The sequence below is a fragment of the Ptychodera flava genome, chromosome 18 (genome assembly GCF_041260155.1).
Source record: "Ptychodera flava strain L36383 chromosome 18, AS_Pfla_20210202, whole genome shotgun sequence".
Taxonomy (NCBI): domain Eukaryota; kingdom Metazoa; phylum Hemichordata; class Enteropneusta; family Ptychoderidae; genus Ptychodera; species Ptychodera flava.
In genome coordinates this window covers 18619541-18691629 of record NC_091945.1, presented here as the reverse complement: position 1 = coordinate 18691629, position 72089 = coordinate 18619541, and the positions used below count along the sequence as shown (strand labels likewise).

Sequence of the window (72089 nt, the reverse complement as noted above, 5' to 3'; positions counted from 1 at the left end):
CTATCACGGCGAGAGATGTTATAAAATGTTATAAAATAGAGATTGTGATCTGTGCTTATTTTCATGGGTGTGAAAGCCCCTCATGTACCTTCAATTTTTTCAAGCCCTCCTCCCCCAAATTTGCCTCTTTCAGAGGCATTTTTTATTAGGATATTTAATGTCACTTTTTATTTTGTTTTATTTAGATCTGCTCCATTGAAAGAAGCGAGTTTATGCTATATTGTCGCCAGTATTAAAGTCCCTGCGACATCATCGTTTCGAGGGATTGCAAACTCATCCTCATTAACCAAGCCAATCTCCTTGGCAACCGAGCTCAGAGGCCGCATCAATTACCGCCGCGATGGAAGGCCATAATTGGTCACTGCGTTGGCGATGACGCTTTTAAAAGTCTGAGCTCTGTCGTCTTTCCGACCACTGTGCCGCATCACAGCTCGACACACACTGACCACGTGCTGTGAATTTTCATCTCCGACGCCGGCATCTCAGAGCTACAAACAATGAGCGCTCAAGTGAAGATGGCACTAACAAAACGCCTCTCTCAGATTATGGACAGCTTTGAACTTTCTAGCGACGAAGAAGATAATTTTGTACAGGCAGCAACGTGGAAAGAGAGAAAGACCATTGAGAGAAGGCGATCAAATGCTAGGTAATATTTTCCTTCGATTCCTCCAAAAAATCAGAAAATCTTAGATGTTAAATTGCTAATAGTAATGTGATATCAACACCGTGATCGTTAGTGCTTGACCAGTACACACAGCGCATTCCTGCTTATGTTCACTAATGTCAATTGACTTCAAAACATTTTTAATATAGTATATTTTACGAATACCGGCATTTGCTTGAGCTACTGGACATACACAAATGGTGACGCCGCCGCAAGATAAACTTTTCTTTTTTTTTACCATGCAACTGTCAAACAATGGCCAGTTAATGCGTTTAAGTTTCATGCCTTGGACTTTCCTACAACTCTATTATATTTATCTGTTGCTGTCGAATTGAAATAACAATTAATTTTTTGAAATGACGCATTATGCAAAACACACACACAGTTTCATGGTTGCTGATAGTTTTCATTTTTCTTTGCAGTTCAAGGGTGGCGTTAAGGAAAAATATACGTGATGCAGAAAGAGCGCAGCAAAGAAACGACATTCGGCAGCGCTACGGCATCAAACCCCAAGAGAAAGACGTGAAAGTGGCAGAATCTTTGAAGAACTTGAGAACAATCGAGCGTTCGTGGTCCAGTGATTCGACCTCTTCAGAGTCAAGTTTGTCTTCTCTCACACCAAGCGGAGTGTTTGAGAAGACGAAATGCCGAATTATGTGAGCGGTGGTGTCATTCGCCGTCCAATCGTCGGAGGGCCTATAGTTCATCCCTCAAATACGTCTGTGTGCAAGTCTGACTCAGGGAAGCCGAACGGTTGAGACGCTGCCATCGGAGTCTCGTCCGCCGCAGACGTTGCTGCGTCTTGCCGTGTATTCCCGGACCGGTAGCGAGCCATGGTTGCACCACTGAGGGCTGGGTGCCGAAGGAAGTCGACCTGGTGACAGTGGCACCGTACCCGTGAGATGGTTGAAGAAAAGACGTGCAGGGCTGCATATATACAATGTTTCAGTACACTACAATGCTGTGCATCAGTCACAAATGACCTTAAAAACTGTTAAACCTGTGTAAAAAACTGTAACAGGACTGCCTCAAACTGTACAAATTGAACAGCACAATGACACTGTTGGTTGTGTATTGCGTTAAAACGAAAGGAATGTTAAAATAGACAACTTACAGGCTTCTGAAGATCTTTTTCCGTTAATGATTTTTTAGAGTATATTTTCAATTTTCTGCAGCAGAATTTATGTATTATGTATTTTTTGCTGGAAAAGTATGCAATGCGACTATATTCCACCTGAATAATTAACCTTTCATAAGTTTTAAGAAATCATAGTTTCTGTCACTAATTCTCTCAAATGGATGCTTTTACTCGATTGAGCTTCTTGCGACTACTGCTACATTTCTTCTGTTTTTTTTTTGTAATGTTTTCATTATAATACCTGAACTGTACAAGAATACTGTCTTTAACTTTATGCTTCTATACGGGTATACTCAGTAATGTTCGCTGTTTTCGGATCTATGGGATGGGAATATTATTTGTATAGCAAGCGACATCAGTTGTCATGGGACGAAACTCCGTACTTTCGTTTATACATCTGCCTTAAGTTTATAAATCGTTGGCGGATCAGATACATATATCACAGGCAACTTTGCAGGACGTGCTCCACTTGTCAGTTGATTATGTTCCGACTAGGTACGAACTTGAACTCTAAATCAAATCGTACAAGGAAATAAATGTATTTTATATAGCTCAATATATTGTGTTTGATGCCCTTCTGTGATCACGAGGAAATTAGAATGATATATACGTGCGACATGCTGATGATGCATGGAGAGAGAGAGAGAGAGAGAGGAGAGAGAGAGAGAGAGAGAGAGAGAGAGAGAGAGAGAGAGAGAGAGAGAGAGAGACAGACAGACAGACAGACAGACAGACAGAAACAATGTGTTGCGGTAGGGCGCGGGAGCGTCAGTATTTGTTTCAAGAAAAATCGGGGAAAACAACTACTGTTACAATAACACAGTGCTAACAATCTCAACCACACACAAACTTGCTCCAAAACAATTACAAACTTAAGTCATGCAAAAAAAAGTTTCCTAATGAGACTAGCGTCAAAAAACATACAGCCATCACAGAAAAACCAGAGACAAATTCCGAAGTTTGCCGTAAAAAGACTTTGGAAATCTCTACCTGAATATGATAGCTACTATAGAATATATGCCGCTAGGTTGAACACACGACTGTCTTCAATGCATGTCAAGGTGTCAAAAACAAAAGCTCGGTTGTTTCCCATTACCATCCAAAGCCTAATTTGCGCAAAGCACATACTTGTCATTCACAAGAATACAGTTTCTCGCTTTTCTGCGAATCGCGCAAATTTCATTCCATGCAATTGCAGAGCGCGCGCCCTCGATGGTGCAGTCCAGCGTAAAAGGATACGACAAACTTTAACATAGTTTGACCCACTATATATTACACAGGGAGGGAGCGAAGGCAGCCGGAGAGATTGAGGTGGTAAAGTTTTCTTTTATCAATTTTGTTTTCGACTTCGTGATGTTTTCAAAACACTATATTTCGTGTGGGAGTGAGTCCTGGCCTTCAGTTTTCACACCTCGGCGACACTTGTAATTGTAACTTGCCTACGGGAGTCCAACACCGCTAGGTGCGCTGTGAAGTCTTTTATCAGGGGAACAAGGTATCAATACTGTCATATCTCGACAAACTGTTCAATAACACCCCCCTGGGCTTGTATTCCTCTGTATTACTTTTAACAAGGTAGGGGGTCTCAGGTTTCTCTATCTGAAATGTAATTTCAGTTCAAAGAATATTTCAGTTCAGTTGCCTTCCTTTTATTCAGACATGTTAAAATACTTAAGTGAACAGCAACTTGTATCTGTAATAGCTCAAGATGTAGATAGCTAAATGACATGTAACAACAAAAATATACTTATCAATGGGAAATCTATTTATTTAGAGAAATTGGGGCAGAGCAGTGCGAATTACACCAGTGCCTTTACGAAGAAAATGGGAGAATACTCAGCCGGCAAAGTTTTAGAAATTAGTTTAAGGTAGACGCACCTCGGGGACAATATTCGGGCCTTCAAATTTTATCAATTTTCTTCTGACCTACCACTTGTGGGGGCTCATTTTGAAGCTCTTGGTGAAAGAAAAGTTTTCACCGTCTTAGTTTTTCGAAAATCGAAAATTTTATTTTTTCCCATAGAGTTAACACAGGGAAGGCGGCCATTTTGAATATCAAACATCGAGAAATCGCAAGTTATTTGTCTCTCTAGTCCCAAAGTTTGCACGGTGACCCCTGATTTTTATTCTTGCTTCGGTAAGAGAATGGTTGAAAGTTTCACTGAGGAAAGTTTTAGCAAAGGTTTAAGTCTTTCACTTTCGAGGTGCATACTACCTTAATGTATAGAGTAAAGATTTTTTAACATACCATGGCGTAACTCATGAATTCTTATCAAAATGGAAGTTTTTTTAAAGAATAAACGATTTTTAAGGCAACTGACGAAAACACTCCGAAGTATCTAAAGCATTTATTAGAGGGATAAACTTTATGACCCGCCCAAATCACTGAGAAGCTATATTCTCTAATCATCAATATGCAAATATCTTGACTGCAAATCCTATCGGAATCTAATATACACTACAACTGTAAAAGAAAAATTAGGCCTACGTGCCTTCCACTTTGAAGTTCTCCATAGAATACTTGCCACAAATGCCTTTCTAAAGAAAGTGAAGATTAAACAGAATTCCTATTGTCAACACTGGGTTTGAAGAAACTTTAGAACAGCTATTTTGGGAATGTAGAGAAGCAAAGGCCTTTTGGATTAAATTTCAAAATTTATGTATAAATCTTAATATTCTATCAACAGAATTGACTTGCAAAGATGTTATTTTGGTATACTGTTCGGAGGAAAACCCAACATCCTAAATCACTTAATAATCGCATTTGCAAAATACCACATATGTGATACGTTATTCCAATGTCAAACCCTCAATGAACCTTTTTCTTAATACTGTTGGACATTCTATGCAATCAGAAAAACCGAACGCTCAGAAAATGATTTGGTATCCTTCGAAAGGAAATTGACCCCTCTTAGCCTCTTTCAATTTGATGCGTAACTTTCGTCTTCTTCCTCCCTCTCTTTTTCCCCTATTTCCCTTATCAGTTGTCTCCCTTTCGTTTTGTTTTGTTCCCCTTGTCGTTTTTTGTTTGTTTTCCATAATTTCTTGTTAAAAAGAAAAAAAGACGAAAAACAGTCTTTATCAGCGGAATCAAACCATCTGTTGGCCACAATAATTGTAGCCTTGGTGGGCTTGGTTGTGCGGCGATGTCCTATCGCGCAAGCTGCACGACCCAGCCCACCAAGGCTAATTATCGCAGCTAGCCGTCTGTTCACACGACATATAAGAGTGAAAAATTGTTTTCAAACACTTGTCAAGTACAAGTTTAACAATGTAAAGAAAAGGTCAAAGCATGATTTTGCCATCGAAAACACTGACCAGTTAAACCACGCAAAACAGACTTTGTAAGTGTCACAACTTATTACAATAACATAAATTAATGTTCGGTCCAGATCCGATTTGACGAGATGGCCTTTCTAGGATTGCCAACAAAGATGCCCGGGGTAAAAAGCAATTTCTTAAATTGAAGGTGCAGGAATAATTGCCTTTTATATTAGAAAGCTGGAAAGCGGCGAGCGTCCATTTGTGACAGCAGAGGGCGGGAAAAGTTTATTCTATCAGCTCGAAATCGGAAGAATTTAAACTTTTGCTCAAATTTTCCGTAATTAGACTTTGAATCATTCCCTTTTGAAATCAAGATTAAAAATTTTTGTTCAACGTGCAGAATTTGATAACATAAAGAAAAATATTCATCGAAATTTAAATTCAAAATTCACAATGGCCCTGTGATAACTCTATGGGGAAAAATTAATGTTTGATTTTCAACAAAAGTGGTGAAAAGTGTATTCACCGCACGAGTTTAGAGTGAGTCCGCGGGAAATCAAATATCTGTCCCCGTAGCGAATTAAACCTTCAAATAGTTCTTTCGAAATGAAGGCTTAATTCAGAAATAAGCAAATGCGCCAGCCCTTTAATAGTCGCGCCAGCGGCTTACTGACTACGCATGCGCTTATTCATAGCGAGCGCAGCGAGAGCGGCCGAAGGCCGCTCGCGAAGCGAGCATTAAGACTAATGCGTGTACAAGAAATTTAGAATGGAATCTCTATATACCTACGAGTTTGAAAAGAGAGCACAGTTCCATGGAGGCGGCCATTTTGAATACTTTTACACGGATTGCGTGAAATTAAAGATATCATCTACCACAAAAACCACTCGACAATGTGTATTGCCGACAAAAGAATCTCTCTGTTCCAAAGAAAGCGTGAAATTTGTTTCAAAATGACTATTTTCGATCACTTTTGAAGGCCCGGATCGGTCATCACTTGGCGCCGCCATTTTGAAACAAGCCTACTCTCGCGAGAACGAACGGTCAACTCACGCGAGAATTAAAAATAGTGTGCTGAGAGCTAGCTACCGACGGGAATATCAAGTACGTGTTTTACATTAGACTGCCTCTGTTCCCGCCCCTGTTTAATATAATAAACTGATCGGAATCATATAATTTACCAGTTTTAAATAATTTTCGCTAGTGAACTTGGCATTTCCGAGTTAAATTGCTATAAATGTTATTCTAGAAAACAATTCACAACAATAGCAACCTCAATGGCATCATGCATCAAACACAGAAATTAGCATGCTTTTGCCTGAAAACATCAATGACGATATACCCTACGCTGCGCTCGCTCTCAGGTCAGACCTGTTACATATTATACTATGCGAGTAACCGGAAGTGTACCCTTCTTTCTCATGATGGGCGCCGCCATGTTTTTTTTTTTGAGTACTCGTAAATAAACAAATACGAAACAAATTACTATGATATAACATGCCTTTTATAAAATACCTCTTTTATTAGCCAGTAAATGTTATTATACACCTTGTCGCTGATACAAAGTATCAATACAATACAATACTTTATTGCTCGACAACACACTCAAGGAGTGCGGTAAGGCAAAAATTACAAAACTCAGCAAACACTGGATGAAGCCGCTGCTGGGGGAGGAACTAAAGTACAAGAAATAAATTTGGCAAGAGGTAGTTTATCTTTGTGAGTAAAGATATATATGAACTTTTCTCTGTCATTCAAATCAAGAAAGCCTGGATTATACAAACTTGTGGATGAAAATAGACCATCTCGATACGTTCTGTATTTTGGACATTCTATAACAAAGTGAAATTCATCCTCAACTAAAGACTTACAAAACTTACAGAATCTTTCATTTGCAGGAACTTTAGGAGTTGACCTTCTACCCAGTTCTATTTGTAGGTTGTGATCCGAAATTCTTAGTTTTGTCAGCCACCTCCTATAGGTAAAAGATCTTATATCTAGCAAGTAACTTTCAAATTCAAATTTTGTCTTAAAAGTCTGTAAGTTCGGAGCTTATTCCTCTGCATTCCACACTTCCTTTTATCATTATGAATGTTTTTCAGCCATGTTTGTTCATAAGTTTCACATAAACTATCATATACATTATTAACTGTGGATTAATATTGCAAACACAAGACCATATATCGCTCCCACTGTGAGAGTTCAATATTCTTTGTATATAATTATACCAATCTGAATTCAACCTGGATGTATAAGCAGATCTCAATAAGATGTCATCTGATAAAACCAATCGATGCCAGTATTTGAGCATGTGTTTTATCACCATAAAGTGTATTGGATATCTACCCAGCTCTCCAACAACACCATCAGACGGTGCATATTTAGAGACTCCTAGGATAAATCTATAATAAGAAATACTAACATCATTGAGAAAGTTACACTTGTCATTAATTTCATGTCCCCATACATATTTCACAGCCATACGTCATAATAGGAACAATTAAACTATCAAAGAGTGATAATGCAACTTTTACAGAAAGTGAACCATTTTGAAGGCCCTTACGAAGGCTGAAAAGAGCTTTCATTGCCTTCAATTTAAGATTGTGAAAATTACCTTTGAATTTACCATTTGGGGTAATGACAAAACCAAGGTAACAGTACTCTTTCACTAAGTCAAGAGCAGTGTTCCCTCTGAGGTTTCAAGAGGGTGCGCAACTTGAGATACGTCGGATTATTGTCTCACAGCTGGGTCCGTTCATGTATATGCTAATTTACTGAGGTACGTCACAACGTACAATGAACGTTGGTGGCAACTGCGCCACCAACGGGCGCTAAACCCGAAACGCGGAAGTAAAATCTACGCCGAGATCGCACATTTCGCCCCGAGTTATCGTTTCCAAAACTACCGATCGAAATGACTGAGACTAAAGTTGCGCAAAACATGAAATTTCACTGCGAGAGCAGTCGGAGACACTGCGCAATTGGCGCGCAAATAAGCCTTAGCGGGAACACTGGTCAAGAGTCACTCCATTGTAAGTGAGTGTAACTCCTTTTACAAGATGATTACTTTTGTTGAACACAATAACTTTCGTTTTCTTTATGTTAATAGTTAATTTCCATTCACGACAAAAACTATGAAGTTTATCTAAGCAGCTTTGTAAGCCTGTTTCAGATCCTGAAATCAATAAAAGATCATCAGCATACATTAGACAATTGAAAAGGAGTTTACCAAGTTTGATAGGACAGTCCTCACTGGAACCAAATGTACTGGGAAGATCATTTATAAAAAATTGAACAAAGTTGGACTTAAGTTACACCCTTGCTTAACTCCTAAATTGGAGTCAAATTCTTCAGTAAAGCAATTGTTACTTTTCACACAATACTTAATGTTGTTGTACATGGACTTAATTAAGCTATAAAAATTACCATTAATGCCATATTTCTGTAATTTCCAAAGTAAACCTGTACGCCAACCCTGTCAAATGCTTTCTGAAAATCTACAAAACAACAATATAGGTACCTACGACTGGGACTATAGCTTGACTGAGAAAATTTCGCATAGACATGCTGATCAATAGCTGAACGCAAAACTAAAAGATTATCTGCAGTTCTCCTCTTGATATAGATAAACGGAGAAAAACTGTCGTGCATATGAACGGGGGCATACGCAAAGAATGCTGGGATTGAATTATAGAAGAGCGCCCCCTGTGTCAATAATTAGATTCAAAAATTGCAAGTTTTTAGACGGAACGCTATAGTTTTCAGCTTGCAAGTGGAAGGTGGGCAGTGCGGTTACCATTGCAATGATAATTATTGCATAATACGTCCCTTGTTTATCGCAATAGGCTGTTATCATTGTAAAAATTGCCAATTTTTGTCCAAAATTTTTACACGCTACAGAAAATCTATACCTGCCCTGCTGCAGGGTTTGACGTCGTGTACGTACGTGAACTGCTTTCATCAGAGGGAAACTGGGCATAGTTGTCATATAAACGTTTATGAAGTAACAATTACAGTTTATCATGAATCAATACAATAACATTGCCAATCTTAACCCCTGGCACGACACCAAGGGCTGAGCCCTATATAATATTACATAACCGATAACTTGTCCAAATTAAGAACGATTTTAGATCCCTCTATAAACAACGCATCGCGTTGAATACTTGCAGGCGGAATGCGCCTCGGGGACAGATATTCGGATTCTCAAATGTTGTCAATATTTTTCTGGCCTTTCGCACACGCGCGCGCGTGTTGGGGGAGGGGCTCATTTTAAAGCTCCTGGTGTAAGAAAAAAATCCACCATCTTAGTTTTTCGGAGGCGGAAAATGTCATTTCCCCCCTTAAAGTTGAAACAGGGATGGAGACCATTTGAAATTTCAAATATCGACGAATTTCAATTCTAGGTAATTTGTTTTTCTGGTTTCAACATTTGCAAGGTGACCATTGATTTGTTTTCCTTGATTTGGTTTGAGAATGGTCGAGGAGAGCTCAAGCAAAAGTTGAAGTCTTTCACTTTCGAGGCGCATACTCCATTAATTTAAATTGCACGGTGGCAGCATGTCGTAGTATCGTAGTTTCTTCAGAGGAAGCTCAGAAAGGTTTCAGTCAAATATATTAGCAACAATAGTCAAAAATAGGGTGAATATTAAAGATGCGGAAATCGATGGCTAAGAAAGACTTCTTCTGCAAAACTCTAGGTAAATTATACATTGCCAGTGCTATTTCAGGAATGCTGATATCCCCCCCCCCCAAAATAAAATGCCAACCGCCACGTGAGGGGAATACTTATAATATAACGAGACTGGTTTGTATTTTTGGACAGATACACTTATGAAACACATAAACAACTTGATGAGGTATTTGTCAATCTGGAAATTGAATACCCCATCAAGAATAGGTGCTTATTTGCCCACACAAAGAGAACATCCCGGTAAAAATATAGACTGCTAGATGCCATGAGTGGTGCCCCATCCCCCAAAAAAGAAAAAAAAATGATTTTTTATTTGTCAATTCTAGGCAGTACAAATCATCTCTAAATTAGCGAAAAGGTTATTTATGTCAGATATTTTGTGAAGCTAGTACAGTGGATCACGAGTTCCGCTAATGGAGGTTTGTCTCACGCTTGCAGATTTCGATCTTTTCCTGCCAGATTGCTGGGATATTTTTATAACTCTGCGGCAAGTAAAGGACGCAGTACTTGAAGAACCGCATGGGGTTGTCGATCAGCTGGTTTACGTCCTTTACTTACGCCGCTGAAATTCAAATAGACAGAAAACAATTTCAAAAAAAAAATCATGACTATAGCTAGTACTTACTCGATCGACTTCTTCGAAACTTGAGTGTAGCTTCACCCCTCGAGGCAAAATAGTGTCGACTGACTGTAATAAAACTAGTGTACTTCGATGTTTGTGCAGTTGACAAGTGTATGTTTTCCCAAAAACTCTAGCGGAATGATTGTCAAAACATTCCTGCCGGCATTTTCACCATTCTCACCAGGCTCAGAGAAATGTTTATTTCATTCGATAATGGTCGTGTTTTAAACGAACACATGTAACACGGATTGCCTTGTGTTTTGCGCTTTGCAGGCTCGGCGATTGCGCACATAAAATTGTGCGCATGCGCGCCGTCGTTCCCCGTCAAGCCAGCGTCTCTAAATCTTGTAGCTTGAGTCTTTTTTAAGGTGAGACACCTCTGTCCTCCTGGTTTCCAAGGTCGTTTCTTGTGTTGACTTAACTCTATACGGACGTAAACACCGAGTAGATGAACGGCCATAGCAACACACGGCACTACAGACAATACAATAATTTCCTACGGAAAGACCAGTCTCATTGACCAGATCCCGTTGAAACACCTGTCCGAACAAATCGTCCCACATGTGCTACGGAACGGCGTGAAAGAAAAACGTACTTCTTATTGAAAATAAGAGAAAATTAAGTGAACGCAATCAATCAATATTCCTGTGATAAATAATGCATATAGTTATGATAAATAATAAAAAAATTAAGCAACATCAGGAAACATCGAATGTGTATATTTTATGTAATGCAATATGTGTGTATGTATGTATGTATGTATGTATGTATGTATGTATGTATGTATGTATGTATGTATGTATGTATGTAATATGTATGTATGTATGTATGTATGTATGTATGTATGTATGTATGTATGTATGTATGTATGTATGTATGTATGTATGTATGTGTTTGTCTATATAAATATTTATCCATCGATATTACCTTCTATCAATGTATACTTCTATCAACCTCTCTTTCTGACTGTGTCCTCGTCTATGTATCCTATTAATCATCCAGCAACCCATTTTGCTATATAAAATCGGCCAAGTTAATCATCTATAATAAACACAAGCGTAATTTTCAGAGATCAAAATTGTAAGCTTTGATGGTAAATTACCGATGATGCATTCCATGTCTAAAACGTGTCGTAACAAAATAATCTGTCTTTTATTTCAAATATTTCAAATGTCAACATTTCCTAAAACGTAAAAGAGATCCAGGGATGACATATGTGTTCCTCTTTAACGATGCATTTATATCTCCATTCTTAAAAAAAATTATGACCAAGTCGGAATTTCTGCAGCCTCTTGTTGTAGTTCCTGTTTGGAGCAAACTCTGAGAGAAATGGAAAGTATTTTCCCCGTCGTCATCCGGAAGGATCTATGCCACGTGCGCAAAGTGATGACTGCACATCAAATAGCGGTAATGAAACAGGTTCGTGTGGTTGCTCGGCTCTTCAATTTGTTCATTGCAACTGTCGAGGACGGGGTTAGCACTCTGTCGAGTGACCAGTACAGCATAATTTGGTGTCCGAAAATCGATACCGTAAACTCCGTGGACAGATTTCTCATTAGATATTTGGCAATTTGCAGTTTATACAGCAACAATCGAAGTAACTTTTTCTCGTGTGGGGTCGGAAAATAATCATGTTCTAGAGAATTTTATATCGGACCGTAGATCGGCGGGACTTTTTTCAATGTAGTTGCTGGACATGACTGTTCTCTTCATAACACCCGAAAGCTTTTGAATAGTTCACATTTTTCACAAATAGTCAAAGTTCATGTGAACGAAATCGACGTCCCGATTGGTGTTCACTTGAAAGACATGAAAGTCCCCGGAGGCACACGGTACGCTTAATTGGCAGGTGCGCTTTCGCGTCATCAATGACACAAACATCTGCACCGGGAGACGGATTCGCCCCCTGAAATAATGAATACCAACGTCAACTGAAAGATATGTATTTTGCTTGAAATATTCTCAGTTGCTGTATTGATGTTGACGACGACATTTTGCCGAGGTCCCGACTTGATGCGAACCACAAAGAAAGGTGTCAACAGGTATGTTTTTGTGGATACTTGTTTTTTTTTTCATTAATAATAGAGTCTGGTCCAGTTCCGCGCACTGCCACTAAACCGCACTGGCACAGGTGAACGTCACAATATTGTAAAATGTCGTAAATAGTTCGCCTTCAGCCCATCGTCGTCAAAATATGTTGTTGTTTTTTTCAATAATTGTCCATCATCCACGAAATTGTTTATCTGTCTGTCTGTCTGTCTGTCTGTCTGTCTGTCTGTCTGTCTGTCTGTCTGTCTGTCTGTCTGTCTGTCTGCCTGCTGATGTAGTAGCAAATCACTTCAAATTTAAGTATTGTGATTCTCAATTCAAAGTGACAGCCACTTAGGCCGTAATTTCGATTTGAAATAGCCGAAGTTTAGAATTTGACACAAACAAGACCGTCAGAAATTAATCTTTCGCTGTTCAATATTTGTAGATCGAAAATATGCCCCAGAGTGAGTTCTAACTTTGTGTTAACCGAGAGCGACGTTATTCGTCTGTCTGCCCAACCAACGAGTTCTTTTACCGTATTTGCCAACATGAGATTTTTCACTGTACAATTGTTTGTCTGAGCTGTGCCTGTGTCTCTTCTGGTATAAAGAGCGTCTGTTTGCCAGTCACCCTGCCAGTAGATTCATGAAATGTCAGTGAAGGGAATTTAGAAGCAGAAACAAAATTTCGTCTGTCACAGACTGTTGTTAGGCGAGAACCCCTCAAAGACATTGAAAGCAAATTTGTCCTGTCTTTTTATAGACACTGTAAGAGTTCATGTGCTAATGGAGTAATTCCTAAGGGAAATCATCCTATTGTGATTTGAAGTATTGGTTACTATGATTGCATTTAATGGCGTTGGTCTTGTTTTATAAGCGTCTGAAAATGTATCGGTTTTCATTAAGGTAATATGCGCCTCGAAAGTAAAAGACTTAAATGTTTGCTCAAATTTTCCTTAAGGAATCTTTCAACTATTCTCTTTCAAAATCAATAATAATAATCGGAGGTCACCGTGCAAATTGTGGTTCTAAAGAAATAAATAACCCAAGATTTACCAGTATTTGAAATCCAGAATGGCCGCCATCTATGCGTTAACTCATAGACTCTCGAGAAAAACGGGACAGGCAACTCCGATAGAGAACAAAGGGTCTATGGGATTAGCAGCGTCTGATCTATCTTGGAATAATTAAGAGGTGTTAATGGGTCGGGGAAGGAATGAAGCTGGGCCCGATCGATTGCACAACGTCCGGTTCATAGACACGTGCATGCGGGTATACGGTAATGTTTTCGGATTACAAGTTATTCCGGATTACCGCAAGTCCATTTTTAGAAATAAAAGTGTTACAACTATTTTGAGAAGAATTCGTCAAAATGGTTTTAAAGTACTTTTTACATATTGGTAGCGAGATTCCATGCAACTAGAAGTCTGCAGGGAGTCAGTATCTTGCTGTAAAGTGACAAAGTTTCGAATAGAAATCCGAAACACATACCGCTGCAGTTCCAGACTTAACAGCAGTTGACATCACAGAGTTGTTTACATTCCACAATCGTCCGTGTATCTCCGAATTTTCCCTCGTTTTTGCAGTTTTTTAACCGTCGGAATATTTTCTGTGCGAGGAGTGCTCCATGATTCGGTAAAGTATGTATGTTATCTACTAAAATGTTGTTGTTTGAAAACTGTGAACGGCCAAATTTACGAGTACAGCGTTCAGCTTTGTGTAAATGCATGCATTACCGCTTCTGCATTACCGCTCCTGACCCCATCAACCCTATGGATAGTCCCGATTTATCGCGAAGTTTCTCCTGACAGCGAAAGTCAGTGTAACAAATGTATTTTCTAGTACTTTGCGGATGTAAACATGTGTAGCTTATCCGAACTTTGGTGTTTCTTTAGGCTAAAACAGTACCAAAATGTTCGAGGTCGTTTTTGAGCTCCGATGGAGTAGTCATTTTTTGTGTTCCCTGATTTTCGTCAAATGTTGCGTGACAGATGAAATAAAGGTCAGATTTTCGTTTCGCAGGACTGGGGAAGTGTAAACCTGTCTAACTTGTAAATGTTTGTTGTTATCGGAGATTTTTATGGTAGGGAATGTAAACTTATATTGTCGATATCTAGCAAGAGTTTTCTGTAGCGTCTACGGCTAAATGTACACTGTTTTTATCGTCTGTTTTTTCCCGGTGGCTTCGGCTTGAATCAAAAATGTGATCTTCATCGTTACCAGAACATTCACCATGACTAGTATCAAAAAACCCTCAAAATTCTCTGTGTCATTACTCGGAACGTGCCATGCAAGAGCAAAGTGTACATATTCAGAACGTCAGTTTGATCGTTAATGAGATTCAGTGTTAAGTACGAAGTATTGTTGTCGGGGACCGCTTGGCAAATAAACTTTAATGTATTCAAAGATAGATCGCACAAAGAAACCTCAGCAGTTGCCTGTCCCGTTTTTCTCGAGAGTCTATGGTTAACTCTATGGAGAAAAATAAAATTTTCGAATTTCGAAAAACTAAGCCGATGAAAAGATTTCTTACGCTAAGAGCTTTAGAATGAACCCCCATAAGTGGTATATCAGAAAAGAAATGTAAAAGTTTGAGAGTCCGAATATCTGTCCCCGAGGCGCGTTCCTTAAAAGGACAGCAGCTGTATAGCTTGTGATGATTTTGGTTGGGCCTCAGCCCATCGCCAAGTGGTAGTACACATGCGCAGAGAGGCAAACTGGTACCACATTGAAGTTTATGGTAATCTGGTCTGCAAGAGATGCTTTCTCTTATGCGCCACGAAAGTGAAAGGCTTAAACTTTTGCTCAAACCTTACTCATTGAAACTTCACACCATTCTCTTACCAAAGCAAGAATAAAAATCCGGGGTCACTGTGCAAACTTTGGTACTAAAAAAAACAAATTACTTTAGATTACCCGCTATATGAAATTCAAAATGGCCGCCATCCCTGTGTTAACTCTCTGGGGAAAAATAAAATTTTCGATCTACGAAAAACTAATATGGTGAAAAATTTTCTTTTATCCAGAGCTTTAAAATGAGCCCGACAAGTGGTAGGTCAGAAGAGGATCGATGAAATTTGAATGCCCGAATTTCTGTCCCCGAGGCGCGTTCTGCGAGATCTGTGTAAAAACAGTGATAATTTGTAAAGAATGTAGAGTTCATCTATGCTAAAGGTGCCACAAACTTATCACTTGTGGGGTAAGGCTGCGTTCACAAATAACGATGGGGGAGGGGGTTGGAGGAATCGCGATTGAAATCCTTTTTTTTCAGATCCACCCTCAATACCCTAAAAAAATTCAAATCCCCCTCTATATGATCGAAATTTCAGCCCCTATATCAGTAAAGGATGTGCGCGCACAATAAATAAATAAATAAATAAATAAATAAATAAATAAATAAATAAATAAATAAAATAATAAACACGTATCGCGCTGTTCCGCGCACAGAGTTCAACACTACTGTACTTGTTATTAGCAGTTTGTAAAGTCCTAAGGCAAGTTCTTAATTTGATTCATTTTTAAACACATCAGTGAACTTTTTGGATTTATCAGTCTAAGCCAACTTCAGTTAATCCAACTCTGGCCAGGTCAATTGCTTCTGCCGAAGAGCACACAAAATGACGATCATGAGAGAGTATCGCTAATTGTCATATTGTAAAAAAACTGAGCACAGTGACCTACCAAATATTTGTTTCAAAAGTACAAGACATATATGAATTAGATGCTACTGAAAATTGACAATACTGGAAGGTTTAAATGTTCCATCAAATAAGCTTAAATGTTTTAATCTCTGAAATTTTGGGTTTAAGAAGGGCAAATTTGGGTAAAAAATAAATAATTCCATTCAGTCACATATTTTTTAATTTAGTCTTTACTATATTCAAAGTTTTGCTTGTGTATTATTTTATGATGAGAATGTGAAAATTTAGAAACTCAAGAATGGTGACCCTATCTTTTTTCTTTAATATTTGATTATTCTCTTATGCCAGAATTCAAAAGTCCCCGATAACGTTTAAAGTCTCCTGGTCTTCCATGTGTTGCTCTCTGGCCTGATCTACAAGTATGTTTCACTGCCATGAGCGTCAATTGACCCAAACTCTTCTTCAACTACCATGTACATCAGAGTCAGAGCTATCTCTATCACTGCTAAGGTATACAGTGACAGTGACACTGCAATAGCAGGGCGGTACCTGACTACCCCCAGGGAGTAGCTGTATTAACTTTGATAATTTTGATATTATTTTTTTTTCAGTTTATACAACTGTGTTCTTGTTTTACTCCCTACAGCATGTTGAACTGTCCAGTATTCAGCTTGCTAACACAGCCCATGTATGTGTACCATGCATTTATATCACTGAAAACTGACTGTCAGTGGACTCTAATGAAATTATCACCTAATGCATATTTGAATATACAGGCTTTGTCAACAAACTGAATGTTGTGTGTTTAAGGATGCTGTGGGGAAACAGCAAGAAACTGTAGTTGATGTATTGCACAGAAATATTGCAAAAATCATCAACAGTTGCAGCTTCTACCCTGTTACTGGGCTCAAGTTGGGTTTTTACGACAAATGATACATGTTTAGATTTTTTCAAGACGAAAGTTATGAAATATGACAAAATGTTTCTACCTTTTGTTAAACTATTACAAACATTAGAACAATTGGATGACATAAAAATTATTCATTTTTCATTGAATTACCTACAAAACTTGGAATTGGAAAATGTAAACGTAAAAGGGAACAAAACATTTTCAAGTCCCCCTACAGGCGAAGCAAATTTTCAAGTCTCCCCTCTAGTACACTAAAAATTTTCGAATCCCCCCAGAATTCCCCCAGCCCGCCCCCAACCGGTTTTATGAACGCAGCCTAAAGACAGAATTTTTCTTGAATGAGTTACATTATATAATGCTAATATAAAGGAACTAACAGAAGAAAGTGATGTTAATTTCCCACAACTGAAATAATTTTTGTTTACATAGAATGTACAGTCCAGCAGATTCGCTCAATCGGAACGTGTTTTACTATATATTGTACACAGCTAGCATTGTTATTGTTTAAAACAATTGAAGACAGCATCCTATACATGTGTAAAATACATTGTTATTTTTAGCATAAGAATTTTCGTTTCGCGCGCATACAAGATAGTTTCTAGTACTCACAAGAACTCATCATGTGATCACAATTGAGATAGTATCTTGGGCGCAGATTGTTTTGTTCAAACATGACTATTATGTGCTTCCGTGATGTATACTACCGGATCGTCACACAAGGCAACAGATTTTCAGTTTAGCCTGATTTTAGATCACAACAAACAGTCACATGAAGACAATAATTTTCAAGGAGAAATTGACAGCCGATTATCAACCGGCAATGCATTCGGCGATGCGACGTCATTAATATACGGTCACGAGGTTTCGCTTCTCCAACCGCGAAGGCCTTCGGCGGAGGTTTTGTGGCGGCAATCTTGCACGTGCTAATCCATGTAGGGCTCTGAGAGCTGTTGGCGCTTCCTGTTTCTCGTCATGATGTCGTGTTTTTGAACACGAGTGCAGCATTACAATTGCTTCATTTATGAGACCGGAACTTCCTCTCCATCAAAAATAAATTAGGTTTGCACTGCCATGGACACAGTGTCAACGCAAGCGCATTAAGCTTTTCCACACTGTGATCCAGTAACTGCAACGTTTGATGATTGTTTTCGCTATCTATGTTTTGTTTGTCAATTGTGAGTTCTTCTTCCACTCCAAATCACGCTGCAACACCCATTATTTGGATTGTAAACATAGCGTCTGTACGTGTAGATACACTCTTTTATTGCTTACATTTGAATTCCGGTCCAGACCAGAGTTCTTTAGTTAACAGTAACAGTGCAGTATAAGGCATAAAAAACTGTGCTGTTCCGATACAAGTTACATGGTTTTCAAAACTAGGGTAGGAAATTGGATAGGGATTTTTTTTGCAAAATATTTTTATTTTTAAATATGCACTTTTCATGGGTTCGGGGCGATCAAACACTTGCCACAAAATTTCCAGAAAAACGTATCATACATTTTAAAGGAATAAAAACATAAAAGACGTCCTCGTTCAAGCAAAAATCAAATGCCAGGTAACGAACACGTGATTTTAAGGGTTTTTTCTTTCCTTTTTTTACTTCCGTGTTTACTTAGCTCTAAAAAGTTTAGGGTCGCCAGGCAAAAAATTGGGTAGGTCGGGTTATCGGAACAGCACAATTTTTTTCTTTGGCCTAATACAGACATGTACAGGTTGAATCGGCAAGCTGATTACAGAGTACCTCAACTTTCTTTAGGAAGTAGAACAAGAAAACTGTTGTTGACATTTGTCAAATCAAAAATGGTGCAACATTCATCAAAAGTAACAGCTCCCGGCCCTTTAAAAATTTACGCACCCATGGAGTGCAATAATGTAATGCACACTTAGTTCACGGGTAGTGTTTTTTACTGATATCCCATCTTCAGGCACGGTTCACAGGCGTTTTGCTCAAATCGCAACGAAGGAAATAAAGTGAATTACCATTAACTTTTAAATTAGGCAACGGTGTGAATTGCTTTATGGTGGTGTTTGTACCTTAATATCTCGATCACATGGACGCTAAATGTTTGCCTTGAAATGGATTTAAATTTACGATGACGTAGTTTCGGAATCACATGACTTTTTTCCTCAAACTACAACATACAACATATCCCTCACCAGCTATAACATGTCACATATCCCTCACTAGCCATGCGTGTACAAAAAGGCCCAAAACACGACCACAACGGCTCGGATTGCTCGGTATGGCAAGTCTCCAACGAGAAGGAACATCTCTTGGTTAGCGAAGATGAATGACAAGTTTCTATGTGAGAAGGGGCTTCCATTCATGTGTTTACTCGTCATCGAACCCGAAGCAGACACAAATGCAAATTTAACTAACTTTCGATGCAAGGCGATAACCACAGTCCTTCTATCTAGAGGGACTGTGCAATAACTATATGATAATTTGATGATGAAGGCGAAGTTCAAGATGGAAATGTACAATAAAAGAGACGGCCACTTCGCTATGACATCAATAGAGATAGATGCACAAATATAAACTGATAAATACGTATACATGTTGATGGTAAATAAGTACATGTATAGTAAATAAAAATGTTACCAAGATGATTTTAAATGAAGAAATAAATGAATAAGACAAGCAGGTACTTTTAAAGGTATTGCCAAATACAAGACTCACTCAAAATGAACATAAAAAAGAATATTGTAAAGTTCGTATCGATAATGGTTATCAATGATGGATGAAATATATATCAACTTTCTTTAACTGTTTTTTTTTTAATTACAGATTTGTGTCCCTCCGCTTCGCTTAAGATTTATCTAACAGAGCATATTGAACCGAACTATTCCGTGCAAAACAAGATGGCTGGAAAGATGGCCGAGTCGGTCACGTCTGAAGCATTATCGAACACCGAGCCCGCAGCAAACGAGACATCCGGGGCCATGGAGAGCGGAGCCAACAAGCAAGCAGCGATCTCTGAAGACCAGAGAGCCGTCGGAGATTTAGGCTCGAAAAGTCTGCCGCGGAAGGAAGATATTCAGGAAGAAATGAAGGATATATCGAAGGAGCTTCAGGAGCTCAAATTATTAGAAGAAAGTAAAAAAGCTCTGGGAGAGGAAGCTAAAGGTAAGAAGCGAATCAAAAAGAAAAGACGAAGAAAGAGAAAAGTAAACAAAAATAGAGACGATGATAAAACGCAGCTACCCAGGTCCGTTAAAAAGTTTATTGACCGGATGTTAGCCAGGTCGAAAAGAAGAAATCGGAGCGAAGTGATTTATCGGACTTCTCCGACGATGACACGGACACCGATGATGCCGACCACGTGAAGAAGTCACCGGTGCCGTACCATCTGCTCACTGTGCCGAAGTCTAAAATTAGACTTTTAACGCCAACTTTGGATATCGAAAGTGGCTCTTTAAACATCTTACATTCGTACAGAGGGTCAATGTTCGGATCCGTCCGAGCTCCCGTGTACCGACAATTCCCGAACAATCATTTCCAGGCGGCCGGTCGATTGAAGATGGCGTACTCTGACGCGAGGTTACCGGCGCACAGAGCGATGGAGAAGCTTGCCGAGAGCCTCTTCGATCAGAAGGGTGGTAAACGACCGGAGGCTGCAGGCAATGGGGTTTTTAACTTGTATACTGACCGAATGCTTGTTCAGTCAACGAAAGATCCGCGATCTTCTGTGACCGAAAGTGGCTATCATTCGTATCTACCCTTTGTCATACAGATGGAGCGAGGTGCCGATAGCGGTCGCTTCCAGCAGACCAAGAGTTCTCCCTCCCCGGCAAGTGACAGTTCCCCGCCGGCTAGCTCCGGCAGTCGAGTGACAACTGCCGTGCTCTCGCTCGCAAGCCTTACGGTAAGCGAAAGCGGTATCGTCACCCAGAGTGCCTGCTCCGACTATTCGCGACAGAGCAACCTGATGAAAATACGACAGAAGACCTCAGTTCCTCGCATCACCGTCAACAAACCAATCGAGAGAAGCTTCGGGGTCAGGAGAACGCGGCGAGCGGAGTCCGAAAAGAGTTTTGTGAAAATGGTACCGATGCAAAAGCACTTGTTGCATCCGGGATTCGCCATTGCAGATTCCCCACCCTCGGCAGACCACCTGATACATGCTCTTCTGGGACCGCCCGAGGTGAAGCGATCAAACTTGAAGGAAGACTACATCGTTCGCAAAGTTTACTGAACGCCCGGTCACGATTTGAAGAGACTGTAAATACAGAACCAAAACGGGTCATGGTTCAGTAATAATGTTCGATAATTTATTCTGGCGTCTATAATGTTGGAAAGATAAGAAGAAACACAAAAATGTTTCGCTCTATCGATTTGAAGTTTAAAGAAACTTTGGTCCACTGTAGCTAATTCGCTGGGTGTCACAAATTGTCAACTGTGCCCCTGTGTATTGACACTGTGATTCAAACGTAAACGCGCTTAAAACTGTAGTTATTGTTTATTGCCCCTACGGTAATGCATTACCACTTGAAAAAATGCACTTCTATTTCCCGAGACCGTATGCCGAGGATAATAGTTATGTGTGTATGGTTACGCACCGGCAGTCACAGGAAATACAAGTAGTTTCCTGGTCACATGACCATGACTGTGTGTCAGAGTACTACGAGCCACGAGTAACCTCTGACAACAAAAGCAAAACTTTATCATTCAATCAGCTTTATTCAGGGTCGTTCATACATTTAATATTGAGGTTCTGAGATTTCCAACTTTAAACTTCATCTTTTCAGGTAAATCGCTTTTCCTGTTTTAACGTACACATGAAACATTATCATCAGAGAAAATGTGATCACTAATAATTACGCCATCCTAAACAGAGCTCTCTCTAAATCTTATCATTCTCAGTGTGTCAACAGCAAATGTAGACTCGCATGAAATTCCATATAGAACAGTAAGAATTCATCTTATTTGAAATAAAAACAAGCTGTGGCGATGTTTCTTTACTTTTTGTTATGTGACTATAGGTTAAGGTAGTATGCGCCAACAAAGTGATAGACTTATAATTTTACTCAAACTTTCCTGAATGAACTTTCAACCATTCTCCTACCAAATCAACCATAAAAATCGGGGGCCACCGTGCAAAATTTGGAATTCACTAGCGAAACAAATTATCAAACATTTTTCGATATTTGAAATTCAAAATGGCCGTTATTCCTGTGTTAACTCTATGGGCAGGGGAGTTAAATTTTGGATTTTCGAAAAAACTATAGTAAGCCAGTGAAAGTTTTCCTTTCTCCAAGAGCTTTAAAACGAGCCCCCACAAGTTGTAAATCATTTATGAATTGTAGAAATTTGAGAGTCCGACTATCTGTCCCCGAGGCGCGTTCTACCTTAACACAAAGAAGTCAGAGCAATTAAACCAACATCTTTCGGTCCTTTACGGCCCTACAGCCTTTGTTCTCACATTGAAAGTGGCATCCATTTTGAATTTCAACTGTTCATATTTGAGGTAGTCTGCCTTTCACCCAAAAAATCGCTTCTTTTGAGCAATTCTGAATTAGAACCTTTCTGAGTCTTTTTTTCTGCAGCCAACTAAACGCCTTTCATTCATAAACGCGTTTTGCAAATCTTAATTGCTAGATTGCAGCACGTCTTGGTATCGTAGTATCTCCAAGGGAAGCTCAGAAAGGTTTCAGTCAAAAATATTAGCAACAATGGTCAAAAATAGGGTGAATATTAAAGATGCAGAAATCGATGGCTTTAATCCTAGCTCAGCAGACTTCCTTTGCAAGACTCCAGGTATACATTGCCAGTGCTATTTCAAGAATGGTGATATGTCCCCCAAAATGCCCACCACCACGTGAGGGGAAAGCTTGAACAGATACACCTAAAGGGTGTCGTCGGAACTGCTCATGTGCGACTTTCGTGTTTACAAACAATGTATTTCCAGATCCAGATGCTTGGCGTCAACGGTAGCTGTACCATTTAAATTTTACGATGCAAACATAATGACAAACATGTTGACTTTCATTAATCGCTTTCGTACCTTGGAGATCATGTTTACTTTGGTCGCATAGTTCATTAAGCTGACGTTAAAGATAGCTGTCGTGTATTTGTAAATTTTACAAAATTTGATAGGAAAACAAACCCAAGAGCGAACAGCTTTATAGGGCTGTCGATTATACAAGCTGGGCAGACGCACTAGAAACGTAATTCCTTATTTTATGAGGAGATTAGGGCCCCATTCGTTTGGCGTACTTCAAAATCGCAATATGGATTCTGTTGTGACAAAAATAAAATAAAATAAATAGACCGTGAAACCATAACAAATACGATGTTTTCATTGCAACACAAATCGCTTGGGTTTATGACCCTGATTACTGACCTCTCTGTTGCACAATCTTCGCTCGCTTCGTGCGTGTTGCGTCCTATCATAAAGAAAACCATACCCATTCGTGGTCAAACCACTCTTTTTGGTACGTTAGTAGTGTCAACAATATCTAGCTGCCAATGTCGAAGGCTGGTGACGATAGGTTTAATTTGATGGTTCATCAGACCGAAAGGAAAGCAAAACGGAAGAGAGAAACACGACAGAAAATTTTTAAAAAATGACAATACAGACACGGAGCACACTATTCGTGTGCGGTTGTGAACGTGATGTGGTTCTCCGACGCACTACTAACTCCGCGTTCACCGAGAAAAAATATTGGAAACTGATCATTGCAACCTGAAAAGCAAAACAAAATGTATTTTAACTTTTATAGAAGAATGGAGAGTACTTTGAACGTTGAAAAAGTGTAAAAGTAAAGCTTGTTTATCTATATTCACGTGTAGATTTTGCGCAACTTGGTTTTTAAGACAGGTTGTATCCTCCATAATAAACAACACATTATCCCTGAAACCGGGTTTACATGAAGGAGATTTGTTTTGAGGGGGAGGGGGATGACAGAGGGGGACTTGAAAGTTTTGCTCTGCCGATGGGTGCTGACATTGTTTTGGATCCATTTTTACGATTCCAAGGTTTTTTTGGGTGAAATTTAATAACATTTTAATGCCATCCATTTATTTTAATTTTAGTAATAATTAAACAAGATTTAGAACCATTTTGTCGCATTTCATTACTTTTATTTCGAAAAGATCTAAAAATGTATGAATTTCCGTAAAAAAAAACAAACAAGTAGGCCTAGTATCGGGGCAGAAGCTGCAACTGTTGATAATGTTTTCGATATTTCTGTGCAGTACATCAAATACAGTTTCTTTCTGTTTCCCTACAGCATGCTGAAACACACAATGTTCAGTTCAGCCTGCATATAGGAATATTGGGTGATAATTGAATTAGAGTCCAGACTGAAATTCATTTGTCAATGATACAAATGCGGGATACGTATTCACAGGCTGTGCCGTGCAAGCTGAATACTGGACAGTTCAACACACTCTAGGAAGTAGAACAAGAATGCAGTTGCATAAACTGAACAAAATTATTGTCAAAATTATCAAAGTTAATACAGCTACTGCCCTACTACTGCCTACGGGCAGTGCCACTGTTACTGCATACCGGCAGTGACAGCGATAGCTCTGACTACGAAGTACTGAGCTGAAGGAGAGTTGGGGTCATGACAGTAAAACATACTTGTACACAAATCAGGTGCTATTGGCCTTGGCAGATCGAGTTGGATTAACTCGAGTCGGCTTTTACCGATAATCAAGAAAGTCCACTGAATTTGCCTTTCATAGGAATATGGCTCTACAAACTGCTAATAAAAGGTAGTGTTGTTGAACATCTGCGAGCAGAACTGCCCGATACATGTTTATTGTTTCTTTGCGTGCACCCTAATAAATATAATAATAATTGTTTATTCCACTTGCACTGTAGGTCTCCAGCCCTATGTGCTGGAAAATAATACATAACAACGACATGACAAACAGCGAAAATAACAAACAGTGACCTTGAATAGATAAATTACAAACAACCTAAATTGGAAATCAAAATACAAAAAGCATAGATTAATCAATTAGACCACGTGACCTTGTAGAAACCTGATAAATATGCGGCTACATGATCGATAATTTTGGGATACTTGTAAATTTTTAATCATATAGACGGGGGAGGGAGGAACTTAAAAAATTTTGAGGTTATTGAGGGGGGATATGAAAAAAAAAGATATTAATCGCGATTCCTCCAGCCCCCCAACCATTATTTGTTAACGCAGCCTAAATATGCTAATTAAAGGACATTGTCAAAGTATCCCTGTTCCTGATTTGGACCATGCCTAAGCGTTTTAACAGGTTAAATAATAAACGGGTGTCACACTCATAAAATGGCAAGCCCACGGAAAAGTAAAAAAAATGCAGTATTTCGTGCACATAGAAGTCGTGATTTAACCAGAAACAAGCATGATGCAATTTACTTGAATGTACAACACATGATGGCCAACATTTTGTTGTTGTAATCTTTATTTTCTCTGTCACATTTCTAGTTTGAGAAAATGGCGGGAAATCTAAAATGATGTTAAACGTTTGAATTTACATGCCACTATCGAGCATGACAGTTGTTATATACTTTTTCAGTCTTTAAACGGTCTTATTCAAAGAAAACTCTTGGAAAACTCGGAATATTTTGAGATTGGTTTATTACACATTTGCAGCTATTGGGGCTTTAAAGGATTTTTAAGAAGAGGTAGAGTGCTCGTAGAAGATTTGACATTGTCTTAAAAGCTTTGGAGTCAGTTTATCGCCAGCTGTGTTCTACTCTGAGATGCATGTTGTTACCTAAATAACTTTGGACGTCATTACTGTTACAGAACGAAATGTTAATTCCCAGTCGTCCAAAGTATATGTCATTCTGGGCAGATTGCCACATGATGGACATCAGAGTAAGTCATGTAATTAGTGTTTAATGTCAAAGTTAAGACAGAACGATTGAAAAAAAGTTCCTGGTTAGGTAATGCAGCGATTGACGTCATGAAATCTTTTGTACAACTTCTTCTTTTATGATGCCAATCTCTCTTCACTGCAGTCAATGACATAGTCAAGGCTTTTGAAACCTCTCATTTCACCTCTTACTAACTCGTGGATGATTAAAGGAGTTTTCACTTCTGCGAGATATATTCTTTGTCTGCGATTTATTTCATTTGTGAAATTGAAACGCTTCCTTTTCTTTCTCAATCATATTAGCCCCTCCCATGGATAATATATTATGTAAAATAATCGACATTGATTCTGTAAGACAGCATTTTCTCCAATAATTCACCGGCTCTCAATTCACTGTGAATGTGAATCTTAATGGGACCTTACAGCTCTCAATTCAATGTGAATGTAAATGTGAATGTGGACCTTAGTCCAACTCTTCTGATGAGGATGACGGCTGCCCTTTTATGTTCTGACAATGTGTTCACGAAGCGCAAAGACGAATTAGGCCGAAGAAAAAAATACTCTCAGTGCTTTGCGTCCCAGTACTCGTAAACTATCGGAGGTTTTCATTGAAAAAGACAAACAGTATATTCAAATGACCCTAAGCCGCGTAGTTTTTCTGCCTCCAAGTGTTTGTTTATAAACAAATAAATTCTGTTATGTCCCATTGCAGTATACATTATGAGGGTAAACAAAAAGTGTGACGTTGATTTGGCGTTCATTATCATCATCGCCTCAATGCTTCGTTGTGAAGGGGAGAAAAACATACTAGCGTGACTATTTTGCCTGAAATTAGTCCTAATTCCCGTCCTAATTGCCGTAATTATTGTCTAAAGAGCACTAGTTCCATATCGTCACGTCATACACTGTCAACAACTTTGTTTGTCTTCTGGCAAACCGGTGAGTCCAAGGTAATATCACGTGATTGAATTTGACCTTGCGCTAATCATTATCACCAGTCATTATCAATGGGCAATCTAGTTTTCGCTCACCTATATTGCATAACTGAAAAACCCCTTTCGTCTTTGCACGGTCAGTGCCCTTGAAATCGTTGAATAACAGTGTACAGCAGCTGACTAGAACTGGAAAAAAGGGCAGGAGACCGTAGTTAATAAAGCTGTGATATATTGTCCTTCAAATTCTGACCACTGGGTGCAATTATTATTTTAGAAACTTATTGGACCACACAAGACATAGTCTTCTTTGTTTAAGGTAGTATGCGCCTCGAAAGTGAAAGACATACTTTTGTTTGAACTTTCCTCAAGGAATATTTCCACCATACTCTTTTAAAATCATCGGGGGTCACCGTGCAAATTTTGGTACTGTAGGAACAAATAATCCAAGATTTACCGATATTTAAAATTCAAAATGGCCGTCATCCCGGTGTTAACGCCGTGAAGCAAAATAACATTTTCGATATTCGAAAAACTAAGGCGGTGAATTTTTTTCTCCTAACAAGAGCTTTAAAATGACCCCCACAGGTGTTAGATCAGAAAAGAATTGTAAAAGTTTGAGTGTCCGAATATCTGTCCCGCGGCGTATTCTATACCTGTATGATAAATTGTCCCCTCCATCAAGCATGCTTCCAGGCAACGCCCATCTGACCAGCACTGTAATGTCTACGAACAATTTGAAAACGAACATGTCGGTGTTCTTTATCAGCAACGTAGGGTGAACTTCTATACGATAACCTCTGTAACGAAAAATCTTCAAACTTTGAACAAGAGAGCTGTTCACAGAAACAAAAGAATCAGTATATGACAAACTTCAAGCAACATAAATTACAGTTTGGTTAGACTCTCTGCGCTCTACTTAAAGCGATTTCAAGGAATTTGGCTTGTTTTTTGATTAAAAACGTAATGATCGATATAAATATAATTTCATCGATTTCCTCTCGTACAAGTTTGTGGTTTGTACAATAAAGTGATTGAGATACAAATACAGGTGTAAGGTATGATATAAACTTCACGAACGCCCGATCATCTATTGGGGTTTGCTCATCCAGTTTTTGCAGAGTCATCGTGGATATAAAACTTAAATAAACGAAGGAAAAATACTGCTCTACGGGTACATCTGCCGCCGACTAAAATATAAAAACCATTAAAAACAGTATATTTTCGAAAATTTGTTTTTTAATCAAAATTTAAGGCTAAAATGACTTGGCAAATTCTCTCTCTCTCTCTCTCTCTCTCTCTCTCTCTCTCACTCTCTCTCTCTCTCTCTCTCTCTCTCTCTCTCTCTCTCTCTCTCTCTCTCTCTCTCTCTCTCTCTCTCTGGCCTAAGGAACTGGTAAGTTTCTTCGGCTGGGGGGATAATTTTGCGGACATCGAAAAGTGGCTGACCATCCTATTCTAAGTTTCGAAAACAGGGTGACCCCCGAGACAAAGGTGACAGAAAAGGTGAAATAAATAAATGAATAAATATGTATATATATATTATATATATATATATATATATATATATATATATATATATATATATATATATATATATATATATATATAGTTATTATATATATAGTTATATATAGTTATATTTCAAATATTCACTCACTCTGCTTAGGGGATATTGTTGACATGTGCTACAGGAATTTCATATTTCAGTTTTAAAGTGTGAATACAGTATTTTAAATGAGCTGTGAATGTATTTCACACTTTCTACGCATAATCAGATGTCCAGAACTGTTTTACATAAATTGATGTCTATCATTAATATCAAAGAGAGAACAGCAGTAAATCAAACACTTCAGTTGGTAATTAGACTGTTACCAGCCATAATGTTAAGTGCCTATGAACCAATGCTTTGCTCACTGAAAGCCTGGTTTTCCTCATTTGTGATTAAAGCTTATTTAATTGTCAATATTTCATGTTTTTATTCTGTATATTAATGCCAGAAATGCCCAGACTTTAGTTTGTCAACATAGCATACATATGTATAAAATAAACGTATAGGTCCAATAATCAGTATAATTCAAGGTAAATAAAATTACCAATACATGAAATTTGATCTGGACTGAAAATTCCCTTTTTGCCCATACATATGAAGGCAATTTCAACAAGCTTATAACACTGGGCACTGCGATGTACCTTTAACCCTTTCACCATCATGGTGCACCTCTACAGGGGAAGATGGGAGTCAAAAGGTTCAGAGAGTTCATGACACTGTGGTTGATATTACAGATAAAAAATAACGATAAAGTTGTACTGCCATAAATTATGGCTACATGTTCCCCCTTAAATGAGAACTAGGTTTAACTCTGTGTTTTCATTATAATTTAGGTTAAAAAGTTTATTTTCAGTGACAATGCATTATTTCAGTTCTTTGAAACCGTCCTTTAATAGTTGTCCTTGTACTAGCTTCCAAGGTATTGAACACCAATTTCAGTTTCCCTGTTACTTTTTAATGAGAGGTTCAGAAACTTTATCAACGAAACTATCACTAACAGTAGTAATCACGCCTGTACCAAAGAATTAACAGAAGTAAAGAAAAATGGACATTTTGCGTGGTTCCAATTACAGCTCCTGAGAAATACCAGAGCAATTTAGCAAAATCTAATGTCTACGGAGACCTTTTCTTTTATCGTTGTAACAATAAAAGCAGATTTAATAATGACAAAAACTGCCTTTCTAACTATAATTTTACTCATTAAAAAACATTTTGAAAACCTGTGACAGGAAGGAAAATTAAGTTGCATCGATGAGTATAAAAACTATCTTGTCATTTTTCTCCTTCTGAAATATGTCACGGTATATCAATGTATTGTAAAATATTAATGCTCGTTGCTTTCTCACACTGAGTGCTCAAAGAAAAAACAGCAAAGGGTCCGGATTTTGTCATGCTTTGTAAATGAACTGCAAATTTCAAAAATGAATATTACACATTTCAAAACAAACTTTCAATTTGCAAACATCCAGATATATCATATATATATATATATATATATATATATATATATATATATATATATATATATATATATATATATATATATATATATATATCGAAGTATACAGATGTCCTCGTGGGAAATTACAGTGCTCAATGCTATGCAGAGCGTTATAAATAAACAGATTACTTCAAGTACAAAGTAATGAAATCTATTACTTAAGTTTCATGCATCCTGCAATCCTCAGATAGAAGTGAAAGGATTACTAGCTCGACACTCTTACATATATGATTAGGACGAACCATTCTATTTGTAGGTGGTGTTAAAATTCGATAAATAATATTTGTTTTGGTGGCGACATTTTGAAACAAACTCAGAGCGTTTGTTTAACAGTGTAGATTTGTCAGCATTGATAATGTGCAGCTTTTCTGATATACAAAGATTACTTCGCTTGTTTATGTTAGAGTAGCTCGATGCTTTATCAATAATTGACCACGAAATGTCAAAGACTTGGCCCTTATTTCTTAAGTTCCATACAAATTTTGACAACTCGGTATCGTTTTTGTATCTCTCATTACGGAACAATTTCATGTGGTTACTGTAGCTCGTCTTGAAGGTGCTATCAGTGAGGCCGATGTAAACCCTCTCTGCGTTGTCCTCCGTTGATACTTTGGCCTTGTACACCACGCCTTTGACTTGACAGTTACCCTTCAAGGGGCATGCTGACTTAACCCTGCAATTACAATCAGCTGGTTGGTCCTTACGCTGATCTCCGGTGATTACCCTCTTATTATGCGATTTGATTATACTTGCCATATTCTTCATACAGCTATAACTCACTTTAATTGTGTTTCTGTTGAAGATCTTGTGAAGTTTAGACCCCTTTGGAAAATGTTTGTCAACAAGTTGAAGAAATTTCCTGCCGATATTAGTTTCCACGTTCTTGCTGAAAGGGGGTTGAACCACGTGATATGACGTTTCCTGTTATTGTTTCTCCTCGCTCTGAGTTGGTTTCAAAATGTCGCCACCAAAACAAATATTGTTTATCGAGTTTTAACATCACCTACAAATAGAATGGTTCGTGCTTATCATATATGTAAGAGTGTCAAGCTAGTAATCCTTTCAATTCTATCTGAGAATTGCAGGATGAATGAAACTTAAGTAATTGATTTCATTACTTTGTACTTGAAGTAATCTGTTTGTGTGTGTATATATTATATATATATATATATATATATATATATATATATATATATATATATATTATAAGAAACTTGGGTTGACACACACTACCACACCTGGTTGTTAGGTTCCAAACGTATTTTTATACCTCAAACACAACGTTTCGCTCTAAATATAGAGCTTCTTCAGGTGTTTTCTACAATAAAAAGTACGAATATAAAATTACCATTGTTGAATTGTATAGGAAAACGAGCAATGTTAAGTTATAAGTCTATGAAAATCTGTAAATGTACATAAATGACAGGAGAGAGACTAAACAATTACAGTGGTTGAATTGTATAGGAAAACGAACAATGTGGAGTTACAAGTATCTGAAAATCTGTAAATGTACATAAATGACAGGAGAGAGACTAACCTCGAGGTTGTGAGTACGGTAAAAAACTGTCTGGACCAACGCCGAGAGCTGGAAATTGGCGCTCTGAAGTCCAGGGGGGGTCCCTTTAAACTCAAAATATCCGTGCAGACATATCTTAAAATTTCAGCTAAATATTATCATTGATATGATGTAAATCAGGATGAATTTTTTCACGAACTATAATGTATAATTCATGAATATTCATGAGGTCATGAATGTTCCCGTACCGGTGTTAATTTTTAAATAATAACACACGCTAGGAAGAGTTACCCGCCGAGGGATGATGCCCATGACGGTTATATTGATGATGCCCGAGCCGAAGGTTCGTCATGAGCCATGGTCGTCACTCCTTTGAAATCGTTAATGGGCCAATCACGTACCTCGTCCAAACTTGTATGAATTTTTACACATCGGCGGTGAGACGGTCATTTATTTGCAGTAGGATAAACTAAATAATCGCCCATGGCATGGCATGGGCGGCAATGAAGTTACATCCCCCTTGAGGGAGTATAGTGGGTAGTGATACAATCGTCACGTTTTGAATATGTTGCATGTGTTGTTCGGTCAATTACTTCAATTCTTATTCAATTCATTGTTTTCTCTCATAATAATTAATTGATCAATAATTTTTTTTATTTATTCATTTTTTGTTTTTGTTTTATGTGATATTTAGTTATTGTGTATTTGTTTTGTTTGAATTGATGGCTGCTTGTTTTAGTTTTGTTTGTTGTTTGTATTTTTAGCTGTTTTTGTTTGTGTCTGTCGGTTTGGTTGGTTGGTCAATTTTGGAGGTTTTTTGTTTGTTTGTTTGTTTATCCTGTGTTCCCTTTGCTACATTGAGGCCCATTAGCGGCATTTGACGCTTTCAAAATAATCAACCCTGCAACCCGCCACAGCGTCATAAGGCGTAGTCATACCAATAGTGTCAACAAGCGAATAAATTAATGATCATGAATATCGCTGAAAAATTGAATATTTCTGTGATTATTGTATACTTATAAAAATACCCAACTGCACTTGAATCCTGAATGATGATCAGTAAGCCTTACTTACGCCAAATTCACACAGTCGTAATACAAACCCTGAGAAATAGAGTATATAATTGCACAAAATGCCCCATTTAGTACTGCCTCGGCAGTTGACTCTCTGAACAGTTAATAATTCCAGATTTCAAATGAGCGCAGGACTTCCCAACTAATTTAAATAACATTTTGATACTTGTCTAAAGTGTTAGACTACATAGCCACAAGCTACAGAATCAGACAGAATGGAATAGGCGCTCTCATAGCACCTTGAATTGCGCAACCACCTGGCACACATAATGATATACTCAGTTGGACCATACGTGCGCCCTCAACAGTTGAGCCGAGCAAGGTTTGGCTCAGCGAGAGGGCCCCAAATGCTGTCGGGATAACAGAGAAAGCGAGCCCAATCTATGAGGAAGCTTGGTCCAACCAAGGGGCTGGCATTAGATTGGCTAGAAAATTGAAGCAACGTTTCAAAGATATTCACATTCAGGATCAGCAGGCTGCGGGCAAATCTCTCTGCTTTCAGTTGGCTTGATGGTGGCAGGGGATTTGCGTGCTCATTTACTCAGTATACACATATTTGAATATCTGTAATTGACATACTCGAATGCTATTATACGTTATGTCGATTTAGATTCTCAGACCATTCTTCATTGACCGTGACAAATGTTTACATATTCATCCAGCAGAAAGAATTTGTAATTATTGAATAAGCTTTCTAGTACTACTAAAGACAAGTACCTTATTTGTCTAATATTCCCACTTTTCAAGAAATCAGAAATTTACCAGAAATATTTACACATCCTTTGACAAATTGTGTAATTTACTATGACTATCAAAGAATACTCATTCTATACATAATTTATCAAAGTTTGTTTGGCCGTTTGTTTTATTCAATGAGGAAATATGAAATCAATTACAATTTCAGACATGATCACAACTAAGTTTTTCTATATTTTTGTTTAAAAGACAATAGCAAAATTTTTGTGTAATAAATAATAGCATCCTCAGAGATGTAACTATTCACTTTGTTAAAGGTATACATTTCAGCCATAGGCCTGCTGGGCATCATTTTACCAGTGGTATCACCACAAACTGATGACGTCAAATTTGCTGTACACAATACACAGGGCCATAATTACAAGGTGTCTGTGTTTTGTGTAAGGCCTGCTGTATATGCAATAAAGTGTATATGTATGCATAATACTTTATCTGTCTCTTAGTCTGCAGTGAATGTGTTTGTGATTTGGAATGCAACAACATGACCAACGGTGACAGGGATTTATTCTATGAACGTTTCATGGGAAACACAGTTGGTAGATTGTGATGGGTCTATGCTACACGTGAAAGAAATTAGTATTGCAGTGCCAGGTAATTGTTGTTGAGGGTTTATCACAGGAGCCAAACAGCTGGTCAGAGAAGAGCCTAACCAGTGTGTTAACCCTTTGAACCCGGCTCGGACATAAATGTCCGATGACGTCATAGAGTACCAGGGGGTCAGGGTGCAAAGGGTTAATAGCTCTGCATAATGGTATGTCTGGCAATGATGAACCTTTGAATATTTATGAATCAGGCCGGTCAAAATCTACTGGTCATGCTTGGCATGTTATAAAGCAATGATGCAAATTCAATGCCCTCTAACCTCTGTTTATTGTGTAGAAGTCCAACTGGGTGATACCAAATTTTGTCCTCAAAGGGTTAAATGGAAGTGAACAACTTCTTTAACAGCCTTTATTGGGTATTATATCATACCAGTATATTGATGGTGCAAATGCAACGATCTGATTGATCGAGACGCGAAAAGAACCGTGTTATATTGGCGATATACCACAGCTGGCATACGCGGGAGCTATTAGCTTGAACAAAAATCCGTTTTTGACGTTCCACACCAGAATTTCAATATACTGTTATGATATAATAGCAATAAATCAACTTAAATATTTCATAAATATTTCATAAACCTCACATTCACGACTCAGAGAAGATATTTTGGAACACATAATGGAATGCCCTCCGGTCAATGCCCGTCCTTTTTCTTAAGGCACCAGTAGCTGTAATTATTCCCTATTTTCGTAACAATACCTACTATTAGCTTGCCTATACAGCATCTATGTGTGTAGAAGAGTGTACTGTTAATGCGTACATTTGAATTCTAGTCCAGACCAGAATTCACCTGTCAACAATAACAATGCAGTCTACACATGTACAGGCTGAGTTGACAAGCTGAATACTGGGTATCTCAGTATTCAGCTTGTCAGCACTAACAATGCAGTCTACACATGTACAGGCTGAGTTGACAAGCTGACTATTGTGTATCTCAACATGCTTCCCAAAGGGGTGGGACAAAAAACTGTAGTTAAGCAAAACGAAAATAGCAAAAAAAAAAAGAACAGAAACATCGAAAGTCACAGCTACTTTAATATGTGACATTCATATTTAATTTTGAAATAACAAAGGCTTTACATACTGATGAAAAAATCTGGAAAAATGATCAACTTCTTGAATTCTTACAACACTGAATTGTCCCTTAAGATAGGTTTTGTAATTTCTGCATAAAATGTCTTGGTGAGCTGAAGCATAAATCTACTAAACTTTTAAGTTACACTACTGGTATCTAGAAATGTATTTAGTTTACCATTAATTTAGCGGAAAATCAGATCATTAACTCTAGCATATCGACAGTGTAGTGTCCTTATTATATAACAGGGTAGACAAACCATTGTCATGTCTGTGGAAGGTCATACCTGACACTTTTGTTGAAATTCCTCTCGTTCTGACAGTGACTTATAAACACATGTTGCAGTGGCAGAATTTCAACATGAATGAAAATATTTGTGTAGGACCATTGTTAAATATTAATGAGTATATCCATATTTCACATTCACGACTGCTTCTGTTATAGAATTAATTTTTTCTGGCATATTTGTCCAATTTAAACATTTGCATATGTGACTTTGTACTGATACAACATCATGTTTCTAATGTTTCTGTACTCAAGAATCACAGTGGGTCAGTTGCTTTTCCTTCTGATAATACTTTCCATAATTTTGGATGTTGCTGCAATTGCATCTCTGTTTTCAAATATTTACTCAAAGCTCCCATGCAATCTGTACTGACAACCCACTTTTGGGTTCACAACCAGAATTAAGGTAGTATGCGCCTCAGAAGTGAAAGACCTTAAATTTTGCTAAAACTTTCATCAAGAAACCTTGCAACCATTCTCTTTCAAAATCAAGAATAAAAATCGGGGGTTACCATGCAAATTTTGGTACTAGAGAAACATGTAACCCAAAATTTACCAATTTTAAAATTCAAAATAGACACCATCCCTTTGTTAACTCTATGGTGAAAAAAAATATTTCAAACTTTGAAAAACTAACACGGTGAAAGTTTTCTTACACCAAGAGCTTTAAAATGAACGTCTACGGGTAGTATACATGTATCAAATAATTGTAAAAGTTTGGGAGTCCGAAAACCTGTCCGCAATGCACATTCTACCTTAATGCCAGGATATTAATCTTCACTAAATGAAGCACACGTTTCTAACAAAGAGGCTGTGTTGAAAAGTTGATCACAGTTTACACAGTAGAAGCTACTTGGTTTCACTAGAATCACAAATTTAAGCAACTGCTTGTAATTACTGCCCATCCCCAAAGTCAATAAATGTTAAAAATCCTAGCACCTTGTGAACAACACGCCACCTTTTCCTGTATTGTCTTATGCAATACTTATTTTACAAGAAAACATTTGTGAATTTCCTATAGACCCCAAGGCCTATGTTGAAACTGATAACAGAATTCAAGAAAATGCCATGGACACTGCATGTATATACATATAAATTATAAGATCAAATATCTATTGTTAGAAAAACGTTAGTATAGTATATTTGACAAGTGAACAATAATGAGACCAAAAGTGGAAAAAAAAAATTGATATATGATATAAATATCAACCTGTCCTTAATACCTGAAAATTGTATTCAAAAAAAGTTAAACAGTTCAAAGGTTTAATTCTTATATGTAAAGATAGCATCTTAATAATCATGATACTTGTAATGTACCAGTTTGAGTAATATTACAGTAAACACAGATACACACTTACATCTTTCTTATTTCTATAATAATCCCTTTTCTTCAGTTCTAAGTACATCAGTTGTCACTGTATCAAATTGATAATACATGTAAACAGTGAAGGCTAATCTTTCTATTTATGAGAATTTGTCACGATTATGCCCCATATAACATATTTCAATGGACTTCACCAATTGAGGACTTGTAAAACATACATGTACATATACATATACATGATTTCTCATGTTTTTTTCTGACTGTGGTGTACACAGACATGGTGATTTTAACAGACTTGTCTAGATACTGTAATGACAGTGTATGTAAGCATTATGTTGATTTAGATGAACTTGACGGAAAGGGGTACTGTACATGTAGATAGCAGATTCTCATAAATGTGTGTTTACAAAATATCAGGGCTGAAAAGTGGATGACGGTACAGTACAACATTGATATGAATGTGTCAACTTTTGAAAAATTTGTACTTATTTTCATCCATGTACTCAAGGCAAATATATTTCATACATTCCGTTCTCCCTTGTTGATGATTTTTTGTTACTATGATTACCTTTTATTAAATTTATTGTATCTCTGCGTATTTTTATTCATTGCATGAAAATCCAAGATGAATGCATGGATTTAGGAAATTAAAAATTCATAATGGATCACCAAGTATACACATTTACACACAATACGTATTGCACAGTAATGATGTATCATTCAGGAAATTTCAAACTACTGTTTTCTCTGCGAATACAGAGCAATGTAAAACTTCACAGAGAAGTAGACGGCATCAATGTAACCAGACAAAGTCACCCGTATGCGGTTTGATTTCTCTGTTGTAATTTCCCATCAGGAAATCAATCACAAACTAAATGAAATGAAAGCAAATTTTACAATCTGTGTCTGGGTGCACATAGGTTTTCAGAGTTTGTTTTCAGGAAAAAGCACACACTTTTCTAGCAGAATTTTCCACCATTAGCAATATTGTTGCAAGTCTGAACATGAGTTTACATCAGGCACTTTACATAAAATTCTTTGTTTGCTGTCCGCAGGCTGGTAGGTTTTCAGAGAAAATTACGAAAACAAACACAATGTTACCACTATTACAAATAAAAATATTATTTTTCCATAAGAAACCAACTAAAAATTGAGCTTGTGTTAATCTGTTTGTGTTTTTTATCTGTGTTTGTTTTTTTTTTCCCTGGCTGACTGGTAGGTTTTTCAAAAATCTAAGAATGGCAAACAACAAATTTTCTTTTAATGGCCTTACAGTAAAATATTAAGTTAGGGGCACCCACATTACAACCATATGTAGTGATATAAACAGCATCCCCTAGCGGCATATGGCAACAGAAATGGGACATATTGTGTGAGAAAACTGTCATTAAGGCATATTGATTTTGCATTAAATTTTTGTGTGTTGTTTAAATGGTTACATAAATGCCTGTCTTAAGGTAGAATGCACCTCAAGGGCAGATGTTTGGACTCTAAAATCTTTTCAATATTTTTCTGGTCTACTGGTTGTGGGAACTCATTTCAAACTCTTGGAGTACGACAAAAATTTCAGTCTTTCCCCCCATAAAGTTAGCACAGGGATGGGGGCCATTTTGAATTTCATATATTTGTACTGTAAATGCTCCAGGTAATTTGTTTCTCCAGTACCAAAATTCATGCAGTGACCCCTGATTTCAATTCATGATTTGGTAAGAAAATGGTTAAAAGTTCCTCATTGATGAAAATTCAAACAAAAGTTTAAGTATTACATTTGGGATCATGTTGATCATGGACTGAATTTACATATAAAAGATGAACACTGTGCTAAGTCTTTCTGATAAAAACGATTCAGCTTACTCGGGGGTCCTCATATAGCATATTAAAGTAACTGGACTCGATAATAAGAATACGATGATTTCAAAATTTCTCAGTGAGGGCAAAGAGTTCTTGGGCTTGACTAAAAGCTTTCTTTACCAATGGCTAAGAGCAATGTTAGCTCAACTGCATAAAATCTTTCAGATTGCCAGAAGAAACCAAACCATTTTGCTCAGTTGTTTCACTACAGTAAAGCATGTGCGTATTTTAGTGTATTTCAAGTTTCTGATCAATGCTACTGCTGACTCATCAGATTATACAAATCGACAAAACAAAGTGCAAACATGGTGGCTTTGTCTCTCTGAAATAAAGGAGAAAGTGTGCATGATTTTGTAAACATGATGTGACAACCAGGGTGTACTTGAGATCATAAATGGTACATGTAATCTAAAGAGACAATGGCTGTCACTTTTGACAGTAAATGTAGTGTTTTCCATACAGGCAGGCTCTCTAAGTTTTTCTTTCTGATATACGTTGAAATACTAAGTACTAGTCATGCAAACATACTAGACTGTACCGTATGATATGATCGCTGACAAATAAATTCTAGTCTGTGCCAGAATTCAGTTATCAACAGTAACACTGGATATTATTGACCAAACATGGACAGGTATGTGCCTGAGGACAGTGTTGACCATTTGGCTGATATCAGAAAGGCAAGTGATCTCCTGCTTTTTGGGCACATATGGTAGTCCTTCATTGGGGCTATAATTTTTTTATCTGTGCCTCTTCCACATAATTTTCGGAACTAAATTTTTTCTGTTTGCAAAAGACAATCATATTCTTGATTTCCATCATATACTGTAGTACATGTAAAATCCCCCCAAAATAAAAAGATTTTTGTCATTGTATGATATATGAATATACTTAAGTAACAGTTCCTGGAATTGTTTTCTTGGATAATTTTGTAAACACAGGATTTGCTATGACAGCAATATCGTAGTAGCAAATCTTCTGCAGTAGCTCTCTTTCATGAGAAACAGTGTAATTTGATAATTTTTAAATCAAGAAGTTGTCATCAAGTTGAATATAATTCAGGTCTTTTCCATTCAAGTGATGGCCATGTGGCCTGTAACATTGAAGTCATACCACATGACTGACATAGGGAATCCTGTGTTTACAAAATAACGCATGTTTCCATTAAATCCTATGGAATGTGAGAGGTTTGGTGTACGAGGCATGCAATAATACATACGAGGCTGTGCTAACAAGCTAAACGGTGGGCATCACGCCACGATTTTGGCAGTAGATAAAGAAACTCGTTTTTATCTTTGTTTCACAGATAGATCAACAGTACTGGAAAACACATCAAAAGTGAAAGCTAACAGAGCTTTAATTAAGAAATGGAACCCGTTATTCTGATTGTCGTGATCCAACAGAGCTTGAACAAGTGTGCAAGAACTTACAAAGCACCTACAGCAGTTCAGGGATTTAGGGAGCTTTTTCAGTAATTAAGGCACTTATATCTTTATTCATCAGAGCTTCCCTGAGCTTACCAACGTCTGTAGCCACATCTTTCCTGAGACCACGACTACCAACAACTTGGTCGAACATGGACAGTCTCGCGGACTCATCCTCCCAGAGATTTGGTCGTTCCAAAGCGAGGATGCAAAATGCCACGGCAGTGTTAGACGGCATCATATTGGTTCTTGTAAGTGAGATATAGAGATGAAGGACCAAGTCTTCAAAGAAAGGCTGACACTCTGCATCCAGTACAAGGTTACAGATGACCCCTGCTACTGAGGTCATCATTTTCGTATTTTGCTGAACTGAGACATCGAACCCTTCACACCAACAAACGTCAGGCATGTGGAGCTCTTCAGCAAGACATGTATAGGGTGGTCTGTGAGCTTTGGATTGGCCAAGCAACTCGTTACAGTGTAGCATATGATTGATGCAGAATTTGATCATGGGTACCCCACCTCCGAACAAAAATTGTCCCCTACTATTGCCAAAAGCGGTCACTTTCTTGAGAATGTGCCATCCAACATTCAGTGGTTCCAAGGTGTCGTCAGGATCTGTGTAGGGATCATTAGGGTTCTCTGTTTCACCATGCCTAATTACCATGTTGATCAATGTCATAGTCAACTGCACCACATCATTGTCAATGAGTTGGGCTATCTTGTCAGCATCAGCGGTATTTATTGTCATTACCAGAAGGTCGAACAGGTCCGGCATATCATAGATGATGTTCTCTGTGACAAATCTGAACAGGATCTTGACAAACGGAATGAATTCAAGGTCACTTTCCCACATTTCGAGGATACTGAATGCATCACAGACACTGTCTACGAAGGACTGACCGCACTGAGGTCGTGCAGCTGAACGCAGCACTGCCCGGATCATTTGTTGGTGGAGTTTGCCCTTAGGAAACTTAAGGCCATCTTCTGAGTATTTGGTAATGATTGAGCACAACATATCAATGCACTGAACATGAAGGTCAGTATCAACAGAATGATACGACATGGCTCGGAAAATACTCTTGGCGACACGGACCATCACTTCTTCACTCTCAAGAAGTCGGTGGTGTCTATGATAGATGGTCAGGACTTTAAGAAACCTACGCCGCCTTTCGGTGTACACCTCCAGAGCAACCAGTAGTGTATCTTTGGTTAGTCCTCCGGCGACCTTCTCTGCAGGCACATGAGTATGCTTAGACCGTTGTCTTCTTTGGTCTTCATTTGGCGGAACACCATCTATCCACCTCGTCATCCACATTCCAATGAAATCTAAAGGGCGCCTCAAACGTTTCAGTCCAGGTATTGAGCTCTGAACATAAACATTAGGATCACTCTCATCTGCCAGCTCTTCGTCCCACGAGCCCAGGTTATGTCTTGAGATATCTAGAGATCTTAAGGTTGGTGTACTCTCGGCTAGCTTTGAGAGCATTTGAGGGGTGATAACGTTTGTGAGAAAACGGGGCTGGCCGAAGGTCATTCCGGTCGGTTCCTGTGATACATCCAGGTGTTGCAGACGGGGCATGGAGCAAATTATATTCCAGCTATCAGTGATTAACTTCGGCTTGCAGTTGTAGAGCACAAGAGATTGTAGTTGTCCGGCTACCAGGTTTAGAAAGTCAAGAGACTTGGTGAGTGGACTTGAACTTGATTAGACATGTCAAGCGAGGTCAAGTTCTTAAGTTGGCTAAAGAACTGCTCCACCAGGTGGGTTTCGAATTTCAAGAGTTGTATGGAGTTCACATTCAGAGACATTAGATTTGTAAAGTTGAAGTTTTGCATTACTTCTTTGGTGATAATACCCCTGCAAAAATCAATATTCAAATGTTGCAAGGAGTCTTTACACCGCAATAAGTTTTCCATGGTCTTGGCGGTAACACCACTGCAGTCAGATATATCTAAAGATTGTAAATTGTGCTTGAAAAGCTCCTTCAGGCCATCATCAGATATGTCATCACACCCATGGAGAGCTGCACACTTCAGTGAAATATTTTCCGCTTGTCCAAGGAGATAAAGAAATGCATTGTCCACTTTGCCGTCTTTCACAAAGTGCATCAGAAGTTCATCCATGATGAGACTTGGTAGGCATATGTTCGGCCTAAGGCGGACAGCTGCCCCCGTTTCATCAATTTGGAAGAGTGCCTTTGGACATCGGAAAGACACAACCTTTGCATAGTTGAATAAAGATTCTGGATAATACAAATCTGGGTTACATGTACATGACCCAGGCATCTCCTGGGACTCATCCCTATTGACAGCTGCTGCTTCCATGGACTGTCCAGTATCTAGTAAATCTAAAGAAAAAAGAGAAACATGGATATTATTCAATCAGGGTTATCTCTAAGTTTTATATCAGGCGGCAGAAATAAAATAACAGGCGGCTGATGAAGAGCGAGGGAGCGGAGCGACCTAGGGGGGGGGGGAGGGTTTGGGAGGGGGGTATCCCGCCTCCAAACGCTGGCGATTTTTTGTGTGACTATGTGTGATTGTGCTTATTTGGTGACACTTGAGCACCTGATTTTCTTTACAATTTATTACCAAAGATGTTGTTAAATTGTATGAAAAGTAAGGTTTTTAGCATCTCATTTCTCATTTTTTGTGTACCTTTATCAGTAATCATAACCGCGATGGCTAACACACAGCATCGTACGCAGGGCTAGCGAGAGAGTTGCCGACATCGACGGTTATTTACGAGAAGTGAATAAAAGACTGGCATTTTTGGAAGCGATCGAGTAGCTGAGGTAGGCAGGGATACGACTTGGGCCCAAGAACGCTGAATTTCGGCAGTAATTTGGCTTTTTATGTCAAGTCCCAAAATGGATTTGAAGTCACCGACCCTACGTACGGGTCTTTGCAGGGCTGTGGTGAGCGGGGCGATTAGCTGTAGCGGAACACACAGCATCGTACGCAGGGCTAGCTACCGTTTATTTTGTTGTTGCCAGCACCATAAAATTGTATTTTACTGGCGATAAAGTACAGGAAATAAAACAGAATGCCGAGTACATGACAAGTTTATGAAAATTCGTTTTACGACAGCCTTAAAACGACGCCGTCGGAGTGAACGAAATTCGTTGATCGTTCGTGCATCGTCCGGCACGATCATGATGTTGATGGCATCGGCTAGTTACATTTATACCGGTACAATCAGCAAACACAAAAATTCGCTAGTTACATTTTAAGAACGCATGATTCACTTACGTTTACCTTTGTCTAATTTTTGTTTTTTCGTAAAGTACTGCTGAATATCGTTAGATTTCTTTTTGGCACTTCCGATCGCTCGCACTCTTGTTTGAGAAAATTCACCTTGACCTCATGATCTATGACCCGCTCAGAACATGCTAGAGGGCGCGAAACAAAATCGGCCAATCACTGCAATGATTACGTCGTGGTGAGATCTTGTCCTATGTAAATTTCCATGCATTGGAAAGAGTGAGTAAGAACGCTTAATCTGATTGGGCGTAGTACGTAATGCATTTCTAGATTGTATGTGTTTACGGAAGTACAACGTACGAGTTTTATCGGGACATTTTGGCAAGTTTAACGTCGTTTTCTCTGTTATTTCAGACATATGGGCAAGGCTTCAGTGAAAATGCGACATATAGTACTTTACTAGTGTGACACCAGCCGGCAGGTCACGTGCTTTTTTGACTTGCCAGGCGGCTATTTTCGCCGGCTGCCGGCTTTTAGCGAGAACACTGTTCAAACAGGGTATTAAAACTGTTTGGTACTGTAACAGAATAAGGCTATCATGTATCATACACAATTAAGCAAAACCAAGTACCTATTGTGTCTATATGTCTATGTAAATCTTGCTTTTCGTGAATACCCTGATGAATGCACACTATCAAAATTGCAAGATAGGGAAAATTTAATTTTGTCTTATGCACAGATCTCTACAATATTTATCAGGTGAAAAATCATCAATGGGCTTCAAAGGGTTTCGAAACAAAGTTTAGAAAGGGGAAGATATTTATATTGTTAAATTCCCCTCCCCCCTGCTTTACACTCCACTCCGTCTAAAGTTTGAAGCTTAAAAATCAAATTCCACATATTTTACTTGTTTTACATGTATCTGTTCGGTGCCAATCGACATTCTAAAATGTGGATCTTTATTTTTGAGGGATACAAATTACATGAGTTCCTGGCAGCTATTTTGAAATTTGATTTACCATTTTTGTGAGATGATCATGCAGTCAAATGAGACCAACTGAAAACTTTAACACGCTGAAAAAAAGATTTTTTGAGATTTGTCTTCTGTGCCAATGACATTTTGTGAAGATATACCATATATACATAATCCTGATATATACACATCATCAATATAGGAACAAGATTTTTGCCTTCAAAAAATTGCAGAAAATGGGAAAATTCGTCCTTTTAATACAGTAAGGCAAAAATAAAATTGTTTCTTGTCCTTCACATCTATTAGTGCAAGATGCGAGGTATAATGATATTCAAATATGCAGATTACATAAATGAGCATTGTTTTGGTATTAAAATTCTATGTTAATATACCAATGACCCTTAATCAATGTGGAATATTCATGCACCTCGATCTTGCATTGTATACTTCACATTGAGCAAAAGTGATGCAGCGATGTGGTTTTCTTTTTCATATTTTTCTCTTTTTTCCTTTGTTTTTATTTCCCAAAAATGCTGGTTTGGTACTATTACTGCAATGCAACGTTTATTGTACTTTATCAGTGGCTGCATAATACTTCCATTTGGGTTGCCCTAAAACGAAGGGGGAAGGGGGAAGGGGGATACGAAGGGCTTATGACCCTAAAACGAAGGGGGAAGGGGGATACGAAGGGCTTATGACCCTAAAACGAAGGGGAAGGGGAAGGGGGATACGAAGGGCTTATGACCCTAAAACGAAGGGGGAAGGGGGATTACGATGGGATCATGATATTCACATTCTAAGTAGATAAAACTTGGGTAAAACTATGCAAAAATAAAATATTGTCTAACTATGATAATATGAAAATAAAGAAATATTATCCTCACATTTAAGGGACTTATGTTAGTGGACAAGATGGGGGTGGCTTTATGTACAATGCAATATAAAATAACCATATGCATGATCAATAACTATCACTGATGCAGTGAAGTGGGATATGATATTGACAGTAATAGAAGAAATACATTGATAGCGATATGCAAAAATGAAATATTGTCCTAACAATTAAGGAACTTATGTTATTTGGTGACCCCGGGGTTTATGTACAATACAATATATACAGGCACTCACGCCATGCTTAAGGCAGAACCAATAACTATCACTGAAGTCATGAAGAGGGACATGATATTCACAGTGTAAGTAGAAAAAAGTTTGATAAAAATTGAAAAATGAAATATTATTCTCACTCTTAAGAGACGTATCTTTTTGCCCGAGGGGGTTTACATACAATGCAACCTGTAAAAATACTACCATCATACAGATCGGGGGCCCTATAACTATCACTGATGCCACGAAGGGAGCATGATATTCTAAGATTTAATATTGAACACATTGACAACAAGATTCAAAAATGAAATATTGTCCTCAGGCATAGGGCACTTATGTTATATAAAAATGGTGGGAGGTCTTGTATATGATGTACAATGTACAGACACTAACCCCACCCTGAAGACGGGACCAATAACTTTAAATAATGCCACGAAGGGGGACATGATATTCTCAGTGTCAGTAGAGAACACATTGATTGGACATGATATTTTCAGCGTGAGTAGCGAAAAGTTTGATAGAAACACGCAAAGTTAAATTATTGTCATCGGGAATAAGGGACCTATGCTATAGGACTGGGGAGGGGGCCTTTGCGTATAATGTATAATACGTAGGCACCAGAACCATACTATAAATAGGGCCTATAACTTGAAATCATACCACGAAGGGGGACATGATATTCTCAGTGTCAGTAGAGAACATATTGATTGCAAGATGCAACAATGAAATATTGTCCTCCAGCTCAAGGGACTGATGTTATAGGACGAGGAGGAGGCTTTGTGTATAATGCATAATATACAGCCACCACCACCACATACTAAAGACGGGGCCTATAACTTTAACTAATGTCAGGAAGGGGATCATGATATTCTTAGTGTCAGTAGGGATCACTTTCATAATAATATATAAAAAAAGAAATATTGTCCTCAGGCTTAAGGGAATGATGTTATAAGACGAAGGGGGAAGGGGTTCTGTGTACAATGTATAATATACAGGCACCTCCACCATACTGAAGACATGGCTTATAACTTTAAATGATGCCACGAAGGGGACATGATATTCTCAGTGTCAGTAGAGAACACTTTGATAAAAAGATGCAAAAAAAATATTATAGTCAGCCTTAAGGGACTGATGTTATAGGGCGAAGGGGGAGGGCTTTGTGTATAATGTATAATATACAGGCACCACCACCATACTTAAAATTGGGCTTACAACTTTCACTGATGCCACAAAGGGGGACATGATATTCTCAGTGTCAGTAGAGAACACTTTGATAATAATATGCAAAAAATAAATTATCGTCGTCAGGGTTACGGGAGTTATGTTATAGCACGAAGGGGGGGGGGGGGGCTTTGTGTCCTAAAGTATAATATACAGGCAAATGGTAATGATTGTCGAATATACACCATTTAAGGGGTAGACCCACCTTCCTTGAGTGATTTTGGTCATTTTTTGTTATGGTAAATTTTGAATCTGTCTAATGTGGCCTTTGAGTGGACGATAAGTTTGAAACCATAACATACTTGGAAATGAGTTAAATTTTAACAAAAATGAACATTGTAGGCCTGTTCGCGTGCCGTGTTTTTCTTGTGTCTTAACGGTTTCCAGATTAGTCAATGCTATCTCAAGAGCGTAAGTAGATTACGCTAATTCCGTCCGGAGGAGTGCGCATGCGTCAGTCTTCTTCCCAGCTGCCGGCAGGAAGTATGTCGTGACTACTGAACATGCTGAAGGTAGCCATCGATTGCAAAAGCATGGTCCACAAAAGCGAAATATCAAGCATACGGCCGGGAATGAGAGAACAGTTAAAATTGTCAGAGTTACAGTCAGGCTTAAAACTCCAGTTTCCGATGCGTTGAAAAGGTGTAAACTGGAAATGGTCGCAAGCGAGGAATGTAACGCAGAACGCTTACTCATTCAACACTAAACTGAGCTTCGAATAAAAACTGGTGATACATCTTGCGCACAGCAGAGAGGCTGCTCATTGTAGTTTACGTAATTTTTACCTCGTTTTCCTATAACACGTATTTAATAGAACTGTTCCCGTACAAAACAAATAACGGCCGAAAATCCAAATAGTAGGTCTTTGTCTTTACATGTTTGCTAAATAAAGTCCAGCATTCAAAATTAGTCATGATCGCCGCCGAAAACCAAAACGTACATTTGTGTCCGCTAACAAATGACGTGGACTCAATGAAAAGTATAGTCTGACATTCAAAACTGACCCCGCCCCAATCAAACTAGGCTACTCCGAAAATCCAAAAATTACGTCTTTTTCTGATAACAGTTTACATGTTTGTCTGCACCTTATGAAGGCCGACATTCAAAATTAATCCCGCTCCGAACTAATTGCGACTGATGATAAAAATGTCAGATGATTTTTTAACATCTGCAAATGCCCAGTGAAGTCCGGCAACCAAAATTGTTACCGCTACGTTACGGCACCGTCCCTCCGGTGGTTACGGTTTACACGTAAAGCATGCAATGAAGATTACGTTCTGTACGTCACCACAAGTTTTCTATCTTTTTTGTGAAAATGGTTGAGACGTCTTTTTGTTTTGACAGTTGGGCGAGCAACATTCCTCTCATTAGAAATTAGAAATATGCAAATAGTTCGAAATTTTATAACGAGAAAATCGTGCCGGTGTCTGCTCTGCCCGGTTTGGAAACGTGAGCTTAGCGCTTATTGTTTTGTAAATTCTATGCGGACACAGAGGGAAAGTGATGAGAGTATTGCATGTACAGTTCAGAATGATGCCGTGATTTACAATGTAAAAACAATGTTGACCCAGCATTTGTTTTTCAATCTGTACCGGAGCTAATCATAGAGCATATATAATTTGTCTCGATCAACTGAACTTTTATTGGCGGACTTGCTCATGAAGTGAGTCGAAGACCAGGGTCGAAATCAATCTCGATTGAAAAGTATGCGATAATTCACAGCACAAATTCATGTCGGTATAGCTTTAAAATCATTGTGATTGAATTGTTATTAGGTAATTATAAACTTATGCAATAAATTTAAAGAAGCCAAAATTGAAAATGAGAGAATAATTTCCATGAACTTGAAAAAAATTAAACAACCATGAACGTGCTTTTTTCGAATCAGCAACTACTTTTTCCTGTGGATAAACTCAATCACGCTGAAAAACAGCGTGCTGCTGGCCTGTCTATCGTCGCTATTATAGTCAACGGATAGTCGCCACCGGAGAACGACGAATGCTCGTTTCCACACATCAGCCAACGCGATATTCAACTGTTTGATTGAAGTTCACGCATTTCATTACTTGTACAAAATTCGACCGTCGCGATTTTAGAATGACGCATTCAGTTTAATATCAGCGTGGTCACAGATTCACATCTGTTTGAGGTACTCGCCTCCATGGCACTCGCGAAGCCAAAACAAGTCGCTTTTAGAATTGTTCAAGTTTCGTGTCAGAATCGATTTATTTCAGTTTTTCGCCAACTTTTTATCTTTCTATTAGGAAATCGTTTTAGATACCAGATATTGTCAGGTGTTATATTTAGTTTAGCCTAACGATGGGTTCTAACATGGCACAACACAAAGTTAGCCCGGCACTGGTGCTTCTGAGGTCGGAAACCGCGTTCATGTAGCTGTCCGTTTTTAGCCCATGCCATGTTTAAGGCGGACTGTGGTCGTACTTCAATATGCAGTACGGAACGTAAAAGCTAACGTATACACGGCGTCTGAATGAATTCGTCTTTGTCGGTATGTACCACATTGTAAATTCATTGTCACGTGTCTCTCTCCAGGCAGGAAGCTGAAAACGCGGTGACGATTGCGCAACCAAAAGAGAGGAAAACACAATGTCAACGGACTTGGCATGCAAAATCACATAATTTTACGAAGTATATATGCAGCCAGCCATTTCTTCGCTTGATAATCAAATTTTAACTGGTACACTACAGTGCACAGTTAATACGCTAGTTTGTATTTAGCAAGAAGATTATCCCCAGATTTAGCTCGGAATGACAGTTGTGTAAATAAAGCCTAACGCTTACGCCGCGAACTGGCCGTTTCAGTGTTCATTTTCTTCCAATTTTCACGTCATGTATAATTTCATTCATACCACAAATTCAGACAATTGTGTAAAAAGTCCTGTACTTCATTATGGGCTGGGAATTTCCATCGAAAATGTGAGCGAACCGGAATTTTAGCTGACTTTGTGCGACTCCAAGGGTCGCATACACATTTCTGCGATTTACTCCGTTCCGTTTTTGGCAATGTATCGCAACTTCTGGAGAGTGTAACTTGGCGCCGCGTTGACGGATTAGCCTTATCTTTGCACAGGTTGTAGTTAGTGACTGTTTCTACAAAACGTGTCTCAGAATTCCGATAATGTTCCGAAAACAAAAGATATCGTGACAAACGTGGACAAAAGCCGTTAATTTATTCAGAATCCACCACTTCTCACTTTCAAGGCTAATTGTGCAAAAACAAAGCGGAGTATCAAAAATCCAAGACACGGTTTTTACACACCTTACCCTGCTATCGATTGCAGTAAACGGCTCACCAATGGCCATCACCCTCTCGTACTTACACTTTTTAAGTGAAAAAACTCAAAAACACACATTTTTGAGCAAAACAAACACATGCAAACAGGTTTTGAAATATTCTCACAATTTTATAATCTTCAACTGTCGACCTACCCAAACATATACTACATGTTGGGTTAAAGATTCATTTTAATGGTAAAAAATCAGGTTAAAGAAAAGTGTCTGCGAATGTGGGTCTCCCCCTTAAAATGCATTAGTGTCATCACAGGACAACTGTATGACATTATGACAGTATACAGTTAGAAGATGGTGTCGACTCTAGCAATACGTCCAATATGAATCATATTTTTAAGTCCCTTAATCTATATCCAAAGAGCCATACCACAAACCACAAATCATTGTCAATGACATAGTCCCCACTTGTAATAGGAGTATTAGTCTTGATGGGGCAGGGAAATGAGGTCATTAAGAAGTATCACTGGAGTGTATATGTTCAGATCTATGGACACATAGGTCTATGTCATTGTTCCCAATTTGAAACAAGAGGCATGTATAAGTTATGGTTCTAAATCAGGAAAAAAGATCAGACCTCTAGTTGTATTGGCCAGCCAAGAAATACATATGTGCATAATAAATGAGGTACAAGATGTGACATCTTAAGGTCTATTATCCTATCAAAATCAAAGCGTAAAGAACTTGTGGTACTGAGATATGCATATATATGCATATTGAAGGTCAAAGGTCATCAAGGTCACGTGACATTTTGAAAAAAAAAAAACATTGTATTGCTAATTAATCCATATATGCCAAAATTCAGACCTCCAGCTCTATTGGCTTGGCCACAATTATATATGGGCATAATTAACGAGGTTAAGCATGTGTTGTCATAAGGTCTTCCATCCTACTCAATATAAAGGACATAGCACTTGTGGTTACTTATTTTTGACATTATCGTGTATTGTAGGTAAAAGGTTATAGAGGTCACATGACATTTTGTCAAAAAATTTCTATCCTATAGTCTATCCCTATATACTAAAAATCGTACATTTACCTCTATTGGCTTGCTCAAAATTAGATATGCACATAATTAATGAGGTACAATATGTGGCGTCATAAGGTGTCCCATCATACCAAATATGAAGGGTGTAGCATTAATGGTTCCTGAGTTATGGACAAATATGTATATTTGAGGTCAAAGGTCACCGAGGTCACATGACATTTTGTCAAAAAAATTGTATTGCTAAGTTATCCCTACATACCAAAAATCATACCTCTAGCTCTATTGGCTCGCTCAAAGTTAGATATGCGCATAATTAATGAGGAACAATATGTGGCGTCATAAGCTGTCCCATCATACCAAATATGAAGGGTCTAGCACTTGTGGTTACTGAGTTATGGACAAATATGTATATTTGAGGTCAAAGGTCACCAAGGTCACGTGACATTTTGTCAAAAAAATTGTATTGCTAAGTTATCCATATATACCAAAAATCAGACCTCTAGCTCTATCGGCTCGCTCAAAATTAGATATGGCATAATTAATGAGGTACAATATGTGGCGTCATAAGGTGTCCCTTCATACCAAATATGAAGAGTGTAGCACTTGTGGTTACTGAGTTATGCACAAATATGTATATTTGAGGTCAAGGGTCATTGAGGTCACGTGACATTTTGTCAAAAAAATTGTATTGCTAAGTTATCCTACAAACCAAAAATCAGACCACTGGCTCTATTGGCTCGCTCAAAATTAGATATGCACATAATTAATGAGGAACAATATGTGGCGTCATAAGCTGTCCCATCATACCAAATATGAAGGGTGTAGCACTGGTGATTACTGAGTTATGGACAAATATGTATATTTGAGGTCAAAGGTCACCAAGGTCACGTGACATTTGTCAAAGTGTCTGAGATATCTGCGTGAACGGATGGACTCACATGGATGGACTCACGGACTGACATGACCCAATCTATGAGCCCCCTGGACTTTATCTGTGGGGACTAAAAACTGTGTCACTGCATCCTTTTTGCAATATGAATACTATGAGAAACTAAATTTTTATTTATCTTGGCCTTATACATGGGAGTCTATGTACTGCCTTATACATGGGAGTCTAAGGACTGCCTTCTACATGGGAGTCTATGGACTTCCTTATACATGGGAGTCTGCCTTATACATGGGAGTCTATGGACTTCCTTATACATGGGAGTCTATGGACTACCTTATACATGGGAGTCTATGGACTGCCTTATACATGGGAGTCTATGGACTTCCTTATACATGGGAGTCTATGGACTGCCTTATACATGGGAGTCTATGGACTGCCTTATACATGGGAGTCTATGGACTGCCTTATACATGGGAGTCTATGGATTGCCTTATACATGGGAATCTATGGACGGCCTTATACATGGGAGTCTATGGACTGACTGCCTTATACATGGGAGTCTATGGAGGTGAAAACTAAAAAGTCCTCTAACACCGCCAAATTTGATCGCATTGTGAAACAAATCGACGTGCATCTGTATGAGGTAGGGTACTATCCTTGTACCAAGTTTGAACGAAATCGCTCCAGGCGTCTCTGAGATATCTGCGTGAACGGACGGACGCACGGACGGACGGACGGACGCACGCACGGACGCACGCACGGACATGACCAAACCTATAAGTCCCCCCGGACGGTGTCCGTGGGACTAATAAATTATGCGATATGTACACGATACTGACGGAGCTATTTCGTGTAGGAGAAGAGCCTAGAATTATAAATAGGCCATAAGGAAATAATTCACCTGTTGTAAAGAAGACCTTATGCTGAATAGAAATTTGTCTGTTTGTCATGCAACAATATGTCCAGGGAAGTTATCATATGCGGAGGAGATTATATGTTGTTCATGCAGAGAAGCTAAGATGTCATATTAGTTGTGTTTCGCTGAATCTCAACAATTCACAGTGTATTACAAATTTATGTAATGTACTTGTAAATATTTTTGATGTAGCAAATGTAAATATCCCAAGGTATGAAGCTGCAAAGTATTGCTTTGGGGGGGGGGGGCTATAGCATATAGAGCAGCGTAATCAATCTTATTACATTAGTTAGAGTACTGTAGCCAGCCTCCATGTGAGAGCATGAAAACATACATTAAACTAATGTCCGTATAAATAATGCATAACTGTGCATTACATGTATGCACTATGTGTACATCTGTATTTTTCATAAAAACGAGAGACCACAACATTGTGAACAATGTTGTGACTGTTATTTATATTAAGTACAAATAATCATTGTATGCGCATACACAAAATTTATAAGTCCCTTCATTTAGGTCACTTTACACGATCCTATGCACGAACACATAGAGAAGGTGACAACCTTTTGCCAAGAACATATATCCCAAATTCGTAAAAACCATACTTCGGCATTCCGTAAATTCCACATATTGATCTCTAATACCTCTGTATATACCATCTTATCCGTCAGATTATAACTGCAAGTCATTTGCCACCTACAGTCTTGCTTGTATATGGCGCATTGTGCACATAGCCCTCGCCATGTGTTTAATAAAATAAATATATGAAGTGTGAGCACAATATTTCATTCCTGCCTATTGTTATCAACACGATCTCTAACATAACTTTGAATATCATGTTCTTCAGGGCATTGATAGAAAGTAATTGCTCTCTTTAGTCTGGCGATTGTATATCATGCATTGTCCCTCACATCAGAGGACAATATTTCGTTTTCGAATCTTGTTATTAAAGTGTTCTCTACTTAAACATTAAAGATCATTTCCCCGTCATCGCATCAATGATTGTTATAGGCCCCACGATCTGTATGGTGCTAGAACTTTTACATATTGCATTGTATGTAGCCCCACCTCTTTCGTCCTACACCATAAGTCCATTAAGCATGAGGACAAAATTTTTCTTTTGCAAGTTGGAATCAACCTTTTCTTTACTGACACTGTCAATATCATTTCTTCTTCTTGGCATAATTTATAGTTTATGGGCCCCGCAATTAGCATGGTGGTGGTGCCTAAATATTAGACATAATACACGAAGACCTCCACCTTTGTCCCACAAGATAAGTCCCTTAAGCCTGATGACAATAATTAAACTTTGCACAGTTCCCTATTGAAACTGTGAATATGAGGTCCCCCTTCGTGGCATAAATGAAAGTTATAGGTCCCATCCTTAGCATTGTGGTGGTGCCTGTATATTATACATTGTGCACTAAGCCCTCCCCTTTCGCCTGACAACATAAGTGCATTAAGCCTGAGGACAGAAAATATCTTAACTTTGAATATTTCTATCAAACAGTTCCGTACTGACACTGAGAATTCATGTCTCCCTTCGTGGTATAATTTAAAGTTATAGGTCCTGTCTCCAGCATTGCAGTGGAGCCAGTATATTACACATTATGCACTTAGCCCTCCCCCTTCGTCACGTAAGATAAGTCCCTTAAGCGTGAGCACAATATTTCATTTTTGAATCTTGTTATCAATATGTTCTCTTCTGACACTAAGAGTATCATGTTCCCCTTCGTGGCCTAAGTGAAAGTTATAGGTCCTGCCGTCAGTATGGATGTGCCGCCTCTATATTGTACATTATACACATAGCCCTCCCCTTCGTCCTATAAGATAAGTCCCTTAAGCGTGAGCAAAGTATTTCTGTATTGAATCTTGTTATCAATATGTTCTCTACTGACACTGAGAATATCATGTCGCCCTTCATGACATAACTGAAAGTTATAGGTCCTGCCTTCAGTATGGATGTACTTCCTCTATATTACACATTATACACATAGCCCTCCCCCTTCGTCCCATAAGATAAGTCCCTTAAGCGTGAGCGCAATATTTCATTTTTGAAACTTGTTATCAATATGTTCTCTTCTGACACTGAGAATATCATGTCCCCCTTCGTGGCATAAGTGAAAGTTATAGGTCCTGCCGTCAGTATGGAAGTGCTGCCTCTATATTATACATTATACACAAAGCCCTCCCCCTTCGTCCTATAAGATAAGTCCCTTAAGCGTTAGTACAGTATTTCTGTATTGAATATTGTTATCAATATGTTCTCTTCTGACACTGAGAATATCATGTCCCCCTTCATGGCATAAGTGAAAGTTATAGGTCCCATCTTCAGCAATGTGGTGGTGCCTGTATGTTATACATTATGTACTAAGCCCCCCTTCGTCCTATAAGATAAGTCTCTTAAGCGAGAGCACAATATTTCGCTTTTGAATCTTGTTATCAATATGTTTTCTTCTGACACTGAGAGTATCATGTCCCCGTTCTTGGCATAAGTGAAAGTTATAGGTCCTGCCTCAGTATGGATGTGCTGCCTCTATATTATACATTATACACAACGCCCTCCCCCTTCGTCCTGTGAGACAAGTCCCTTAAGTGTGAGCACAATATTTCATTTTTTAATCTTGTTATCAATATGTTTTCTTCTGACACTGAGAATATCATGTCCCCTTCGTCGCATCGGTGAAACTTATAGACCCTGTCTTCAGCATTGTGGTGGTGCCGTATATTATACATTATACACTAAGCTCGTCCTATAACATAAATTCCTTAAGCGTGAGGGCAATAATTTAACTTTGCATGTTTCTATCAAACTGGTCTGTACTGACACTGTGAATATCATGTCCCCCTTTTTTGCATCAGGGACTGTAATGGGCCGGATCAGTATGATGCTAGTGCTTGTGTATAGTGCACTATGCACAAAGCCCTCCGCTTTCGTCCAATAAGATAAGTACCTTAAACGTAAGGACAATTTTTCATTTTTGCAAATTTTTATATATGTTCTCTACTAACACAGTGCATATCATATCATAGCCCCTAAATGATATCAGTGACAGTTATAGGTCCCCATCAGGTTTGTGCTGGTATATAGGCCTATTGCATTGTGCATAAAGCCCCAGCCCCCGTCCTTCTTCTACCGACAAAAGTCCCCTTAGCGTGAGGATAATATTTCATTTTTGCGTATTTTTATCAAAGCCAGGACAATATTCCAATTTTGCATAGTGTTATCAAAATTTTATCTACTTACAGAGAGAATATCGTAACCCTTCGTATTCCCCCTTCCCCCTTCGTTTTAGTTTTTCCCTTCCATTTTCCTTTCAGTATTTTTGGACATGTACAGTAAACAGGGATATCAAGGATAACCGTACCAAAGTGTATGTAACCCCTCCCTCCCCCCAAAATATATATATAATTATATATATATATATATGACGCTCGGGTCTAAAATGACGCGCCCGGTAACCAGAAACGATCTTTTTGGCCCAATGGAAGAAAAGGTGTCAGGTCAAATTCTATCACTTTCATTTGACAGTCATTTGGTTGGCAGTATCGTGTAGATTACCCCTGCGAAGAGCCATCGCTCGAGGGCGTATCTTACAGCCCCCGACACCCCCCCCCCCCGGCACTGGACTTAGCCACTGATCTTCAGAAATCCCGTCCGGCCTTGCCCCTTCTCGCGAGCAAGTGCATGATTTCCGCTTCGCGGACGCACGCAAAAATCAAATGGGTTGCGCCAAGCTGTTGCCGTAAAAGGGCGATGCAGTTTACGACGATGGCCTTGCTAATTTTTCGCGCCTTACCGAACAAAGCTAGCGAGAGGACATGTCATCACAAAATAACGTCAAAAGGTCGTGCATCCAACAATGAAGAACGAACAAACGCAACTTTGGACCCATCTAACTCAAATGACATGAAGTGTTTTCTGCCGCTACGATGAAATTTCCATGGAGGTTTCTTCAAAGGGGTCACTGCGGGAGTGACACACAGACATCGTAAGTTTCCGATAGCAAGCAGCTTCACATTTAGTTCGCTCAGATGTGAAATGCCTATTCTAACCGGCAGCCGAGACAAAATGACGGCCAATAGGTTTAAAAAACAAAATCGTGCCGCCAGTGTACCCTAAACTGGAGGTGCTATAGTATAGTAATAGAAGTACATCTCCTGCTCCTACGAGGGTTACTCGGTGTTGTGAAACACTCGTCATGTCCTGTGAGTGTGACTGTAGTAGACTAATGCACCACCGACTGAATACGCTAACAATAGTATACACGTCATTGCAACGTCTTTTCGGGAAACAGACACAACTATACATAATTTCCAGTACCTACTTACTTGGAAGATATCGTTTCTAGGGTTAAGAGAGGTTAGTATTTACCTTGAATGCTAATGTTTTGCTCCAACAACGAAGGTGTCGGTACTGCAGACTGAGACCATATATAGTGCAATGGTGAACTTTGACCTCTGCAACTTAATATACCTTAGATTTGAAATATCTAATTATTATCTAATCGTGACGAAAATCTTTCATATAATTTGATAAATTATATATTATATATGTATTTATTAATTGTATCTTATTTATGTTGGTTTCGAAAGCATTGGAAATTTTCAAATAATCGAATCGGTATCGACAAATGATTAGTATAGGGGAATGATGTCATATCTCCGCTCGCAAATAGCAGTCAGGACTTCCCTCTATACGCTATCTGATTGGCAGATATTTTTAGCTATCGTGAGTCCTGTATAAATGACACTCATCGTCGCTTGAAGCCAGGAGAACTTTCAAAACAAGTCGACCGTCACGTCGTGAAGTCCTCACCGTCGGAACCTCTGAGCTCTATCCTGCAGACCCAATTTTTTATGTGAAAAGGTAAGATATTGGTATATTTAAGCATGGATATTATTATTCGATGTACTTTGTGCGACCCACGCATAGGGGCAACGGGACTGAAGAAACACCGTACTGTCAGACTATCTCCGTCCCGTCACGTAATACATTCGCAGAGGACTCAGACATATGCTGTGAAATTGGAATAACTGTTTGACGGAAATCATAACCACGGAAATTACTTTGAAGAAAGGTTTCCCACCTTCAACTTGATCAACAAGGTCCTGCATTGCGTAGTGCATTTGCAAAAAAAAAAAAAAAAAAAAAAAAAGTTTACGATTATCATTGCTGTTTTGAAGGTAGTAGCTGGTCAAACTTAGTGGCAAATTTTGATTTTTTACCTCTGTGCATTACCCAGGTTATAATGTACCCGCCTATGCATACATTTTAATATATTTATTTTTCTAAAACAGACAAAAAGTGATTTACATTTATTTCCATTCAACTGTTTTCTTTGACGATCTCCAATAAAGTTTCACAAAATATAAGTATGCCAGGTAGAAGATTCTGATATCTTATTTGAGGAAATTGTCACTCGGTGTTGAATTTCTGTCAGTCACTTGCTTAATATACATGTAGGTGCCGTGACAGCTTAAAGGTATACTGTCACCTGTTCCAATTTTGCTGCAGTTACCATGGAAAGAGAAAATCTAACCAATCACAGATTTTAAGCGGGTGGCCACTTTTAAAAAAAGTGCCCTCACATGGGCATACCAAGGAATGCCCCTTGACCATATATGGGCATATTAAGATTACAGGTGACTATATGCTTCATCTTTGCTTTAACATAACTTTAATTCCCCGTGAATAAAATTTAATTGTAGATTTGAAAAATAATTATATTTACAGAGCAAACTGATAAAATGCAGAACCTGAAGATGACCGTGGTCGGTGACGGTGCAGTTGGTAAGAGCTGTCTTCTAATAGCGTACAACACTGGCTCCTTCCCTGGGGAGTATGTGCCCACCGTTTTGACAATTATTGTGCTAATACCATGGTAGATGGAAAGCCATACAGCATTGCATTTTTTGACACTGCTGGGCAGGTAAGTTCCCTAACTACCATAAACTTTCAAGACTTGCTTCTAGAAAATAGATAAATAGAAATATAGTATGTGAGATTGTTTGCTTTAGGCAAACTTCACAAGCTTTAAATTTTGCCAAAGCTAAAATATGAGGGTGGGGATTTGGCCGAGCAGTTTTGAATTCGATGTCTTCACTGGATGACTGGATGTTGTACGTTATGAGTTCAAATCAGATAAAAATTTTATGAATTAAAAAAAAACGTCCCTAAAAATATGAGAAATTGTGCAAAAGCAAAAAATTAGTTCATTTCCCATTACGTAACACAACCAAACTTCAAATAAACTCCCGCTATATATCGCCTCCATATATGTACACTGATTAGCATACCAAACTTAAAGCTCCATAAACTATATCTTTTGGCTATTTTTTCAGAACGTTTGTTTTGTGGTTTCTCTACACTTTCTGCATTGAATCCGTAAACTGTAATTTAATACCAAGTATTTAGCAAATCAACACAACCTATATGAGTATAATATCCATTGTTATTGTTGAAAATCGTATTCAAGTCCGAACTAGAATTCATTTGTAAACAATAAACAATGATCAATACACACATAGAAGCTGTGTTGACAAAAAGAATACTCGAAATTTCAGCATGATAAATGGATTAGGGTCAGACACGGTAGTCGATATACAGAAGCAGAATACTGAAAAACTTGCAACAATTTACAGCTTAAGTACCTTTAAATAAAATACTTACAATATCATAATCCATGAATAAATCAAATTAAAAATTATTAAATTATTAGTAAAAATATTTCTATCAACTTTTTTCTAACCTTTCCCTAAAATTCATAAGATACTCATCAGGTAAGAAGTTATGTAATAATTCCTTTGTTTGATATGACTCTTATGTTTTTTAATGAAACTTTAAATATATATATATATATATATATATATATATATATATATATATATATATATATATATATATATATATATATATATATATATATATATATATATATATATATGTCTTTAATGGCCTGTTGCTGTAATTTTTGATGATGTCTTAAATGGCCAGTTACTATAACTTTTGATGATTTTTTTCACTATTTTGTTTATAATGTACTGTTTCTTGTTTAAAATTGCATACGCATGTTGAGGTATGCAGTATTCAGCTTATCAACTCAACCAGTACATGTATAGACTGCATCATATCTGCACATTTCAAGGACTTAAAATTTCTTTCTTATAAATTTGTTTTATCCATAGGAAGACTATGACAGACTGCGCCCTCTATCATACCCAATGACAGATGTCTTTCTCCTTTGTTTCTCCATTGAAAATGAATGTTCATTGGACAATGTTGAATCCAAATGGTTGCCCGAATTGAGACATCATATGCCACATACTCCAATCATCCTTGTGGCAAACAAAATTGGTGAGAAAGTATAAACTGGTACATTTTAATGAAAACTTCCAAGTGATGCTTGTTTTTAAAGCTTTTATTCACCTTGTATAATCCTCATATTATGATTCCTTTTTTAAACACAATAGAAGAGCATTCACCTATTGACTGTGAATTTGTACAGACGTAATGAAAGTTATGTACAAGGCAATCAATACTATTTGCATGTCACAACTGTTCAATTGACATTTTACTGTAGCTAAGAATTTTGCTTGCATCAGCGAGGTGTGTGATCTGGGGATATAATTTAAACTTTCCAGTGATAAGCAGCCACAATTATATTTACCAACCTTTGCTGACGGTGCTGAATAGTCAAATATACAAATTTTGTTTGTTGAATTCCAAATCTGTGATAAAACTATAATTCAAAGGCTTCCATAGTAATTAAGATTACTTCATCAACTATTATTCTATAAGAAATGATTAACTCTTTTTGATTTCATGTGAAGATCTCAGAACCAGTGGCACTCTCAGTCATCGCAGAACAACGGATTTGTTGACTTATGAAAAAGGTCTAGAAGTTGCCAAAAGAAATGGAATGAGATATTATGAAACAAGTGCTCTCACATCCACAGGGCTGAAGACTCTATTTGATGATGCAGTAAGTAAGATCTGTTGTTGTGTGGACTTTAAGAGGAATGTTAAATCACAGAAATTTGACATCAACAGGTTTTTCTTAAACTCAAATCAGTGTTTTTCTTGAAACTGACACCACAAACAAGTAGTATGGATATTTCAAAAATATGTAGACACGTCAAATGAACCCTCTACGGATCAATGACCAGGCTGCTTCTGACAACCACTGATTTACAAAAGATTTGTACATTAGTGCAACAGAGGGCGCTTTTCTCCATGTCCCCAGATTTGCTGATTCTGCTTGAATATGGTAAAATTCAGCAACTGGTAATTCTCAAATTAAATTTGTACACCACACTTATCACAGGTCAGGCTTGGAGTGCAGGGTTCTGGCAGTGGAAAGTCGAAGAAAAAAGGTTTTGGTGGTTTTGGATCCAGGAGCAAAGACAACTTACCTCTGCCTCCCGTTATGCCTCCAGCTGGTGAGTAAGGAAACTTTTCAAGACGATATGCTGAATGCAAAACATGAAGCTGAGATTTTTATTACACTTTCAGTTTTCTGGCTCTGCTGTCAGCAACACAAAGCTGAACTAATAGGTGGATGTGCCGTCATCTGGCGTCCATCATTTATTGACATTTAAAGCTTCTTCTTCAAAACAGCCAGTCCGATTCATGGAGTACAGGTCCCGAGGGATGACCTTAATCAGCTTTGTGCAAAGTGGTATGAAATATGCAAATTTGTATTTTTGAGGCCAATGTTGCTATTTTGGGCAAAAATCTTCCTCTCCTTAATGGCTGCCCTGACAGCTTTAATATTTGGTGTACAGGTCTCCATGGATGACCTTATTCAGATTTGTTCAAATTGATATGAAATATACGAATTTGTGTTTTAAAGGCCACACCCCTGTCACTCATCATAACCTTTGAACTTTGATTTTCTATTTTAGGACAGGCTCCATGGATTGAAATTAAGACATCAACTTTCAGCGAGCACTGGTACAAAGTGCTGGAAAACCCCGTCCATGCTGATGTGACCTTTATCGTTGAAGACACTCGACAGTTGCAGGCACACAAACTTATCCTGTGCAGTGCATCAACCTATTTCTGTAGAGTATTTGGAGTACAGCCACTACCCGTGGAGGTTAGATTAAAATTTGAGTTCTCATTCTAAGTCTGATGCATACAGTGACAGTTAAGATTTAATTAATTTTTAATCTTACTCTGTGAACCTATGATTTTTCAAAGCAAATATATATGATTTTGAATGAACATTTTATATGTATTTTAAGTTGATGTTTATGATAACATAGTAAGATTTTATTTGATACCAGGACCATGATCTTTGAATGTTAGAATGATATTAGTTTAATTGCTGAAATTACAAAGTGAGATCATTCATCAACTTAGTGATATTGTCACATAGTTCTCTATGCTTTCTATTTAGAAAATGATACAAAGCTAGAATATCATTTCAATGCACTTTTAACACAGAGGGTAGTATAAAGTCTTTCAGAACAGAAACAGTGTACCTGTCTTTGGACAATAAGTACAAGAATACTCCCTAGGATCATACTAACTAATAATATGGGTCAGATAGTCTCTAATATGGACATTTTCCAAGACATTTTTTCAGTTTCATATTTTCAGTACGTTCTTTTCATTATCAAAGTTTGGGACAAGAGGTAAAGTGTTCATAATTGACATAGGTTATTAGGGCTGAGTCAGTACACTCTTGAATTTGAGTAAAATGCCGGGAATTTTTGAAGATTATGAGAGGGTGGCATTGTGTACACACATTAGGCATGCAGTGTGCTTACATTTGACTCTTGCTTGTCAGCCAAAGCCATTGAGACCAATCCTCTAAAATCATCACTACTTCCTTTTTTCATCAGTCTGCAATATTTTTCTCTCACCAGAATAATCAGCTCAAGGGTAATGTACCAGTGAAGCCGTTTTCTAGAAATGACATGAATGATGGCAAAGTGATCGGCATTTCTAACATCATGGATGAAAGTGGCTATGAAGGCACTGGTGGTACAAAAACTATGATCACAATCAGTGCAGACATTACGTTTGAAACTTTCAAACATGTATTAGAATTCCTCTACAGTGGTAAGAAACATTCTACTTATTTCTGTGTTCTTAACACATTTTTTTCCATTGTTTATTCAGCCTGCTTCTTTCATTTAATTCTACTTTGGATATCATTATTTCTATAATGTGCAATTAAAAAATTAACAGGAAATGCATTACTTGAATTTCAACTTTGAATAAACAATTTATAATATTATAATTTAGAATTATTACTTTCCCATTGAAATATTTGAACTGCCTTCCTTTTTTGTCCCTCACAGGCCTACCCAGGCTGCCATTAAATCCATCAGATGAGTTGCTTGACAACTTGACCAAAGCTGCCAAAACCTTCGAACTCCCTAGGCTGGCTGAAGTTTGCAAGAATGTAACCAATGATGAGGAGTTCTTGAACCCAAGCATTGGAACCTATCTCAATGATTGCACTGGGGCAGTTATGAAGAAACTGTTTTTGAATAAATCAAAGTTTTCTGACATTGTATTTGATGTTGGAGGTAAGTTCTATCCTGGCTTGTTCACAAGTCCACAGCTTCAATGCATTCTCTTCTCTTAAGGTAGTTTGCACCTCAAATTTGAAAGACTGGAACTTTTGCTCAAATTTTCCATGAGGCACCTTCTTATTCCTTCCTTTGAAATGCAAAGAATAAAAATCGGGTTACTGCTCAAAATTTGAAAAACAAGTTTGCCAACATTTACTGATGCTTCAATTCAAAATGGCCACCATCCCATTATTAACTCTACTGGGAAATTAAAATTTAATTTTCGGTTAAATATAAGCTATTAAACTTTGCTTAATCCATAAGCTTCAAAATGATGCCCACAATACAGTGGTAGATCAAAACCCTTTTGTAAAAGTTTGAGAGTCTGAGTGTCTGTCCCAGAGGTGCATTATTCTACCCGAATTTTGTATCTCCTTTTCCAGGTGTGTTACTGTGTTACACACGTATGAAAAAATGACAAAGTGAGGAACTCATGCTGAAACTTTGTCAAAGGAAACGAAAACCTTCCTCGACACATACAGCCTGGAGGAAAATATATGTACTGTGCATGACCAGCTACTTGATTCCGAGTTTGTCTAATTTTTTAACTTAATACTGCTTTACCTTACAACAGACAGTAACTTTATATTGCTTTACCTTACAACAGACAGGTCTTCCACTAAAAAAACCAGTATCCTGTGACTCGATAAACTAGTTTTAGTTTTACTGAATTTTTGTTCTGTCGGTTTTTGGTAGGTAAGACTGTGTATGCTCACAAAGTTGTCCTGACTGCAAGATGCGAAGTCATGTCAGCCATGTTTGGTGGTCATTTTGCTGAGAGTTCAAATTCAAAGGTAAGATCTCCCTAACAGTGAAACCAAACACGTGACAAGAGACTACTAGAAGTTGCCTATTTCTCTTTGAAAACAGTGTCTCAATGTTTTTTCACCCGTGGACGATTTTGCTGATGTACCATCTATAAAACATAATTTTGCTACAACAGCAATGGAAAACTTCATCATTATTCCTTTCAAATATATGTTCCTACTCTTTGATATTTAATAATTAATGTAAAATTCTTTACTCAGGTTGAAATAAAAGACACCGAATTGGACTGCTTCTTGGCTCTGCTGGAGTACCTATACACAGACCATTCTCCAATCGAAGAGACCGACTCAGTAGGAATACTCACCCTGGCCAATCAGTTCTGTCAAGACAGATTAATTAATTTATGCGAGCTTTACATCACAAAAGAAGTTGAAAGGTCAACAGCCAACAACATTGAAAAGGCAGACATTGATGTCATTGGATTGCTTTATGTTTCACAGGTATGGTTCATTTCATTCTGATAAGGGTAATATGCGCCTCAAAAGTGAAAGACTAAAACTTTCCCTAAAATTTTCCTGAAGGAATCTTTCAACCATTCACTTTGAAAATAAAGAATAAAAGTTGGGGGTCACAATGCAAATTTTTGAATTAGAGCAACAAATTATCAAAGATTTACCAAAAATTGTAATTCAAAATGGCCACCATTCCTGTGGTAACTCTTTGGAGAAAAATGAAATTTCTGATTTTAAAAAAGCTAAGACCGTGAAAGTTTTTCTTACTCAAAGGGCTTCAAAATGAACAAGTAGTAGATAAGAAAAGAATTGAAAAAATTCCAGAGTTCGAATATCTGTCCCCAAGATGCATTCTACCTAATGGGTGACAACTTTGTTGCATTCTTCATCCAAAAGGTTTATCATGCAAAATGCCACCACTAATTTTGCAAATGACAGAACAATTTTTGTGTAGGTCAAAGTCTAATAATCTGAATATTGGTCCCACAGAGGTATTGTGTCATAAGTATCTGCTTTGTAACCAATTTAACCTTCATGCATACTAGTAGACAAACCTTTGCTTTGTTTTGTTTTTTTCACTTGAACATTAAATACGGCTAGTTTTCAATCGGATTCGAACCCACAACATACGGCATCAGTCGCATAGCTGAGAGGCCACAGAGAAAACCACTCGGCTAAATCTCCACTCCCAAAAAAGAGTGGTTCAATAGCCGGCTAAGTTGTTACATTTTTCTGACTGAGACCGCTCAACACGTTGTAGAGTTCATGAAGCACTCACGCACGCATGCTCACTATCATACATCGCACATACACACTTTATCGAAGCGAACAAAAATCTCTTCCAAATGATTGAAAACAACATCAAAATAATACAAAACACACAAATGCTTCATTTGTAGCAGTTGACTTGGTTTCTAAACGCCAAGTTTCTAATTAAGTTTTAGGAAATTTTCAAATCCCCATTTCATTATACTAACAGCAGTAGAACTAGAAACTCATGGATACACAGTATATTTTTCCTTGGACTTGTGTCATTTTATGTGTTTTCAAAGCAACCATTGCATATCTTTCAAATGTCATCTCTTCTTTGAGTCTTGACAATTTGCAACTTTTCTAAGATTTGACTATTTTTGCACAGAATTTTGTCCTATTTAATTTGACATCCTAGATGGTCAGATGATCAAAGTAGTCCACTTAAAGTCTAACCTTTCTCTACACAGTATGAAGTTCATTCACATACTACTGTTGATTAATTTCTTCCTTTACTTTCCAACGTTCTTACCTGCAGCTTCACAATGCAGAACAACTGTCCAAATGGTGTCTGCACTTTATCTCCACCAACTATGTGGCATTTAAAAGTAGGAATGAATTCTCTCAGCTCGAAGGTGACAACCTGGAGTATGTGACGACAAATCAATGGCCACCAGTCACCTACCTGAAGGAGATTGAAGAGTACGAAAAACTGATGGCAAAGCGAGGAGATGTTAAATGTGTGGTCATGTGAAAATTTTGTATAAGTTTATCATCAAGAGTGTGAAATGTACTTCGGTCAGGTAGTTACTGGCTCCTAGACAATGCACCTGCATGTCAGCGATTTAACCGTTCCACCATCATGGTTTGTCCCAAACGTATTCTGATTGTTGACCTGTCTAAAGGTGATGGGGGTGAACAGGTTGAAATTTGACAATGATATAACACAAAACAGCTATTCCCTAGGTACTGATGAAGGTACCTTACTCAGACTGTCAAGACCTTGTACCCTGGCAGCATTTCGTAAAGTAAAATATCAGTTTGTGTCTGCATTATGTGAGGGCGCTCATTAAATTACAGTTGTTTATTGCAAAGTTACCTATGATCTTGCAGAGGCCAAGGTGTATACCTATCACTGGCTAAAGTATTGACTCAGTCACTTTTGTCTTCTTATTATTCTATGACCTTTCTGCAAAACATTATTTTCAGATTAATTCTGTTATTGTTGTGATAACATACATATGTATGTTACAATGCAGTTAGCCGATTTATATTTTTGAGCCTAATTTTGTCAAGCCATATTTGTATTTATATTGTTAAGTGTCAGTGATGGATTCTGCGTAATTCATTGATTTTGGAACACATTTTTGGCTCTGCATTTATTAAAGTTTTTAAAATGTTATTTGTATTACTAAAAGTTTCATTTTGAAATCCACTTTTAGGATGGATAAGATTTTATTTTTGTCCACTGTTGTTTTATCGCTGGTGTTTTATCAGCCACCAGGATGGCATTTTTGAATATTTGGCCCAGGATTTATCTACAACAAATATTTATCGAATAGTCTGGTGTTTCATCGTGATAGAGTAAAAATTCCTACCGGGATTCATCATCTGCATTGTGTGAGGCTGTTTTTTTCAGATGTTGTATTGCACAAAGAAGTGCGTATTTCACAAAAACATTTTTGCTGAATTTTGTCTCAGTTTGTTCATTTTCTATGCCACAGTAAAGTTTAACAGGAAACTTGATGGATGAAAGAGATTTTGAAAATGTCTTTTTCTATTTATTTCAGTGGCTCTTTCTCAGCGTTTTTTTCCTGAATTTGTTCGATATCAATAGTAGCTTGTGTTGTTTGACTATATATATATATATATATATATATATATATATATATATATATATATATATATAGTGTTAACGGGAACTAAGGCAGTATTATATTATATATTATATATATATATATATATATATATATATATATAATATATATATAGATAGATAGATAGATAGATAGATAGATAGATAGATAGATAGATAGATATATATATATATATATATATATATATATAGATATATGGACGACCCACTTCGACAAAAACCTGAAATCGTTGTGGATTTCCAAATTAAAGACATTAACACCTGATGGCCTAAATATTCACAGCTATAGCTGCTCCCATTGTCTTTATTCAAATTCCAACACTTGTAGTGCCCTCCCAGCCACACTATAAATACGCATAAAAACATTCTCTCAACATCTGAACCATTCAGGTAAGAACTCCTGTATTTTCACCATACTCTCACTTAGCATTTACTCTGCATGTTGAATGAACTTTCATAATTAGGATTACATATATCTGAAATGACTTGATCAAAGTTGACGAAACGTTGGCATGTTCATTGAAGATACTATGAGCTTTCACATTTTGGCATATAAAGCAAAATACATTTGCTATGTAAAGTCGTGATACAATGACACCAGTAATAGAAATTTAGCATTTTTTATTTCAGCTAATTACATATAGCTACAGGTAATGATCTCTGTAATTAATCTGTGGTGAATATTGTTCATGATGTTGATCATAGCAGTTACAATGAAATTGAAACTTATTGCAAAAGGGTCACTTTACAGATAAGTGACATTAGCATTTCAGTTCATTTCTCTTTTTCTTTATTTCACAAATAAATGTACCCAACTAGAGTTGCATGATTGAAACTTCATACGTTTACATGAATTCTATTTTGGATTTCAACAAAGTATCAACTCGTATACATGAGCATCCATGGAGAAAACTGTAAATACAGTTTCTTTCCCATTCAAAACTACCGCTATACCTGTACTTTTGTAGCAGTTTAAAATTGATATAAATGCTTATGATTAGAGTAGGGAAGTTAGAAGTGCATATGTGTACAGTAACTTATATATAAATTTCTTCCAAAACTATCCATTCACAATAATTTTGAGTCTACTGGATTACGTAGTATTTTCATTGGAAGCCGGCTGTATCGGCATTTTCGTCAGTAGGGATAACCTTTTTATTTAGGCAGTTCAAAAAACATGTTTAACCTGAATGTCAGACATTGCAATCAAATATGAAATGCGGATTATCCTCTTATGAAAGGACAACCTTAATTTCCCATTCTTGATTAGGCAACAAAAAAATAAAAAATAAAAAATAAATTGTGCTGTTCCGAAACATTGGTTTTCAAAAATAGGTTAGGTATGTCGGCAGGTATTTTTTTTTTGCCAAAATATTTTTATTTTTAAGTATGCATTTTTCAGGGGTTCAGGGCGATCAAACACTAGCCACAACATTTCCAGAAAAAATGTAATACATATAAAACGAATAAAAATAAAAGAAATCCCCATTCAAGCAAAAATCACATGCCAGGTAATGAATGCGTGATTTTATGGGTTTTTCTTTCTTATTTTTACTTTTGTGTTTACGTAGCTTCAAAAAATTTAGGGTCGGCGGGAAAAGAATAGGGTAAGTCGGATTATCAGAACAGCACAATATTTCTCCCAAATGTAAACTGATTTTAAAGTCAGTGTCTTTCAACCCGAGGGAAACAGTCTCCCTACCGACATTATGAAGCTTCCAAACGATAAGTCCCTATTTGTCTGTATGTGATCCAATTAAATTGAATACTGGGATCCTAATCTGCCTTGTTATTGTAATCTTTGCTGTCGGCAACTTTCAAATGTTAGAGAAAATGAGAACAATGATTCCAAAGGTAAAAACAGGGCAACATCCTAGATTGCATTGTATACAGTGGTTGATATGATTTAACCTTTTATTCTACTTGTTCACCTTCAATTATTGTGCCAAAGCCTCACCCATTTTGGACTATTTCTTAGCTAGTTAAAAATATTATGCGATACGAAAACCTGTATCCATATGTAATAACAATCATCATCAGATATTGAATACAAATTAAGAAAAGATACATTGTTAAACCTAATTGATTCCGAGTTGAGTCAGCATTTGCGAACTTCCATCTTTTCACAATGACGAAAATTATTCTTCAAATCTCTCTCATCGGTGCATGTATAGAGGACACTTACCTGTGCAGAATTATCAACTCCGACGTGACATATATACTGCACGGTGTAGAAGCCTCTATTTGTAATTGGACTTTACACTACTAAAATTGATCTGTGTCACTGATCTTGAGGCAAATTTAATGTATAAATGATTATTTCAATGACAGATGATCTCTTCAACATATTCCTGCAGAATCAAGAACATCGTAGCTTTTCTATATTACCTTAGGTATAACATATGTATTTCACGCTAAAAACTTCGTCATTGGAGACTTTTAATCACCTTAGTTTAAGGCTAACCTCTACATATTTGCCAGTAAGTCTTTGTTGCTCGTTATATGAGATGTGTTATTGACTGACGCTCTTCTGTTGGGTCGAACAGGGATTCCGTTGTTGGATATCTGCAAAAATAACTTGAAATTTTATTTACATTTAAGCAGGCCAGTTTTAAGTGTTATGTATAGTATATTTTTAGATAGTATGTTCTCGTAGTATATTTCTAGATATTGTAACCATGTAGCAGTATCGCGGTTAAACGATCGGAATCATGGTGTATCACTCGCCTGTATACAGTGTATGTGCGTTATTTATCGGATCCTTACGCTGATAACCGCGGGATAGCAAAGGCCGTCAAGAACAACATAGGCCTATACACCGGACGATTACGAACCATACTCCATAGGCCACGCCGCCTGAAATTTTGGTGACAGCGGTTCATTTAGTGAGACAGACAGAAACATTTTGGAGACCGTGTGGAGGCCACTTTAGTCCGTGGGTTAGAGGGGGTCTACGTGCACCCGCCCCCTGCAGGATAACAAACCTGTATTTTTCAGAAGCCTTGGGATCCCTAGAATACGACATGGAATTTTAACAGAAAAAATATAGGGGTGCAATAGCTGTTACGGTCATGTTTTGAAGGATACCACAAAATCACGATTTTAAGACCCACATGCATTTTCGTCAAATCTGTCTTTTTGTAAGTAGTCTGCTGAGCTTATTTTCCAACATAACCTCACTTGTTTGATATCATTAGAAAGGTAATTTATTTCTCTTTAAGATGACATATTGTACTAAGCGATAGCTTCTACACTTTTCGTGAAATATAACCAAAACTTACCCTGTACCCATAAGTTTAACATCGCAAATTACAGTAAATCTCAAATTCCACCAACTTTTTAGCTAGACATAATAAAAAATGCTTTGTATGAAATCTGTTTTATTCGGTGCAGCGACATGACAGAAATATGAAATAGACTTTCAACAAAAAAATATTGGGACTCTACAGCTGAAACAGTCATATTTTGAAGGGTACCGCGAAATCACATTATTGCCGACTTGCATGCATTTTCTCCTGTCTCCCTATAAGTCACCTGCTGAGCTTGTTATTGAATATAACCTAACTTGTTAGGTATCATTAGCAAGGTAATTTACTATTCTTTAAAGTGACATATTGTAATATGCACTATCTTGTATAGTTTTCATGGAATGTGATAAAAACTTACCCCATACCCCAAAGTTTATATCACAAATTACTGTCATAGCTATCGTCGTATTCTATCAAATTTTTAGCTAGACATAACAAATAAGGCATCTGAAATCTTTTTATTTGGTACTGGGGAATGTAAGAAATATGAAATAGACTTTTAACAGAAAAAATATTGGGACTCTATTACTGTAACAGCCACATTTTTGAGGGTACAGCAAAATCACAGTATTGCCGACTCGCATGCATTTTTGTTAAATCTGTCTTATTGTAAGTCGTCTGCTGAGCTTGTTTTTGAATATACCTGAGTTGTTAGGTATCATTAGAAAGATAATTAACTAGTTTTTACAATGACATATTGTAACATGCACTACCTTGTATAGTTTTCATGAAATATGACCTAAACTTACCCCACACCCCAAAGTTTACATCGAAAGTTACTGTCGTAGCTATCGTCAAATTCTACGAATTGTTTTAGCTAGATATACCAAATAAGGCAATTTTTTATATGAAATCTTGTTATTTGGCACTGGGAATGTCAGAAATATGAATTAGACCTTTAATAGAAAAAATATTGGGATTAAATTACTGTAACAGTCACATTTTTGAGGGTACAGCAAAATCACAGTATTGCCGACTCGCATGCATTTTTGTTAAATCTGTCTTCTTGTAAGTCGTCTGCTGAGCTCATTTGAATATAAACTAGTTTATTGAAAGATAATTAACTAGTTTTTAAAGTGACATATTGTAATATGCAATATCTTGTATAATTTTCATGGAATGTGATAAAAACTTACCCCATAACCCAAAGTTTATACTGAAAATTATCGTCATAGCTAACATCAAATTCTACATTTTTTTACCTAGACATAACAAAAAAGACAATGCTTTGTAAGGAATCAGTTTTATTTGGTATAGGTACATGTCAGAAATGTGAAATAGAATTTTGAACAGAAAATACATCGGGATTCTATAAATGTAACAGTCATATTTTGAAGAGTACCGCATAATGGCAGTATATAATTGCCGACTCGCATGCTTTTTTGTTAAATCTGTCTTCTTATAAATCATCTGCTGAACTTGATTTTTAACATGACCTGGCTTATTAGGTATCAATAGAAATGTAATTTACTAGTTTTTAAAATGACATATTGTAATATGCAATATCTTGTTTAGGTTTCATGAAATAGGACCAAAGCTTACCCCATATCCCAAGGTGTACACAGCAAATTACAGCGAATCTGAAACTCTACCATTTTTATACAACTTATTTACTTTTTATTTATTAACTTGCATGCATTCCATGATATCTGTGTTTTTTACAAAAGTATGTTACAAATATGAAATTAACTTTTAACAGGAATATAATATGATTTAGTAGCCTTTTTGATCATATTTGGAAGGGTACGCAGGTATCATGGCAAATTTGCTGAAACACATACATTTGCCATATATGGGTTCCCCTCCAAAATGATTCAATTGGCTACTAAATCATATTATCTTCCCACTAAAAGTTTATTTCATACTTGTGACATACTTTTGTAACAAACAAAACAGATTTCATAAAAGAATTCCCTTTTGTATTATGCGTAGCTAAAAATGGTAGAATTTAAGATAAGCCGTAATTTGCGATTTGAACTTTTGGGGTATGGG

General features: G+C 37.6%; 1 protein-coding gene and 1 pseudogene across 1 annotated transcript; one reads left to right on the top strand and one right to left on the bottom strand.

The window, feature by feature from the left end:
- Nucleotides 1-34756: 34756 nt before the first annotated feature.
- On the bottom strand, nucleotides 34757-56749 carry LOC139117063 (uncharacterized). Its single transcript, XM_070679897.1, has 2 exons — nucleotides 56669-56749; nucleotides 34757-42034 (listed from the first exon to the last, which is right to left on the bottom strand). Exon 2 carries the CDS (start codon nucleotides 41263-41265, stop codon nucleotides 39715-39717), a length of 1551 nt encoding a protein of 516 aa, XP_070535998.1. The 5' UTR covers nucleotides 41266-42034; nucleotides 56669-56749; the 3' UTR covers nucleotides 34757-39714.
- Nucleotides 56046-66740, top strand: LOC139117062 (rho-related protein racA-like; annotated as a pseudogene).
- Nucleotides 66741-72089: the final 5349 nt, after the last annotated feature.

What these genes read in the sequence shown, in the direction of transcription:
- LOC139117063 (XM_070679897.1), bottom strand. Translation starts at nt 41,265, where the DNA reads ATGCCCCGTCTGCAACACCTGGATGTATCACAGGAACCGACCGGAATG.